This window comes from Gossypium hirsutum, chromosome D03 (genome assembly GCF_007990345.1).
Source record: "Gossypium hirsutum isolate 1008001.06 chromosome D03, Gossypium_hirsutum_v2.1, whole genome shotgun sequence".
NCBI classification, from domain to species: Eukaryota; Viridiplantae; Streptophyta; class Magnoliopsida; order Malvales; family Malvaceae; genus Gossypium; species Gossypium hirsutum.
In genome coordinates this window covers 40031949-40104037 of record NC_053439.1, presented here as the reverse complement: position 1 = coordinate 40104037, position 72089 = coordinate 40031949, and the positions used below count along the sequence as shown (strand labels likewise).

The 72089-nt window shown below is 34.9% G+C and overlaps 1 long non-coding RNA gene across 1 annotated transcript; it reads left to right on the top strand.

Annotated features, from left to right (window-relative positions):
• Window positions 1-25348: 25348 nt before the first annotated feature.
• Window positions 25349-39575, top strand: LOC121215486 (uncharacterized). Its single transcript, XR_005911357.1, has 3 exons — window positions 25349-25625; window positions 26726-26900; window positions 39169-39575. It is a non-coding gene; the product is annotated as an uncharacterized lncRNA (long non-coding RNA).
• Window positions 39576-72089: the final 32514 nt, after the last annotated feature.

The following is a 72089-nucleotide window of genomic DNA, read 5'->3' as shown; positions in this document are numbered from 1 at the left end:
GGTCTGCCCAATCTAGCAATTGGGAGGCAGTGTGCTACGAGCTTTTGGGCGCTGTTCCGGATAAAATGGATGGAGGTAAGGTGGAGATGGGCTGGTTACGTGCTACCTTCCCCGATCCGAATGCAAATTCAACCGAAATTGAAAGAATCCGATATGCTCGATCATACATTCTTCAAATAATTGGAGGTTATCTAATTCCCGACACGTCACGGAGCCGTGTACATCTAAGGTGGCTACTAAAACTCGTTGATTTTAGAGGAGCCGGTGAATTTAGTTGGGGATCTGCTATCTTGGCAACATTATATCGAGACAGGTGCGGGGCGACGCGACCGAGGAGAGCAAACATTGGAGGTTGCCTGTCACTACTGCAATCATGGGCACGGTTTCACTTTCTATTTCTATGTCCTCGAGTGAACCACCCACATACATTCCCACTCGTAACGAGGTAAATTTTATATTACATTTTGGAATTGTTATGTAAATTTTGTAAGAATAAAAGTATGCTAAAAATTTATTTAATTAGGTGGAACCATCCGACAAGTTATCGTGGATTACCGTCTGAACTTGAAGATATACGGCTTCTATTGGAGCAACGGTCGGAAGCAGAAGTAAGTATTATTGCAAATAGATATTTCCATACATTCGCTAGTGGGACCGATATATAGTATTTAGTATTTAGTATTATGTATATAACTGATATTTCTATCATGTTCATGTAGTTTCAATGGACACCATACGAGGATCCGGCAATCCGGGCAGTAATCTTGGAAGAGTTTTTACAAAATCCGAACGCTTGGCACGCGAAAGTGGTGTTGATCAACTATGCAACCGTGGAGCCCTACCAGACAGACAGAGTCCTACGACAGTTTGGATGTAGACAACCGATTCCTGCGGACCCTGATGTGTTTGACGATCACCACAAAATCGACCTTCGGCTATTAGGTACGGATTGGCCTAGATACTGGTTAGAGTACATGGAAATGTGGGAAAATCGGCATGAATATCTACCTACTCGGGAAGAAATCATCGTTCCGGAGTTAGCGTGCGTTCCAGAATACATGCCATGGTTTAGGATCCATGGGAAGCCGTATTTACTTACGCCAGAGGAGAGGCAACGGCAATTACGTCTCAGAAGGGGAAGGCGCGAGCCTCTAAATCCAAGACGAGAAGACTTCGAAGGCAGCTCCTCAACGAGGTCCAGACAGTCACCCAACGCATCATCAGTGGGCATGCAATCACCGGCCCCGTCGAAAGCACCGACGCAGTCACCTAAAGCAGCAATTCAACAGATGATACCGACGCAATCGCCTTTCCCTATGATGCCAGGTGTGTTTCCTAGCCCTTATATGTACCCTAACCCGTACATGTATCCTTTTTTCGAATCCTATGACAGGTTGGAGCCAAATGCCCGGATCAGCTCCATTTCCTGTTATGCCGAGCGGACCACCAAAAACTAGGGCAGCGGCGCAGGAGGGGTCGCAAGGGGGGCCGTCGGGGAGCTCTCCTTTTTACCAATCGCCAGCAACGCATGGCTTTCAAACACCATCGCGGTTCATGATGCAAACACCTCCACATACACTATTCTTTGAAGGTGGATCATCGTCCCAAGCCCGACAACCAGACGCCGAACCAGAAGAACAACAATCACCACCGGAGGAAGAACAACCGCCACCAGAAACTAGAGGAAGGAGGAATCCAGCGCGTAACCGTCGACCGCCGCCATGTGGAACCGAATCCCCCGGTCATAGACATTGATTACCGTATTAAAATTTATTATTTGATGTAATGAAATAGAAGTTTATTTGATGTAATACGCATAGAAATTTTCCCAAGTTATTTTGATATTATTTGATATAATAAAATAGAAGTTCTATTTGATGTAATAAAAATCGTAATTTATTTCATACCCTAACCTTAACCTGATTTAATTAAAAACCCTAACCTTAACCTAATTTAATTAAAAACCCTAACCCTAACCTAATTTAATTAAAACCCTAACCTTAACCTAATTTAATTAAAAACCCTAACCTTAACCTAATTTAATTAAAAACCCTAACCCTACCCTAATTTAATTAAAAACCCTAACCTTATCCTAATTTATTTAAAAACCCTAACCCTAACCTAATTTAATTAAAAACCCTAACCTTAACCTAATTTAATTAAAAACCCTAACCCTACCCTAATTTAATTAAAAACCCTAACCTTATCCTAATTTATTTAAAAACCCTAACCCTAACCTAATTTAATTAAAAACCCTAACCTTAACCTAATTTATTTAAAAACCCTAACCCTAACCTAATTTAATTAAAAACCCTAACATTAACCTAATTTAATTAAAAACCTTAACCCTACCCTAATTTAATTAAAAACCCTAACCTTAACCTAATTTATTTAAAAACCCTAACCCTAACCTAATTTAATTAAAAACCCTAACCCTACCCTAATTTAATTAAAAACCCTAACCTAATTTATTTAAAAACCCTAACCTAATTTATTTAAAACCATAACCTAATTTATTTAAAAACCCTAACCTAATTTATTTGATAAATTTACTAACCATTAACAAAAGTTATTGGGCTTAATAATTTTACATAGTTTTACATAATGTTAGATTTGATAAAATGTTTTGACTGGTACTAACAATTAAGAAATTAAAGTAATTTGATAATTTTACTAATAATTATCACAATTATCAATTAATAATTGAATAAAAATATAATTTTTTCTACAATTATCACTTGTCGTCGTTCGCTCTTAGATGGATATTGCCTGTAGTAGTTCGAAGCAACGTGTCTTAGGCAATATCTATGGTGTGTGCGCTGCCACAAGCTTCCCTCTCGATCAAATGCAGCTAGTATACCAGCGCCCCGGTCTGAAATAATGCAAATATCAGGTTGGGGGCACACATGTCTCCTTAACCTAGAGAGGAAGAAATCCCAGTCATCTGACGACTCCCTCGGTGTTATTGCAAATGCAATTGGAAGAATTCTCCCACCGCCGTCCTGTGCCACTACAACCAATAGCCGATGAGTATACCTACCGAGCATGAAGGTACCGTCAATTTGTACCAACGGCTTGCAGTATGGAAATGCGTCTCGACATTGCTTAAAGGTCCAAAATAGGCGTTTAAACACTTGACATCCACGTAGCAATCGGTCGTTGTAGTACGCATGTTCCGTTTCAAGGTCTGTGATGGCACCTGGGACGTATCTCTCTAGCACCTGACACCACTGCCATATTTCATTATATGAGGCGTCCCACCCACTATGCATCTTCTCCAACGCCTTTTTCTTAGCTATCCACGCCTTGCGGTAGAGAGGGCGTGTACCCCATTTGGCTACTGATATTGGCAATTATCACCGGCACTGAAATCCTAGGATATGCTTTTATCGTGGGCAGTATCAAGCTAGCAAACATAGTTGAATCCATTTTGGGATGATCTTGTGAAACACCTACAGAGGGAGTACATTAAATAATGCAACATGGCAAAATAAAATTACTATTTAGATACATTCAATAATGTACCTGCAGCACATGTATGTGGACCTTTGTACTTTTTTACCTCCCACATCCCTATCCTTTTCCTTAACGAGACGACGATTTTCCATGAACATGTGTCGTCTTGCACCGCACACTTCACCTCAAACTTATCAGATTTTGATTTAACGACGTGGTAATTAACGCCGTTTTTGATGCTATGCTGTTTCAAAGCACCAATAAAACAATCCTTATTGGTAAACTGATTACCAACTTCAAGTTCACCGAAATCTACCCCCGAACTTGTATGATCGTGCAACCGGTGTGGTAGATCTGGAAACTCTAACGCATCATCTGCTGCCAGATTGACATTATGCATGTGGGTTGGAGGTGAGTATGCTCTGAATCGTGGATTTTCTTCATCATCTGAACTCCTTTCACAATCTTCACCTTCTGTTGGAATAGGCTCCGGTTCAGAAAATAATCCCACCTATGCACCATCTGGCCTGGGCTCTCGAGGTGGATCCACATTGGAGTAATCTTCTAACCCACAATCATCTGCAGCGTACGACATCCCTCACCGGTTGATGTCGTAGGTAGTACGTCATCCCTTCTTCTTGGCATTTGATAACATCCCCAATTGGATGTAGATTGCCATCCACTAGAACTTGATGCAGTTCCCCAGTACGTATTTCCAGCGTTAAACGTCAAGCCACCGACGTACATGTCCCATCCACCGACAGAGTGCCTTACGGGGGATGTGCATTTGACACCGCTATCGAACATAGGCTGTTCCGTATTTTGTAACCCGCTAACCGAGTGTCGGCCAGGGGTCGTGTATACATCTCGAACACCGGATGGAAGTACATCAGTTGGCGACGTAAATTGTACATATAACTCAATATAAGTTGCTCCGCTAGCAAGATGAGTCTGCACCATTGCCTCTAAGCTACGAGCACCTTTTATGTCGAACGAGTCATATGTCACCGGATCAACACAAGAACAAAATCGATACGTGATTGACAGAACTTTCATTAGCGTCGTTCTGAAGATTTTACGCCTAATTCTTTTACGAAGTTCTGTCAAATCTATGTTCTGGTTAAATGACAGTCGCACCGTATTCTCTGACAAAAAAACAACACCATTCTCGGTGTGGCAAACCTCACCATCGTAGTAAATAACAACACTAATACGTTCACTCATTTTGAAACTCTTACTTTCTTAGCCTCTCTAAAATGTTTCTGCTATGACTTATGCATTCTAAGAACATTTTCTGCCTAATTTATAGCCTCAACCCAAACTTGTTACTGTAGCAAAATCGCGTCCACGAGGGCGCGATTTTATACTATTTGCTCAGAAACATCAAAAAAAATTATTTCTTACATGACCAACTGTAGCGAAATCGCGTCCACGAGGGCACGATTTCACAATTTCTTCTCAATTAGCATCCACGAGGGCACGATTTTATAGTATTTGCTCAGAAACGTCAAAAAAATTATTTCTTACATGACCAACTGTAGCGAAATCGCGTCCACGAGGGCACGATTTCACAATTTCTTCTCAATTAGCATCCTCGAGGGCGCGATTTTATATTATTTGACCAGAAACGTCAACTCGAAATAATTTATTCTGGGACCCCTAAACCCTAAAAAGCCTTCACCCTAAACCCTAAAAGCCAGAAAAACCAAACGTGAAATCAACGTCAAAATCGCGTCCCCAAGAACGCGCTACGTGGCAGGACATCGCGTCCACGTCAGCAGGTCACACTAACGTGGATGCGATGTCCTGACACGTACCCTGACATCGCGCTGACGTGGACACGATTTCCCGAAAAATGGACCATTCTGGTAAATAATCAAAACATTGGCCCATTTCGGTAAATTTTGAAAAAAAATGGCTTTTTTAGGTAAATTGCCCGTCCCTAAATGATAACTTCATCAAAAATCACTTTACAAAAGTTGTTTATTTAACAACAAGAACTTATAACCTTTCATTAAACTTCAAAAACCTTACAAACATGTTCATGGAAAAACCCTAATCCTTTAACTATCTTGCAAATTAGTCCCTGGGCTAGCTAAATTAAGCTACAACGATCTTAAAACATAAAAATCATTAAAAATGGAATCAAAATACATACCATGCAAGGAATTGGAGATGGACGAACCCTAGCTAACCTCCCTTTGTATATTCGGTTGAAGAAAAATACAATGGAAGAAGATGATGTCTTTTTCTTACTTAATTTTTATCTTCATTTACCTTTTTAAACTTTTACCCTTTTAAAACATGCGTAATTTCAATAAAACCTTGTCATAATCATCCACTAATAACTAATATGGTCTAATTATCATCTAAGTCCTCTTACATTAAAGTTCTATATCCATTTAATACTTTTATCTACTAGAACTATACTTTTACATCTTTTGCGATGTAGTCCTGTTTACTTAATTAAGCACGCAAACGTTAAAATTTATTAACGAAATTTTTCTAAAACCTTACTAATATTCCACGAAAATTAAAATAATTATAAAATAAACATTTACTCATCAGACTTGTGGTCTCAAAACTGCTATTCTGATTTCACTGAAAACAGGTTGTTACAAGCTTTCACGTGCTCCTTTCCGTCCATCCTAGGATTATTCTTAGTATTGCTTGGAAAACCCATGTTCCATTTCCTTTAAGAAGAGTTCACTAACTGAATCATTTGAGCCTTCAAATTTGCCATTTGATTATTCATCTGATATTGCATCTGATTCATTTGCATAAAGATCTAGTCCACGTCACCTCGTATTGAATTTATCTTTTTTTTTCAGCTCAGGTTTGGTATGCTTATTACTGATGTACCTCTATTTTTACTCTTGAGAATTAGTGAGATGGGTGGTTTATAAGGAGGAATCCACCGATTTTGATTGAAGTTACCAGCCCCTAAACAAAAATTTCCCCCTTGGTTGCCTCCCCACTTAAGTTTTGGTTGGTCCTTCGAACCTGGATTATATGTATTGGAATATGGATTTCCTCCCTTACCTCCTTAGATTATCTCCCCTAAGTTGCATTGTCACCATTAGCACCTATTTGATAACTTTCAACACGATATGGCTAATATTCTGATGATCGATTGGAACCATCTTAAGATGATTGATCTTCTCGAGGATCTATTGATACTTGTCATCCTCTTTAATTGCAGTGGTTGTCGGGGGCCTCGTTTGTAGATGAACTTGTTATTTGGCCACATGTATGAGTTCATGGCCATGTCCTCGATCAACTTATAAGCTTCTGCATAAGTTTTGGACATAAACGCACCAGTGGGTGCCTCATCTAATCTAGACCTCAAATTTCCATCCAGACCATTATAAAATATTTGCATTGGAAACCACTCAGCCAACCCATGGTACGGACACTTGTGCAGCAGCAATTTGAATATTTCTCATGCTTCATAAAGAGTCTCCCCCTCAATTTGCTGAAAATTAGTGATGTCTTTGTTGGATAAAATCTAGCTCAAAAACGGTTTTCTTGCACAACAGAAAATAAAAATTTTGAAAATCCACCCAGTTTTTATATTTATAACAATAAACCATAGACTGAATTTTCACCTGTGTTTTTGGATAGACGAATTCTTGTCATTCCCGGCTTTCAACCAAATGATCTTCTCCGCTATTCTCGTACCATGAACTGCTTTGAGGGAGGGTTCGAATGAATCAAATCAAACACAAAACTAGAAATAGTTTTCTTTTCTTTAATGTCAGAACGAAACTCTATTCTAAAATGAAAAACTGGCAGAATCGTTATTCTAGAAAATATATTTAATTCTTAGAGAATCAAAGTCTCTCTATTTTTTGCCAGAATAACGATATCTTATATATGTGCAAATAGCCCTACCGAAGCCATCTATTTATGGAGAGAGAAGTTAGAATCCTTGTTGTAACACCCTATACACGCCCGGGTGCCGAGCCCAAGCACTAGGATGCTACACCATCGTCTTCTTTTTGTATTGATCACAAATTATCACATTATTACATATGCATCTTTTTCTCTTTTAATATAAGAACATTTACATGAAACAGAAGTCATACACACTCCAAGGAGGTCGAGTCATGCTAAACATTCATTGAATAATCAGAAAACAAGCATTAAACATGCATTAGGACCATTTACCAAAATTTCGCATAATTGTTACGTAGGTATTGATACTGGAAATCTGGTATCAATACCGCTTGGTAAACTAATACCAAATTAGCTTTTCTCGTATTAAAAACCTAGCTTTCGAAAAATATTGGTACCACTAAAAAATTATCAATAATTTTACCTCGGTATCGATATTTGTGGCAAAATATTGATCCCATCTAGCGAAACTGACTTCATGAAGTACGAAAATTGTAGAGGTATAATTTTTAAAACTCAAATATCTATACCTCTGCTCCAGACCTTAAAAACACAGAATATATCATCATATAGATCATTCCAAACTAGTTCAAAACATCATGCATCAAATACCAGATAAATTTTACACCATAATGTCCCAAATATCAGTCCCAACATCATATTTCAAGTCCACAATTTTCGAGTATAATAAGTATGCAAACAACTAAAAATCATAGCAAAGCCAACATAACATCTACCATATTGACTTTTATTCCCAAAACAAAGGTAATCAAGTAACACCTACTAATAGCAGCTAAAGTTTCTGGCTTGGATCACCCCTTGCGACCACACTGCTCACACCGGCACTACTTATTTGCAATGGTTAAAAATGAGTGGGTGAGTTTAACAAGCTTAGTGAATGCTTAAAATGACCACTACGCAAACAAGTCATTATGCATCAACTAAGAAAACATGTCACATAATAATAACATATTTAACTCTAATATCATATTTCACAGATTAAATCATCTTCCATTTATATTATTACACATTTATCACATTAATCACATGATTATTTAAGCTTATATCACAGCACATAAAAATTATATTTAATCACGTTCAGTCACATTATATGATAGTTTGGCTCTTGAGGTTATGAAACATAATGTGGACTCTATCACCACATATCGGATACACAGATCTCCAACATAGCAAAATGACTCATTGAGCCGAACATAGCCCGTAAGTGAAGCACTCTCCAACACACCAAATAGACATATCCCAATGAATGAAGCTTAGCTCACATTCCCTTATCTCTCAAAAAACTATCTGTCAGCCTCAATGCCCTAAAATCACATGACAAAGGTGACTACTCACAATCCTATGGCATGTCAACTATATCCAATAGTCACATAAGATCTCAATGTCAAAATATCCACATTATTATCACAAATTTACTTACTGATTTTTCACACATATTCAATGCATATTCACATCGTTAGTAAATTATACTCACTAACTATGAAAACATACCTACATAATCTCTTTCACAACAGTCTTCACACGCTTATGGCACATGTCATAGCATCTCATATATGTTCATATTTTCACAATTGCATAAACACACATATATCACATTTAGTCATAGACGTGAGAACACTTACACTCAGAATTTAGAGTAAAGGTTTAAGTTACCTCTAAATTTCAATTACACAATGAATCATCTAAGAGAAGCAATTCCAAAACACTTACCAAAAATACGCTTTCGTCGAAAAGCCGAAAGCTCAGACAAGCTTTTTTTTACCTTTGTCTTTACCCATTGAAGGTCCTATAGTCTCTAACACTTCAACAAGACAAAATACACAAACATACAATCAACAATCAGTCATTAACTCACCCTAAACAGTAAAAAACAATGGCCTTAAACTATGTTCACTTTTAACCGAAACCTTCGACATAGAAAACTTTAAACTTGAATATCTCATCCTACACTTAACCTTTTCGTACGAAATGAATTTTGTTCATCTACATATTCATATACAACTAATTCTCAACCTTTAACCTACACAAAACTACTCAGTTCATGGTATCGACATTTTTCAACAAGTTTTGGCCATTGTGATGAAAATTCATTAAAACTTGATAAATTCTTAACGAAACTTCAAAGTAGCTTTAGAAACCTTCTAATCATGTTAAGAAAAGTTCAAAAAACTTTGAAACCACGTTTTAATCCACAATCCTAAAATCCACCATTAACAACCAAATTTTCAGCTTTTATTTAAAACATACGCTTTAATGGCTAAAAATTTAGTTCAAGAGACTAGATATTATTTAAAACTATTAGAAAGACAAACAGTTACCCTTGATGGTAGAAAAATGAACTTTGACACAAATTTGGGAAAACCCACTCTTGAAGAAGAAGATGAGATTAGTGAGGTTTTTGGGTGTTTTTCTTGGTTTCAATTGAGATTTATGGTTCAAAGGATGTTGGAAATCAAAAGGGATAAGGATTTGGAAGTAAAAATCGATTGGGAGAGTTGGGAGAATGAAATGGACAACAAGAACAACTATAAGGAGTAAACTATTGTGAAACCAATTTGAGGAATGGGGGTTTTTAGGTTGAATTTAAAATTTTGGGTAATTTGCTTCATAAAAACTCTCAATTTTGACTCTTTTACAATTCAGTCCTATTTTCAAAGTTAAAGGTATTTAAAAATCATTTTTAGAAATTGACTTAATTTCCTAATAGCCATTGTCGAAAACATTATTGATTACCAACCTTACGAAATTTCGAGCACATATAAGCTAAAATTCCTAAAATACCCTCGAAACTTCTAGGCCCAATTTTGGGGTGTTACACTTGTTGAGTTGTAGAAATTTATTTCATCTAGAAAAACTAACTCCTAGTCCAACTAGAAGTATAGGTGGCAACAAACCTAGTTAATATTACTAGGGTTTATCGTCTACCCATTTTAATATGAATGATTTTGGGCCTCTCCCATATCGGGTCAATTACAAGTACTTCCCTGGCTTTTAACCCAAAAATTTATAATTTGATCCAACTCAATATTTGCTTTTCTATTTCCCAAAATAAACTTCTCAATATATTTCCAATTAAATAATCTTCTCAATCCAATTCTAATTTTGTTAAAATTATGAAGACTTTACCGTAAAAGAATCCATGAGAAAATATATTTAATATATCCACATTCAACGGTTCATTATGACCAAATGATTTATTTCCATTATCGAACTTCATTTAATACGAAAAACATAAATTCATTTTTAGGTCATTTTTATTTTGGAGAAAACCACTTTCGTTTTTGAATGAATCCATTTCACCATTTCCATTTTCATTTTCATTTTGGAGAAAATCATAATCATTTCCAAATGATTTCTCATTTCTCCATTTTCACCATTTATAGTCATTTTTGTTCATTTGATTCAACATGCAATTTATTTTTTGTTTCAACGAGCTAGTGGAGAGGCCGATTGGACGTGCAATTGCAGCTTAAATTATTTATAATTAAGTTCTAAACTTTTACCTATTTATTATAAAATCATTTATTCACGAAGTCATTCCACTATAGTATCGTAACTAAGCTTTCCCTAATAATAGACCATTACGATGTATGTCACACTATTAACATCACAAGTGAATAAATCCACAAACGGATTCAACTTCTATTCCTCTTGGGTCCAGTCTGATGTATTATTAGTTCAGTCAATCATATCTATATCTCTATTTTCTGGGAGTCATCCACGCTGATGCCTAAAACAAAGCATCTCCCCAATTGGACTTGATAAATGATATAAAAGTCTTTCAATTAGTTTGATCTTTTTTTATTAGACTAAGGACCTGTTTAGGTTCATCTATTAATATAAGTTGTCTTTCCATATTATAATTTGACCAAGTAACATCGCTTAGTATTAGTTTAAGCATTATACAACCAATGAGCAACATTTGCTTCAATTTTTCTTTGTGTGCAAAAACCACATGAAGAAAATCATACAAAGTATATTAATGTAATCAATGAATTTTTTTTAACCAATCTATTCAAAAAAATTACAAGTTTACAAATAAATATACTACACTCAATGCACCAAATCCAATAGTCATGTCTCAACTGCATCATCTTTCGTGGCAAAAATATTTCTCCAAGAATTTGTTTCCAAGTTCCTCCCATGTTTCGTGATGAAACATTTGTATGATAGTCATCTTGATCTCAAAGTTATTTGTGTTTACGATCGATTTGTTGATGCTGCCTCACAAAACATCCAAGTTGGGCATTGGTAGTCACAAAACGTTCGATTGTGTTCTGCCAATGGTTCATCAATACGTTGTATCGATTCCTTTGGTGGTGGTACTTGCTTTAGTTGTTCATCAAATAGTGGGTTCTCTCATAGGGGATCAAAAATTGGTGGATCTTCTCTCAAAATTAGAGTTCTCCTTTCTCGTCTTAAATATCTCTTAGGTATAGGGTTTGGCTTGATTAGGTTAATCCTGCTTCGAGTCATACACTGAAAATCAAAATAGCTACGTTAATAAAAAATAAAAAAATTTGTAAAAATAAAACAAATTAATTATTATATCTATAGTTTTCAACTTCATTACTTATCCTACTAACATCCAACAATTCAGTAATAATTCTGTTTAACACTGAAACCTCCCTAACAATAGTGCCAACAACTTGACCGTGCCTCCACATGCATGCACTGGGCATAAAAATATGAAATTAAATATGGAATGATGTGCGTTGTCTGCAAGTGTATAGGTCAAATTCTAATATAGTTAATTTTACAATGAAACACTTTGGAAGTATTCCGAGGATCGTACCCAAGGAAAACTTGTTTAAACTAAATTAATAGTAAACCCTGACATGCTAAATTAGGTCTAGATAGCTCCTAGTCAACTTATCATAGTATGACTAACAATAAAATTAAGATTTTGAAGTGACAAGAATTAAAGTGCATGAACAACAAAATTCTAAATTAATAATCAAATTTAACAAGTAGAAGGAAGATTAATACTCATGGTTATGATTAACCTAGAGTTAGAAAGCTTACCAATTAATGAAAAACTAACCTAGTTAATACCTTTCGACCTAAACTAAACTAATTAATCGACTTAGTCCACTTATCTTTCGACTTGATAGAACTAAACTGGGTAAGTTAAACTGGTTCTAAGTAGAATACTCTTTCGATCTCATCTACCTAAATTACTTCCCAAAGTCGTCTAGTGTTTAAGAAAATTTAACCTAATCAAATTACTTGATTGATGAACCCTAACTCTAAGATAACTATGCCTACTTCAGTTAATCAACCTTCCTAGGGTTTTAGTTACCAGTCATTCTAGATGTAATTGATCCTACCCAAGTATCAAACATTCAAACAAAGGAAAATAAAAGAGATGGTAAGAAATTCTTAAGAGTCCAGTGAATCCAAGAGTTGCAATGGATGAAACGGCTAAGTTAACAATATTGATTATCGATTTGGTTTGAAGCGTAAACAAAAATAAAATAAAATAGAATAAAAAATAAAATTGGAAATAACTTCTATTAAAAATTGAAAATTAATTGAACAAGAACTAAGAAAAATCTAAAATCTAACTAAAATACAAATTAAAACCCCTAAAACAAACTCCCTAAATTGATGTTTTCAGTTAGTATTTATATTTTTAGTGTATTATAACATAATTAGGTCGATTACAAACTAATTTACAAGTTAACTAAGGTTGGGCGAACGGGAACACCCTTGTAGTATTTTTGGCTTGTCGAGTCAATGCCACAACTTTGTGGGAAAAATACTCCATCTTTGGGATTGGAGTGAATGTCACGACTGTGCTATCTTGGTGTCGTGACTTTGTGTCCAGTAGCTTGCCTTGTGGATTTTGGTTGAAAATTTGGCTAAGTGTTGAGGCTGCTTCCAATATCGTGACATAGGTCAAACCACTGACTCTTTCGCGTAGGTTTTTGTCCTGCACACTCAATTAGAGTGAGATATTATATACAACTTTGAGATATTGTTAGTCTTGCAGAAAATAGTGAGAATTTATTTCTAAGTATAAATTTTATTTTTCAGAAATAACAATTCTGCCAATTTCTGTTAAGAGAGATTTACTTTCCTACTGAAAGTAAGAAGATTATTTTTGGTTTTGTGTCTTCTTCAAAATTGTTCGAGCCCACACTTGCAACAGTTCGTGGTACGAGAATAGTGGAGAAGATCATTTGGTTGAAAGTCAAGAACATCCATGATCCGTCTAGCCCAAAACAAAGGTACTATTTTAGGAAAAAGATTCTTGCCATAAATATTACAAATCGACTTTGTCACATCCAGTTTTCATGAAGGTCCAAAAATTAAGGATGATTAGGGAGTTAATTGAAAGAGATAGTAAGTTTGGCGGACACTATTTAAAAATCTAGAAATTTTAGAGGCTAAATGGTAAATGGTTGAGGTCTTAACCCTAGTTTAGTTAAGTTGGACCCGCATGGTTTCTTAGTGGAAAAAAATGACTAGAGATGGATGACTTATTTAGGACTTTGGTGACCATGCATGAAAGGGGTCATATATATTTATAAGGAGGATTATTTTGTAGGTAGAATTATTCTTTTTTCTATTTTATTTTCTTCTCTTCTGCATCATCTTCTTTATTGCTCCAAAGAAGTGAAATTTGTGGAAAGCTTTATATGGGGTAGTGATTGGGAGGTTTGAGTCCGAAAAGTAGAGAATCCGTTGAGCTGTTAAGCTTCTTAATTTCTCTAGATTCATGAATTTGAGAAAAAGAGAAGTAATAATATTTTAAATCTTTGAAAAGCTTATGCATGATATTGGATATTGAGTTTTTAAAATTTGAATACTTTCAATTTAATTGGTGTATAGGTTGTCATGCTTAACTTCTAGGACGAAGAAGGCTTTGGAATTTTAAAAAGCTAAGTTGATAAGGACGAAGGATAGCGGGTGAGCTTCTATACTCAATTGTTTGAGTGTTGCTCTGGTTTGTTACTGTTGCTATGCTGCTTGTATGATCTTCACTAAGTCCAGTTTGAATCATTGGGTTATATATGCAAATGGCTATGAAATTATATGAGTGCTTGCAAGTATGTTCTCTAAATGCATGATTTGGTTGTGTATTGATATGTGATATACTCTATGTTTTAATAGTGATCGTAATGTTATGTGTGAAATTTATGTTCATAAAATGTGGACTACGAAGGGAGTTACTTTGGCAGGTTAGTTGAAGATAGGAAAATTGGCGTAATGGAGGGATGAATGGATTTAAAAGGGATTTGAGGAGGTTTGGCTAGATAATTAATCTACCGGCTCTATGGACCCGCATCATGGAAATAGTTTACTGGATTTAAGGAGTGACACCATGAAAAATGGTTATCTACTAGCTTTACGAAACAACACCATGGAAATGGTTATCTACTAGATCTATGGAGCGACACCTCTAAAGAGGTTCACTAACTCTTCAAATTTGAAAGTCATGGTGAGCTATGGCATGATCCAGTGGAGTACAGGTAAGCCTTATGGCAAAATAAAGTCCACCATGACAGTAAACAGGGAAGCTAGTCGGGGCATATATGTGGAAATCATTATATGACTCACATGACGAAGTTAGTTACAACAGTTATGATGTACAGAAATGCGGATAAGTGTGCTGAAAAGATTTCTTGCCAAGATAGGAAGGCAGGAGGAATATCTGAAAGCGCATTGTGCGTGGATATACGTGGAGAAAATGAGTATTTATTAAAAGTATTTGCAAAGAATTATCTACCATTCAGACTCCACCAGAAGTAACGAATTAGCCAACATTAGTTATGAGAAAGCAATACAGTTTTTCAGAAGTTAATGCTAATTATTTATTGGTGAAAGGGAAACTAAAAAAGGGAAGTTCGGAAAAGACTATCTTAAGTAGAATATCCTCCAATGGATATTTTAAGTGGAATGCCCACCACAGACTATCTTAGGTGGAATGTCCACCGGGGATTAGCAAAGGAAGAGTGTAACGCCCTCCACCTGACCCAATCAACCGGATCCAAGTTTTGGGTGTTGTGCCCTAAAACAAATGTTACCTAGACCCTTCTATCTACCTATGTATTGGGCAAGCAATGACTTAATAAAATTTTCTACTCTTGTTTGTTACATTACTTTGTGTATTCTTAATATGAATATCTTTACATACATTGTGCCTTTACATTCTGAATAATACAATTATTGTTTCTGCCTTATCTTTATAACTATACAAAGTAATACATCTTGTGCACAGACTTAAATTTCACCATAAGGCTTCTCGTATAAACTCGTGTGTTTCATTACTTCTAACTATTCGTATGACTCTATTGGCTTTCCCTTGGTGTGGATCATAACTCCGCCATAATCTTTCTCTTCCCTATATGCATATCAGCACAGACCGCCATTCCAATGGCATAACCTTGGCATTGTGTCTCGTCTCCCATCTTTCTAACATATCTTACAATCAGAGGCATCTATAATAAGTTTACAAGAACTTAGTGAGGCATTATCATACATTCATTCGTCATTTCAAATTGATTGTACACATTTTACTTTACTCTGTGGAACTAGATAGATACTCATCAAACTCAGCAAGAACATGAATTAAACCTTTACATACCTTGCACTCCTTCATATTCTATAAACATTTTAACCTTAGTCAGAATTGTTCGACTTACTTGTGATCCTGAACTCGTGACATACTTCCATATCACCTTCGTTTTATGGACAGGGTAGACTTCGTCCATTTCCCACCATAAAAATTTCCTTTCCAACCTTTAATTCAAAGTTCACTCTATCGACATTGCCTTAATTACCACAAAGGCCAATTCTATAGACATCCATATAACATCAGATAGCCACAAAGGCATCCTAATATAATAGACTTTGCCATAAAGTCGCATTTAACAGAATCAACCACAATGTCTCTCATAATAAAATCGAATACAAAGGCATCCACTTTAACATACTTCACCACGAAGGCGCATTCATAGAGTTGGCCATTAAGGCTCCATATAATAGATACCGCCGTAAAGGCTCACATATCACAGAGAATAGCCACAAAGGCTTCTACTTATCAAAGAATAGCCACAAATGCTTCCAAATTTCGATAAATGTCATTTTTTACAATAAGGATTTTCCTAAACTCAACATCTTGAGGTTTGCCTCTCATCGCTCGGTATTCACCCAACCATCCTTTTCATCTTTTCACCACATAATGTTAGAGTCCCAGACTAGGTCTTAAACTATGTGGCCTTCATATCCTCATATGATGTCATAGTCCGAGATTAGGTCTTACACTATATGGTCTTATTGCCATGGCCATGGTCTTTCCTTATCTGATTTCATATTTACTATCCCAACGAACTCACACGCAAGTGGACTCGAAGTGCAGACTTATGCTTGACTGACTCATGGAAATAGACTCTCATACTTATGCATTTATTTTCAAACATGCAACTTCGACTTCCTATGTAGAGAAAATCATGCTTCAGGCACATTCATGCATGTACTTGCATATCTTTCTTCATGTTTTCATTGCATACATTCCTTTCTATAACAGAGTCGTAGCATCATGCAATGTCGCATGCATTATCATCAATCATTTTTCTTTCTTGTAGTACAGAACAATCACTATAAAAGAAATCAACATACAAACATGCAAACATATGTGTGATACATGTTATGTAAAGTTTCATAAGGCTCCATCATGCTTTTTGGCGTGTTTATGCATGTACATACTTATCAACAAAATAGAGACTTATCATTCAGCTCATATTTTCTTCCATATTCATCATATTCATAATTTTCTTTTCATAGTAGAGGCACATTGTCATTTAGGCTACAAGCCACACATGCAAGCTTATCATATACACATCTTTACAAAATCAGCATATCACACAAAAGATATAAACATATAAACATACATGCAATAGACAGACAAAAGTTCATAGGGTACTCATAGGACCCTCATGACATCCTCACCTTTTCCTCACATAATTCTCACCCTTTGCAGCTTCAAATATCATACCTGGGCTTCCTTCAAGTAGACCAGCAACCCCTAGACATTAAACCACAGAAACTCATTAATATATTTCCATTTAGTTCATTTCCTTTCTCGCTTGAACACCATAATTCTATAACAAAGCTTTACCATTTTCATTACTAAGCTTAAACATATCCGCTCTCAAGGCAACTTAGCATGCAAGGTCAGAAAACTTGCCTTATAAGGGGCATCTCAGAACTGATCCTCTCATTCTTAGCTTATCCTAAAGGGTGAGAGGATTTTTCCCCTTAGCTCAACTTTATATAAAGGGAGAATACTTCATGGGGAAGTAATAAACAATCCCCAACACTTACATAGTCATCTTGATATCTTCTTTTGTTCTAGTGGATGTTCGACACGTGTATTAATACATGTAATCACCAGTTAGATACACGACAGCTGTAAAGCAACACGTATGGGTATATAGACGCTTAAATCACTAGTGCATGGGGTCTTAGCCCATCCTTCATTAGGGTGTAGTTGATAGTTTGACTGATCACATGTTGGCGCATCACGCCTTTTTGGCAGCGAATCGCATCAGATTTTGTTATATACTACGCGCCCACATATACGTTGAAATTCTTAGTGGGGCAAATAACGTTTTACTTTCCTATAGACTACAAGGCTTGCCATTCATCAGGCCTTATACTTAACCTAGAAGAGCTTTCCTATCTTTCCTTAGTTCTACTCTCTCGAGGAAAGAGATAAGATACCTTTCTTGTCTTAGATGCTTTGACTCATCCCTTGACTTTATTGAGACTCAACAAATGTCACATCAATCATTTGGTAGTCTTATCCAAATCTTCTTAATTCCAAGAATACTAATCAAGTGCTTTCCTTTGGTTCTTAAATATTTTAGTTCACATTCGATAAATCTCTAACCATCATTTCCTTATAACTTAACTCGCTTAAGGCCATCATTACTAAATGCCCTCATTGCTAACATAAACTTCTTAGCAAAAGATTTATTTCTTCATTACTTATAACAGATTTTCCCATCTTATGTATGCCAATAGAGGCTTCTCGAGGTGAACCTTTCTTTAAAGGCTTACTTATTATTCACTTCGTGCTAACCTAGTGTTCACCAAATCTAAAGGCGTCACGGGTGCACCCAAATGGTTCTTATCTTAAGACTAGCTGTAATACCATTCACTCTTAACTCATCTTATTCTACCAATTCTTTGAACAGTATTTGGATTCTAAGATTCCACCGAGTGGGATGTTACAAAGAGAATGTTCGTTGGATAGCGTTGAGAAGCCTACTAACTGCCTTCAGACATACTAACGTCCAGAGTGTGAATACTATAGTAAATGATGTTGATATGTGAGGTGATATCCATAAGTATACAGGTTCAGCTGTAATATAGTTACAACGGAGTAAGTGAGTACTCCAAGGATCGTACCTAAGGGAGGCGAGTGGTAGATCAATTTTAACTTAAACACTGAAAGATCTAATTAGTACTTTAATTTAGTTATAGTATGAAGGTAAAATAAATTGAGTTTTTAATATTTTTATAATAATAAAAAAAGTAAAGAAATAAAATTCAAGATATCAAAGAATAGAATAAATCAAATCTGATTATGGGTGATTAGCTCGCTTTGATAATCCCCATCAACTATCACTTTGATTTTCTCATCAATCAACTAGTCGTTATCCCAACAGGATCTTTCGATCTTCCACTCAAATAATGAGTCAACAAGGACTACTTATTTTCTGACCTCATAGTCTAGATCGAGTTGGGTGAAGGTGTTCATGGATAGGCCATATCAATTTTGGGTTAATTCCCACCTAGGGTTGTCAAGCATAGGGTTTTAGGTTCTTCCTTTCCCAAACAGCTGATCCATTGAGTAACCCTACAAGATAGTTAATAGATCATACCTCCAGTTGCTAATCCCCCAAAGAGGGATTAGTTCCTCATGGTTTTCATGAATAGTATAGAATTGATATAGAGTTTAAGAAAATGACTGATTTGTATTAAAGATGAATATGAATCCATAAGTTCGATTGTCTTCCACATATTCGATCTCTCGAGATAAACAAAGAACAACTTGAAAATAAATCTAAAACCAAAGAAGGAAGAAAAGCTAAACTAAAATTAAAAGTAGAATTCTAAACTAGGTAATTGGTGTTAATAAAATGTGACAAAGGAGCCTATTTATGATTTATGGTGGTCATCGTCCTTAACCCAAGGTTAGTTGACATTTCTGATATTTAAGTTTGATTGTGAAAACCAAAATGCCCCTTAACTCGTGTTAGTTTCGGTCCAGAGTCGATGTCGTGACATAGGAGTCAGCAAACTCCTCTTGGAATATCTTCAAGGGTATGTCGCGACACCCTTAGCCTATGTCATGACATCAAAGGCAGTTTCGTGATTTCTCCATTTTTCTCCCTATGTAGCAACATTGATCATTACATTTTGCGATATAGTGACCAGCATCTACTTATTACGCCTTCTAATGGTCTTCTGCACACTTACAGAGTTCATTAGTGCCCCTTTAGGCCTCATTTGGCCCCTAAGGTCAATAAAAAACTTAATTTGCAAATTTTATTAACTTTAAGAAAACTTGCAAAAATATAATTAAAACCTAAGGGAAATGTCTGTTTTCAAACTCCTAAAATGTGGAAATTAGTTAAATTTGCTACATCGAATTATGGCAGATCACCTGCTAAGGACTATCTTATAAATGGAAAGTTTACCACTCATAATCTAGTGAAGAGATAATCCATTGGGGGCTATCTTTTCATGGTAATTCTATTAGGATTACATGATTAAGTAAATATATGGTTGGACTACCTTAAAGAAGGAAAATTCTAGTTGGGACTATCTTACATGTATAATTTTGCAAGGAAAAAGTAGTGCTTAAATATCCGTCGAATCTTATATTTGATGGCCATATACAAAGAAGAAAGTAAATGGGTTTCCCTCTAAAAATGGTATATTCACAAGCTAAGCTATAAGGAAGTGGATGAAGAGATAATACAATAAGTAGAATTTGGATTTGACATGGAATAAAGGAATCAGGGTAAGAATCTGCCATTTTGGAAAAATGTCTACAAGTTTACCAAAATTTGTAAAATATCTGTACACCTATTGACGTGGCTATCTTTTGATAAGCCAAACCAACAAGATAGAATAGCAGTCTAAGTTAAAGTTTGACAAGACAGGACTTAAAAAAGGGGTTGTCGAAAGTGAACAATTATGTCCAAATTCGCACTGATATATCCACTAGCAATATGTTCAAGAAGAATGTACAGGTGTCGTCTGTGCCAGTCAAATTATTGGACCTTTTTTTGTTACTAAGGGAGTTGAATTGTTTGCACTAATTTTTATTTACCCGAAAATTTGAGAGTTTTGTATGAATACTATTGTGCAGGATCTCACTAAGTTCATTTAAACTTATGAGTGTCTTACCTAGAATGTAGGGTCAATAAATGACTCAAGGATTGTGTAGAGGGACCAATCCAAATACCACCAATCCCCTGGGAGTAGCATTGTAGTTGTCTCATGCATATAGAGAGACACCCTTAGAGGCTATGCCTCGGGGTTCAAAAAAAATTATATAGATTTTAATATTTCAAGTCATTGTAAATATATATGGATACTCAGTAACACAAAATAATTGTATGACCCTTAGAACTTGTATAATAGAAAATTTATTCGAGGTTTTCAAACATGTTGATATCTAAGAGTGTAGGATAAATTTATGTGGTAATTATAGATTAAATCTGCTGTTGTTTAAGCTTGTAAATAAATCAAGTTAGTCATGTTGTTAAGTAATAAATTTTAATTGTGACATTTGGTACCCGGACTCGACAATTAGGTCATGTGTAAGGTGTTACAAGCTCAATTTTCAAAATTTTATTTTTTTATTGTGTAAGAAAACCATTTTCGAATCGAATTTTTTCCAACACAAAGAAGAGGATATATGGATTACCCTTTTTGCTTCATTATGTTACAATTGTAACTCTCCGATTTGTTCTTCAGGTTTTTCTTTGAATTGATTTATCTCTCCAATGCCATCTAGGCTTTCAATAATTATCATGCTCTTGTTTATCAAGTTCACTTAGGCCTTAACAGCTTCTTTTGTGGCCCTTTATCCACTATTTTCACTAGGGAAATTTCCCACTTTGAGTTATTGGTTTTGTTTAGTTAGTTGTAGAGAAGTGATACGACACTGCCTCGCCATTTTCTTATTGAATTGTATGTACCCCATTCTTGTTGGGTTAGGAATTTCACTTTCATGTGAAAGGTTGACAATGTTAACCTAGCTTTCCTGATCAAAGGTTTTTTGAAAACGGCATTTATCGATGATTGATTGATGATCACTAAACTAACTATAAATATGACAAAGGCAAGCACACCTATCGAACAATAGTATAGCTACAGTGAGTAGGGAATATCGTATCCACGAGGACTAAAAGTACTAGTAATTATCGTCTTCTTATTATCTAGCCGACAAATTGGGTGATGTGTTTTAAACTAAAATTACTAAACTAATTTAACTAAGAACGCAACAGAAAATGAAATAGGAAAATAATCAAAGATAACCAATCAGATAGACAATACCTAGGAAATAATGCACCTAGACTTCACCTATTATTATGAATCTAAATTAAACGATTTATTCACTTGTGTTTTGATTCATAGAAATCCCTAAATTATGTTAATATCTCTTTCGAGAGTAAGAAAAATTGACTCTAGGTTGATTAATTGAAATCTCTTTCTAATTAAAACCCCTATTGTCGCATTAACTTGATCTATGGATTCCCCTATTAGATTTCACTCTAATCCATTAGATTTATGTCGTCCTAATTCTAGGATTGCATGCAACTCCACTCAATTATGCTAGATCTACTCTTAAATAGGGACTTTTGCTCCACTGAAATAAGCACATTAAACATAAATTAATATTTTATAAATATTAAAACAGGAAATAAGCATACATAACTGAGAACAAGAGTCAAGTATTTATCATGTAAATCAGAAATCAAATAATAAATTCATCATAAATTTCATCCTCCCTATGTATCTAAGGAATTTAGTTCGTAACCCTGAATAGAAACATCTCAAAGTTAGGATAACCATAGGACATAAAGAAACTTAATAAAACTTTGAAAGAAATTAAATGGAGGTATTTGATCTTGAGGGAAATCCACTTCTGAGTTGATTCCGATAGTGTTCTTTGAGTTTTTTCTTCGATCTTCTCTGACTGCCCCCTTATGTCTTCTTCTAATTGATATTTATAGACTTTAAAATGCTCAGAAAGCCTAAAAATTGGGTTTGTCACCGTATTTGAGATGCAGGGTGCAATATCAACACGGGTTGGCACATAGGCGTGTGGCCAGCCACACGGGCATGTGCCCAGCCATTGTGGAAATGCCTAAGCCGTGTGGATCTTGAAAATAGCTATTTTTGTCTGATTTTGGCTCGTTTTTTTCTCTTTTCGCTCCTAAATACTCTTTTAAGTATAGAAACATGAATTTAAACGATTAGAAGCATGAAATTCACTAATTTGCATAATTAATCATCCAAAAATACATTAAGAATGGGATTAAATTATGTTACTTTTATAGCTTATCGTTGATCCACTACTAAGAATTCTACCATTATAGTAATGGTCTGCCTCCCATCTCTCACGTTGACTAGAGGGTTGAGCCCTTGACTTCAATAGGATGATTAGAGAAGCCAGAAATTGAGCTAGTTCTTTCATTTATTATTTAGAAGGGCCTAACTCTTGAAAGGCTTCATATTGTAGAACTTCCACTATGCTACCACTATCTATCATAATCATATTAACTTTAATGTTTGTAATTGTAGTAATGACAACTAGGGGTTCATTTCCATCATCATCAACCACTATTATCTCATCCTTCTTGTTAAAATTTAATCACCATTTTCCTATTGCAAACCTTTTCGTGTAGGAATCTACTAACATCAAGCTTCAGATAACTTTCCTCTTAGAATTAGAGTTTTTCTATTCATTAGTAAAACTAAAGATCATATGGATGGTTCTTGTGACAAGTCTTTTACTTGAAGCTTTGTCTTGTGTGTTGTAGCTCTATGATCCTACTTCATCATGCTTCCATTAGAAAGCCAAAAAAATTACAAATTGCTTCAAATGTCCTCGGTTGAGGTCCTCTTCAATGGTTTCCTTGAGATAACCGTAGCCATTGGTTCAATAGCGTATGTCCCCGTGGACTCCACATCTTTCCCAAGATCACCTTCTCCTTGGTTTGATTTCATTAAATGAGGGGACTTAAAGATCCCTTCCCTAACAACACAAATTAATATATGGGTCCGCAACATTTTTGAGTAGGGGTTGCTAGTAAAGTTATTATTATAAGGGATACTTGATGCCTTTTTTGGTCCTCACCATTGGGGCATGCTTTTTCATTCTTAATTCACTAAGCTTATAAGGACTACAGAAAAAGATACCCTTCATTTGAAGCTCCAAGTTTAAGTTTCTTCTACAACCCTATTCAACTGGTGCCCCCTAGTTAGGCAATTAGGCCTTCTTTGTGTCAAGTCCAAACCTATGCCTAAGTTTGATAAAAAAACTTCCTAGTGTGATAAGGTCATTTCTTCTGTCTTGGTTTACCTTTCTACCTTCTTACGGAGGTGGTATAACTTCTCATGTTTATCATCTATTGAAGCATATATCAAATGCTCATGGCTAACTTCAACTATAAATTATTTCATAGCTAATTCATTCATTAAGCCTTTAATTTCTATTATTCTATGTTAAATCAATGGACGTACTATCATAAGTTCTCTTTTGTTTTCTACATCAAAAAGTGTAGGCACTTAGGTTTCGATATGATGTGGCAAGGAAATGAATAATGAACTGGCTTGATGAATCTTTAAAACCATGGATAGGCCTACTAGTAGAGCCAAGTACTAGTTTTTTTAGCATAGCTGCTAGTGCCATAGGGAATACCCTAGATTTGAGTGCATCTGAAGCCTTAATTATCTCCATGTAATTATTTTATTAGGTAAGGTGGTAAGAGGGATCCTTAGTTTCATTGTAGGACTCCTTGGGAGGCTTGAAGAAATGTGGCATCTACTTCTAGGAGTCCTTGAGGTAAGGGGATCATTGGAGTACGAGGCCCACTTAACCTCCTTAAGAATTGGTATATGCAAGAATTTTTTTTGTTTCTTTAAAGATTTTTCTTGTTGCTCTAAGGGTGTGTTTTACTGTCATACGTCAAATACTCAGAATTGATACCTTGGATTTCCCCTAGTCGGTCTATCTTTGTGTTTTCTCGTACCCTAAGATCAATGAGTAACCAACATTCATCAAATTAATTAATTAATTATTTTTAATATTCATGTATGAGTAATACCATCACGGTCGGTTCAACATTTCCGATATGCACCATACCAATGCTAAAGCAGAACAAGCAACATCTTTTTCCACATCGATGAAAATTTCGGTCTGTACTAGTCACAGTGACTCATTCTGGTCACACCGCTAGAACATGATGCATTGGCTGATGTATGAATAATATTAAAAAATATATAAAATTTTAACTATTTATTATTATGAAAAGACTTAAGGAATGTATTGACCAAGAAAAAAATATTATACTAGAAAGTAAAGTTTAGCATTTTTTAATTTTATTCTGGGTCATACTTTTTCATTTAAAATATAAAAATTAAAATACAATAAAAAATCTTCACTTATCCTTGAACTTATTTATCAAAAAAGTTCCCTTACTAGATCTGTCCATTGGTCGGGCCACACGATTTGGCCCGAAGGGCCGCCAGAAATATGGGAGGATTTGGACAAAAAATATAGCTTGAAAAATAGGATTGGGTTTAGGAATAAGGCTCGTTTTAAAAATGGTTCGGGCTGCGGGCAAGGATTTTTTAGCACGAGCTCAGCCCGGCCCAATGCAATTTTATTAACCCCAGATTTTTACCCTTGTTCCCCACATCACTTTCCAAATTCCAATCCCAATATCCCCCATTTCTTTTTCCTTTTCCAATCCCTATTTCCTCTTAATCCCTAACCCTCAACTTTTACTTCAATTTTTCCTTGCTTCTTGCTTTTTTCATGTTGCCACCACTGCTGCTTCTCTTCATTTTGCAGCTTTTCACTTTTTTCTTACCCACTATCACCATTGTTGCTTTTCTACCTTCTACTGATTTCCACTTCCACGCCAGTTGTTGGGCGTCGCTGCTGCTTTAGGCTTTTCTGCCTTCTGCAACCTTAGTTCCCCCATTCATAGGTAATTTTCTGTAATAGCTACTACCTGCTGCTTTAAGTTCTAATAGCTACTGAAGCAACAATCAACTACCGATTGCTACAATAGACTAAATTTTAGACTTGTTGAATATATTTGCATGCTTCTCAAACATGTTTGTGGAAATTAATTGATTCCACTATGGGTATTTCTCTATATATATATTTGCTTTTTATTCCAAAAAATATAGTAAATTAATTTATTATCCTAGTTGAACATCATTCGAAATTGATCACATTTAATGTGTGAAACACCAAAAGCTTTATTATTTTTTTATAAATTCAATGTAAATAAAATGAAAGAAGAGAAAAATAAAACATTTAGTTATGACTTATGACATTGAAATCTAAAATAAAATTTGTTTTATTTTTATTGTAAATTTTATTTTTACATCAAAAAAATAAATTTTTGGTGTTGGAAGAAATAGAGGCAACAAGTTCAGCTATTTTTCTTGACGATCTGATGAGGTTGAGGAAAGAATTTGGTAATTGATAATAAGATTAAAAGAAAGATGAATGAAAGTAATTGTGGATGTTTTCCTAGCTAATGATAGTATGAATTATCATTGGATTTGAAAATCTTGATTCCAAATAGTAAAAAAAATCGAATAAAAACTACTAATTAAGAAACTGTAGTTTTCCTCTAAAACAAGGAGATTATTATGTTTTCTTACAAAAGGAAATATAGGAGAAAGTGGAACTTATTCATGAACTTACCTCTATGTTTCTTTCCTATTATCACCACTTGAATATAGGAGAAAGTCTGATTTTTAAAATAAATAAATAAATTTTGAAGTAAAAGAATTAATATACTTTAACGATGAAATGTTAAATTTGCAACTCATTTAAAATTAAAAGACAATTAAAGCACTAAAAAAACTTATTATACTTTTTGAAATTTTTACAAAAATTTATCATATTTTTAATTATAATTTATGTAACCTGTTTGTGGATATATCTGCCAATAGTTGTCAATTAAGTTTCTTTTAATTAAATTGAAATACTACTCTCCTATTTGGACAAATAGGTTTAGTTTTAACTCTTTTTTTGTGTTTTTATATAATAATTGAATTTTTACGATTTTAGGACTTCATTTTTTATGACAATGGTTAGTTCGAATACTCCAATAAATGTGGCTGATGGATTTAATGAATATGAAGTGTCTTCAAACATCAAAAGTCTACTACTTCAAAGGTGTGGGATGAAATGACAAAGCTTGAATGTGAGAACAAAAACGAGTTGAAGGCACAATATAATCACGGTAAGAGTATTTTTTTCTACTAAAACATCTAGCGAAACCTCCCATTTAAGACGTCATCGAAATAGCTATTTGAAAAAAATTAATAAGGACATCACTAAATACACCATAGCCACTCAACCATCCTTAGGAGGTAGATCATCTATAAAAACCTACAAGTTTGATGCTGACGAGTGTCGTCAAGCTGTTTATACTTTTCTTGTGTGGGGCAAGCATTCATTTAGGAAAGTTGAAGAACCGGGATTTAGATACATGATGAGTGTTGTTAGTCCTAATTTTAAAAATATAAGTAGACAAACAACTACTAGGGATGTCCTAATATATTATGCAAAAGAGAAAGATCATGTAACACCCCAAACCCGGCCTATATGTTATGGTCAAATCTGGAATGGCACATCAAAGTGTCTTTCGAAAATAGGAATTGTTGGTAGAAATTCACTTCTAGGTTTAAAAACCCCTTTATTATTTAACAAATCATCTAGTCAAAAAGTTTGTCTTGTTACCTGCTATTGTTATAAAAGGTTGATCTAAAATCGCGGAAGCTTTTGAAAACTCTAATGTTTAAATTTTATGTCTTTGAAAACAATAATTATTTTGATAATTCGTCCTCTCCTAAACTAGCAGTCTAAAATAAGTACACAAAAGCCCAGTTAAAAATTTAAACAAACATAAATGACCTTATTACGTAAACAAAACCCAACACAAACTTTAAACTTAAAATAAAAGCAAGTGTAAAACAGCTGCAGATGAGTACCCACCTCCGAGTCCCTCGCAGCACCAAATCACCTATGGCTGAGGATTACCTGTACAGTTAAAAGGAAATGGCGAGTTTACTAAAACTCAGTGTGTAATCCCCTATCAGTCAGTCAGTATACAACATGCAGAAATAGTCTGGGCCTGAGCCTTATTCAGTAACATTACAGTGTGGCCTTAGCCTAGTACAGTAACCATGTGGGCCTTAGCCCAATACAATATCAGTACAGTGCAATAATGCAACCCGTCCCAATCCAGCCAACACACCTCTCCGTACCACCAACACACCATGTGGGGATAAAATCAACCCACCTAACCAACACAGCAATGTCACAGCAAAGCTGCCCTTAATAGTATCACAGCAAAGCTGCTAGTAATAGTATCGCAGCAAAGCTGCCAATATCAGTATCGCAGTAAACTGCCAGTAACAGTATACTTCCTCCATAACAGTATCCCAACCCCATGCAGTATGTCATGTCATAAATCATACATGTATGCAAAATTTCATACTCAGTAACAGTCATATACAAATCATGAACACATCAGTCAATCTACCTCTATGGGTATAACGGTCATTTCCATCAATTAGAGGTAAAACAATCATTTTTCCCTTTGGGGGTATTTTGGTCATTTTACCTATTTTGGGGTCTCAATGCAAATATAGGCTACTCGAAAAGTCCGCAGTCACCTCGATCGACTCAAGTAACCTAAACGGTCATAACAGTGTAAATGGGCCCAGGGCCCATTACTCGACCCAAGTGGGCCCACACGCTCGTACGGCCCGTTCAGCCCAGATTTCACCACGGCTATGGGATCTACATAACCCAATCTAGTATTTGCCACAAATCGTTGTTTTCATCATTGTAGGGCCCACGAGCCCATTTAGCCCACACGACCTATTTCGGCCTAATGTGGCCCATTACAGCCAAAGCCCATGGAAATGCTCATGGAGGCCTCTATAGTCTATCGCCAATGATTTGTGGGTTGGGATTACCACATGAGCAATCAGACGCCTGTGTGGCCTCAAACACCGTATTTTCAAATTTTTGGCCTTTTGTCGTTCTACGATTACAATGGGGTGTTTACACACCTGATTGTGAAAACGCACCAAGATCCACGAGCAGCAAAGCCTACATTCATGCAAAGCTTTCCATTAGTCACTGAACAATAGGGTTAATCTCCCCCTTTTTACACCCTTAACCAAAACTAAAATTAACACTTGTCTCGATTGTCAAATGTGGCTTAGCCCACTTTTACCACTGACGAAGGTTGACTACAATCTCATTGACAGATATTTGCATTACAAGCGGATTTTATTAAACAGGATTGTATATTCATGTGGTTTAAATCCACACATTTTATTAAACAGGTTGACTACATACTTACCTTTGATCGAGTGATGGGAGAAAGGTTTCAACAACTTTAATATTACGCGATACTCTTTCACTCCTCGAGAAATTCAAACCGTCAGAGAATTGTTGTCAAGTGAAAAAGAAATTTGAAGAGATAAAAAGAGAAAGAAGGCAATATTTGACAAACAGTTTATCAAAAGGAGTAGAGGAAGAAGAGCAATTCGGACGAAAGATGCAATACGAAACTACTTCAACACTGTTCGGTCAAGGTTTGGAAAAGTAGAGTAACGAAAAGAAACAACAAAGAGGAGAATTCGGCAGAGGAGGGAACTAAAAAGCTATTCGGCCAAAACAAGAAAAAAAAAGATAAAAGGAAAGAGCAGCAAAAGAAAAACCTAAGAGGTACTCGAAATCTTAGCAAAAATTCAGCACCAAAAATTAGAAGGAGAGAAACACTACACAAAACCGAAATGAAAAGTATACCAACCCTTGATTTTCTCTTAAAATCTCTCCCCTTATCCCTCTTTGAATTATTCCACCGATTTCTCCGCAACTCCCCCAACAACTCCATTCAAATTCTATTCAAACTCCCCTTAGCTGTGTTTCAGTCCAACTCCACTACCTACACAACTCAAGCAGCAAAATAAATACTTAATTGCACAACCCAGGACTTGAACCTCAGACCTCACAGTTACACAACATGCCAGCTTGCCACTAGACCACAAGCTATTTTGTGTCATAAAACAAGCACTATTATTTATAAGGCCTATATGCTAGTGTCTAGATTCATTTACAAGCAAAACTAAAAATTCTGCAAAAGCTAAGACTTGAACCCAGGCTTCTCAAACACTCTCATGCACTCCCAAATCACTTAGCCGTTAAACCAAACAAGCAATTTATGTCATATCATGCAAAGAAATTAAAGACTTAAATTTTTAGGGAGTTACAACTTTACCCCTTAACGAAATTTCGGCCTCAAAATTTACCTAGTCAGAACAAATAAGGGTATTATTGTCGCATCGCCTCTTCAGGTTCCCACGTGGCCTCTTCTGAACTGTGATTACGCCAAAGTACTTTGACTAGTGGAATAGATTTCTTCCTCAGTACCTTAACCCCATGGTCCAATACCTGCATTGGCTCTTCCTCGAAGGTTAGATCTGGCCTAACCTCGACTTCTCGACTGGTATTATATGTGTGGGATCAGAGCGATAACGTCTCAGCATGGAGATGTGGAACACATCGTGAATCCAGTCTAATTCTGGAGGCAACTCAAGTTTATAGGCAACCAGTCCCAGATGCTTTAGTATACTATAAGGCTCAATGAACCTAGGGCTAAGCTTACCCTTCCGCCCAAACCTTAGTAACTTTTTCCAAGGGGAGACCTTGAGAAATAAGTTGTCCCCCATAGAATACTCAACCTCTTGTCGTTTAAGGTCCACATAAGACTTCTGCATATCAGATGCTTCTTTCAACCGGTCTCGAATTAGTTTTACCTTCTCTTCGATATCAGAAACTAACTCTGGCCCCAAAACTCGCCGCTCGCCCAACTCAGTCCAACAGGTAAGAGTACGACACCTACGACCATATAACGCCTCGTACGGTGCCATTTGAATATTGGACTCGTAGCTATTATTATACGCGAACTTTGCTAGCGGCAAATAGTCTTCCCAACTCCCTCGAAAATCCATTAGACAACTTCTTAACATATCCTCCAATATTTGAATCACCCTTTCTAATTGACCATCTGTCTGGGGATGAAACGCAGTACTAAAGTCTAGTCTTGTACCCAAAGCCTCGTGTAACTTCTTCTAGAATCGAGACGTGAAGCGAGGATCTCTATCTGATATTATGGAAACTGGTACCCCATGCAATGTTACTATCTCAGCCACATACAATTTAGCCAACTTCTGCAAAGAGTAATCAGTACGTACTGGCATGAAATGGTCAGATTTAGTCAATCGGTCTACAAAAACCCATATCGAATCCTTCTTAGTAGGCGTTAAGGGCAGCCCACTCACAAAATCCATAGTTACTCTCTCCCACTTCCAAAGTGGAATTTTAACTAGCTATAGCAACCCTGAAGGTAACTGATGTTCAGCCTTCGCTTACTGGCAAGTTAAACACTTACTTACAAAATCAGTAACTTCAAGCTTAAGACCAGGCCACCAATATAACTCACGAAGGTCAAGGTACATTTTATTCCCGCTGAGATGCATACCATTAGGACTACTATGTGCCTCTCACAGTATAGACTGCCTCAAATCATTATCCTTCGGTACATAGACTCTCCCACGGAAGCACAGTACTCCTTCACTATCCAGCCCAAAATCTAAAGTTTCCCTACGCTCAACTGGTCAGAGACGAAGAACCAGTTACTCATCCAACAACTGTTTGCCCTTAATTTGTTCAGTCCACTTCGGTCTAACTTGTAGCTCAGCCAACAAGCTACCCTCATCAAACAAGCTTAGACGAGCAAACATTACTCTCAAATCAGATACAGCCCTACGGCTCAATGCGTTAGCTACCACGTTATCCTTACCAGGGTGGTACTCAATCGAGAAATCATAATCCTTAAGCAACTCTATCCATCTTCGCTACCTAAGATTCAGCTCCTTCTGAGTGAGGAGGTACTTAAGGCTCTTGTGATCTGTGTAGATTGTACACTTCTCGCCGTATAAATAATGCCTCTAAATTTTCAGTGCGAATACCACTGCAACTAACTCCAAGTCATGAGTAGGGTGATTTGTCTCGTGTGGCTTAATCTGACGAGACGCATAAGCAACCACCTTACCCTCTTGCATCAGCATACAACCCAAACCAACGTGTGATGCATCACTGTAGACAGTGAATTCTTTCCCAGACTCTGGCTGTATCAAGATAGAGGCCTCAGTCAGAACTTTTTTCAATTTCTTAAAACTTTCTTACTGCTTAGAAGTCCAGTTAAACAGTATCCCTTTACGTAGCACTTAGTCAAAGGTGCAGTAATCAAGGAAAACCCCTCAACAAAACTTCTGTAATACCCTGCCAGACCTAGATAGCTTCGAATCTTAGATACGGTCTTAGGTGGTTTCCAATCCAATACGATTTCAATTTTTTGAAGATCTACCTTAATCCCCTCGGCAGATACCACATGACCTAGAAAAGTCACTTCTCGCAGCTAGAACTCACACTTGTTGAACTTAGCGTATAGTTGTTTCTCCATTAAAATCTGTAGAATAATTCGGAGATGTGCATAATGTTTATCCTCGGTTCTTGAATACACCAAGATATCGTCTATAAACACCACCATGAACTGATCCAGGTAGGGCTGGAATACTCGGTTCATCAGGTCCATGAAGGCAGCTGGTGCATTCGTCAGCCTAAACGGCATCACTAGGAATTCGTCAGCCTCCTTAACTCCCAGCTGATGGTACCTAGAATAAAGATCTACTTTGGAGAAAACTGAAGCTCTTCGTAGCTGATCAAATAAATTGTCTATCCTTGGCAAAGGATAATTATTCTTAATAGTCATTTTATTGAATTACTGATAGTTGATGCACATGCGCATGGACCCATACTTCTTTACGAACAACACTGGTGCTCCCCATGGAGACGTACTAGGTTAAATGAACCATCGATCTAACAGTTCTTGGAATTGAGCTTTTAATTCCATCAGCTTCTTCGTTGCCAACCTATAAGGGGCAATGGGCACTAGAACTGCTCCTGGCAGGAGCACAATACCAAATTCATCTTCGCGGCTCGGAGGCAACCCAGGGAGCTCATCAGGAAATACATCAGAAAAATCCTTAACTATTTTTATATCTTCAACAGAAGGACCCTCAGAATCAGACACACCAATATAGGTTAGAAACGCCTCACAACCCTTGCAAACCAATTTTTCGGCCCTAAATGCAGAGATCACATTAGACAGAAAGTCCTTCCGCTCCCCAATCACAGCCATCTCCTCATCTTCAGTAGTCTTCAACACCATACGCTTAGCAGCACAATCCAAACTTGCACGATGTTTTACCAACCAATCAATCCCCAAAATTAGGTCAAATTTACCAAACAGTAGCTCCATCAAATCCGCTAGAAATATAACTCATTGAACCTCTAGGGGCACATCCCTAAACAACTTGTCTACCCTTATTGGTTGTCCCAGTGGACTTAACACAGTTATCTTATTACCAGTACTCTCACACATGATACCCAATGTGCCAGACATGGTGAATGTAATGTATGAATGCGTAGACCCTAAATCATTCAGAACATTGTAAGGTACATTATGAATTAGGAACATACTGGTTATAACATCTCGAGCATCAGCATCCCCTAGGCGATGAATAGTATAGACCAGTGTTGGCTGCCTCGCCTTAATGTTACCAGCACCTCTGCCTGGTGCTCCACGACCTTGTCCTACACCATTTCCACCTCTAGCCTACCCACGGCCTCTCGGTGGCTACTGGCCACCTCTCGTTGGCTGAACATAAACCTGACCTACAGCTTGCATCTGAACAGGTATCTGAGGACACTTCTTGACTTGATGCTCCATACACCTACATCTGAAGCATGCCCCAATCTTCTTCCAGCACTCACCCAGATGATGTATCCCATAATTAGCACAAGGTTGTAGCCTTACAATAGGAACCCCAGCTCGAACTGGCCCATCAAACATGGCCTTCTTTTTAGGCCTTCTAAAAGAACTTGAGGGCTCTAATCCCTCTTATACCTGCCCCTATCCTTCTCACGGTTCTGGCGCTCAGAGCACTTCACGTCCTCGACGATTTTTGCCTTTATTACTAGGGCAGCAAAATCTCGCTCTCTCTGCGAAACTATTAAGACTTGTAACTCATCTCGGAGGCCATCCTCAAATCTCACACGGCATTCATATTCAGTCTCCACTATCCCAGGAGCACAGCGACTCAATAGCAGAAACTCTGCCACAGTTGTATTCCCCTAGGTCAAACTTAGAAATTCCCTTCTTCGGGCGTCCACATAACTTGTGCCCACATACTTTCGTTGGAATGTTGCCTTAAACGAATCCCACGTTAACCGATCGGCCTGAGTACCCTCTCTCACGGTAAGCCACCACTAACAGGCTTCATCTCGCAGTAAAGACACTGCATCTTTTAGTTTTTGCTCAGAGGTGTAGTCGAGGTCGTCTATTATTCTCTTTATGGCTTCCAACCAGTATTCAGCCATATTAGGGGCTACTCTAGAGATACCCCTAAAGATTTCCGCTCCATTCGACCAGAGTCGTTATGAAATCGACCCATAGCCAACTACACCAGTATTGGTCCCTGCAAACCTTTCCAGAATACGGAGCATAGCTTAGGATACTGCATCGTCCCTAGCTACTCGATCGTATGATCCCGTCTCAGTCATCGGTGAAGTTGGTGCCTCCCTAGCCCCAACATTAGGCATGTGGCCTGATGTCGAAGACCCAGCCCTAGCACTTCCTCGGCCTCTATCGCGGCCTCATTTACCCTTTCCACGAGTACCTCTAGTGCTCATATCAAATAACGTATTATTTGATTACGAAGTTTTATGCATTAGTTTGAAATTCCAGTAATTATTAACATATGTCTTATGAAAAGCAGTAATCAGAGTTTTATTTTCACAAATCAATTTCTCCCTACAGTTTCAATTTACTCTCAAGAAAGAGTTTCAGTACAGTCCTACTACCAATAGTAGTCTCTCAGTCTATTTCAGTTAAAGCAATCTTCAGTATAAAGAAAACCTATGGATTCTGCACTGGAGACTCAGTGTGCCACACTTGTAAACCTTCTAAAATACTTCAAGAATAGTTTTCCAGAAATTCAAATATTTTCAAAACCCATTACACAGTCGAGTTTTGTAACCTGGCTCTAATACCACTAAATGTAAAACCCCAAACTCAACCTAGACGTTATGGTCAAATATGGCATGCCACATCAAAGTGTCTTTCGAAAATAGGACTTAGTGGTAAAAATTCACTTCTAAGTTTAAAAACCCCTTTATTATTATTTAAAAAATCATCTAGTCAAATGGTTTTCCTTGTTATCTGCTATTATTATAAAAAGGTTGATCTAAAATCTCAAACTCTTGAAAACAATAATTATTTTGAGAATACGTCTTCTCCTAAACTAGCAGTTTAAAATAAACAAACAAAAGCCCAATTAAAAATTTAAACAAACATAAATGGTCTTATTACACAAACAAAACCCAACACAAAATTTAAACTTAAAATAAAAGTAAGTATAAAACAACTGCAGATGTGTGGCCACCTCCAAGTCCCTTGCAGCACCAAATCGCCTATGGCTGAGGATTATCTGTATAGTTAAAAGGAAATGGTGAGTTTATGAAAACGCAGTGTGTAATCCCCTATTAGTCAGTCAGTATACAACATGCAGAAACAGTCTGGGCCTGAGCCCTATTCAGTAACCTACAATATGGCCTTAGCCTAGTACAGTAACAATGTGGGCCTTAGCCCAATACAATATTAGTACAGTGCAATAATGCAACCCGTCCCAATCCAGCCAACATACCTCTCTGTACCACCAACACACCATATGGGGATAAAATTGAGCCACCCAACCAACACACCAATATCGCAGCAAAGCTGCCCGTTATAGTATCGTAACAAAACTACCAGTAACAGTATCGCAGCAAAGCTGCCAATAACAATATACTTCCTCCATAACAGTATCCCAACCCCATGCAGTATGTCATGTCATAAATCATACGTGTATGTAGAATGTCATACTCAGTAACAGTCATATACAAATCATGAACACATCAGTCAACCTACCTCTAAGGGTATAACGGTCATTTCCATCTATTAGGGGTAAATAGTCATTTTTCCCTTTGGAGGTATTTTGGTTATTTTACCTATTTTGGGGTTTCGGTGCAAATATCAACCACTCGAAAGGTCTGTAGTCACCTCGAGCGACTCAGGTAACCTAATCGATCAAAACAGTGTAAATGGGCCTAAGGTCCATTACTCAGCCCAAGTGGGCCCACACGCTATGGGATCTGCATAACCTAGTCCAGTACTTGCCACAAATTATGGTTTTCATCCGTGTGGGGCCCACGAGCCCATTTAGCCCACACGGCCCATTTTGGCCCAATGTGGCCCATTACGGCCAAAGCCCATGGAAATGCTCATAGAGGCCTCTATAGTCTATCGCCCATGATTCGTAGATTGGGCTTACCACATGATCGATCACACGCTTTTGTGGTCTCAAACGCCGTATTTTTAGATTTTTGGTTTTTGTCGATCTACGGTTATAATGGGGTGTTTACACACCTGATTGTGGAAACGCACCAAGATCCACGAGTACCAAAGCCTATATTCATACAAACCTTTCCATTAGTCACTGAACAATAGGGTTAATCTCCCCCTTTTTACACCTTTAACCAAAACTAAAATTAACACTTGTCTCGATTGTCAAATGTGGCTTAGCCGACTTATACCACTGGCGAAGGTTGACTATAATCTCCTTGACGGATATCTACATTACAAATGGATTTTATTAAATAAGATTGTATATTCATGTGGTTTAAATCCACACATGATATCTTACGGAACCACAGAAAGAACTCGGCCTACACCTTAGAATGCTCGACTACATACTTACCTTTGATCAAGTGACGGGAGAAAGGCTTCAACAACTTTAATATTACATGATACTCATTCACTCCTCGAGAAAGTTGAACCGTTAGAGAATTGTTTTCAAGCCGAAAACAAATTTGAAGAGATAAAAATAGAGAGAAGGCAATATTCGACAAACAGTTGATCAAAAGGAGTAGAGGAAAAAGAGTAATTCAGACGAAAAATGCAATATGAAACTACTTCAACATTGTTCGGTCAATGTTTGGAGAAGTAGAGAAACGAAAAGAAATAACAAAGAGAAGAGGGAAAAAAAGAAGAAAATTTGGCAGAGGAGGGAACTAAAAAATATATTCGGCCAAAACAAAAAAAATATAAAAGGAAAGAGCAGCAAAAGAAAAACCCGAGGGGTACTCGAAATCTTAGCAAAAATTCGGCACCAAAAAGCAAAAAGGGAGAAACACTACACAAAATCGAAATGAAAAGTATACCAAAATGAGTAGTATCCCCTCTGGCTAAATTTCCTGAGTATCAAAGTCCACTTTTGGCACACTTCTCCTCTCCAATCACTTCCCTTGATTTTCTCCTAAAATCTCTCCCCCTTATCCCTCCTTGAATTATTCCACTGATTTCTCCTCAGCTCTCCCAACAACTCCATTCAAATTCTATTCAAACTCCCCTTAAGTATGTTTCAGTCCAACTCCACTACCTACACAGCTTAAGCAGCAAAATAACTACTTCATTGCGCAACCCAGGACTTGAACCTCAAACCTCACAGTTACACAACATGCCACCTTACCACTAGACCACAAGCTATTTTTGTGTCATAAAACAAGCACTATTATTTATAAGGCCTATATGCCAGTGTCCAGATTCATTTAAAAGTAAAACTAAAAATTCTGCAAAAGCTAAGGCTTCAACCCAGGCTTCTCAAACACTCTCATACACACCCAAATCACTTAGCCATTAAACCAAACAAACAATTTGTGTCATATCATGTAAAGAAATTAAAGACTTAAATTTTTGGGGCGTTACAGATCATGTTAAAGAAAAGTTGGTTAAAGCACCTGGTTTAATTTGTCTAACTTCCGATAATTGGAACTTTGAGCATGCTAATGATGAATACATTTACATTACTGCTCATTAGGTTGACAAAGATTGGAAGCTACAAAAGAGAATCCTAAGGTTTAGAGCTTTATCTCCTCCGTAAGATGGTTTGAACATAGCAGATGAACTTATTTTATGTTTATCTTAGTAGGGTATAGACAAGAAAATTTTTAGCATCACTCTGAATAATGCTTCTTATAACGATGTTATGGTTTATTGTCTAAAAAATTGTTTTCGTGAAAACCGAGCTCTTTTGTATGATGGTGGTTTTTTTCAAGTTAGATGTTTTACACATATATTGAATCTTATAGTTAAAGTTCGTTTGGAACTTGCTGATGATGTTGTTGGTAAGATTCGAAATGGAATCAAGTACATAAAAAAGTTGGGAATTCCTAAGAAAAAATTTTATGATGTGGCCGACAAAAGCTTTCATTTGAATGCAACCAAAAAATTACGTCAAGATGTGTGTATGAGATGGAATTCTACTTAGTTGACGCTTGAATTTACTTTTTACTATAAAGATGTGTTAGATTATTGGGGTCAATGAGATAAAGATTATCAAATATTTGCACTTTTTGATGAAAAGTGGGGAAATGTTGCTACTCTTTGTAAATTTTTAAAAGTCTTTTATGATATGACTTGTGTTTTTTCTGGTTCTAATTATCTAACGACTAATCTTTATTTTAAAGGGGTTTGGAAGGTTCACAATGTCTTAATTGATATAATTAAAGGTTCTAATTCGTTTTTAACTCCAATGGTTATGCAAATGCAAAAGAAATTTAATAAATATTGGCCTGAGTATTCTTTGATATTGTCATGTGCTGCAATTTTAGATCTTCGTTACAAGTTAAATTATATGCAGTATTGCTTTACTACAATCTACGGTGCTCATGATTCAAACTTTGTGCAAAACATTCTTAGCAATCTTAAACTCTTGTTTGAAGAGTATGTTAAGAACTCCAAATCCATGTCTTCCTCTTTGGCCGGGATTTCCAATGTTTCGGATAACGATCATGTTGATTCTAGTTTGCATGAAGTTAATATTAATAGGGTTGATTTGGGAGGGGATTATGATGAGAGTGATGACTATAGAAGATACTTAAGTGAATCCAATACTAAGAGTGAAAGGTCACAATTGGACATTTATTTGGAAGAACAAGAGCTTGAGTTGAATAGTCAAATAGATGTACTGGATTATTAGAGAAAAAGTTCAATTCGATATCGTGAGCTTTCATTTTTGGCTCGTGATATTTTGGCAATTCCAATATCGACTGTAGCTTTCGAGTTGGCTTTTAGCATGGGGAAGAAAGTTATCACATCTTTGTGGAGTTCCCTTAAACCAAAAACGGTTCGAACCGTTGTTTGCTTTGATAACTGGATACGAGCTAAGGGATTTTCAACTTCTAATTATTATTCTCGTTTTATTGTTATAATTTTATAACATTTTATCAATTTGATTATCTAACTATTTATTCTTATTTTATATTAGAAATTGATTGCAACAATGATGAGAATGACGATGAGGATGAGGACGATGATGCTTCGATTCCTTTTTCGGTATATAATTTACCTTAGAATTTATAGTTTGTTATAAAATTAAATATGTTGATTGTTTGATATATAGATATTTTGAATGATTGATTACATTTTGTAGGTTATTTTTGGAGCTATTTTGGGTGTTGTTTCACTATTGTTCTACTACTGCCATTGGGTTGGGTGCTAATTTCTGCTGCTATTCTGCGTGATATATAGATATTGTAGAGCTTTTAATTTTGTCAAGTTTCCAACATCATTTGCATGAGAATATAACCTTGTTGTGGTTGGTTTTAGTTACCAAGTTATTTCACTAATTATTAAATTTCATGTACTATCATTTAGCTTTAATGTACTTCAATGAACAAATTTAATGCCATCATTTACTTTGTTGTTTTTCATTTTTATACTTTGTCGTTTTTCATTTTGTGTAAAATTTATTATTTTATTGAAAAGATAATCATTACATTAGCAATGGTTATTTTTTTAAAGGGGCAATAATTAATTATTATGAACGTTAATGAGGTGTATATCCAACAAATGACAATAAGTTTTCATCCAATTTTTAATATTTGTTAATGCAATTTGGTAATTTTGGGGAATTGTTTGTTTTAAATTTTTTAGTGAATTTCATATATTATAATTTTAAAATTTATTTTATGTAATAAAATATTTTCAATAAAAAAAATAGGTCGGGTCGGGCCGGGCTTGAGTTTAGCATATATAATATGGGCTGGGCGTGGAAAAAAAATCAGCCAGTTTTCAGGTCGGGTCGGGCTTGAGCCTACCAATCGGTCCTAAAATTTTAATTGGGCCCGGCCCATGGACACCTCTACTCACCACCCTTCGGCTTCTTTTTTCTTGTTAGTTTTGAATTTATTGAATGATGAATTTTTATTTGTGAGGTTTATTAATGAGTATTTTATATAATTGATGAATATTTTATATTTAAAATTTATTCAATATTATTTATTTGATATTTATAAATATTTATATATTTTTTAATTTATTTTTAAAAAATAATATTAATAAATTTAAAATAATACATCGAAATGAACTGATACCAATATATCAATTTTAGTAGAAAAATGGTATGTAACTGCATTTAAGTAAAACCCATATAAATAGAGCAATCTCTGCCTGTACCATACGCCATTTATGATCCGTATTCTCCATCAACTAATTGATTCGGTATTCACTGAACGTGAATTGCAGATATGAATTTACAAAGTTGATTCTTGTTATCTAAAGATTCTTTGCCCGTTGGAACAAAGAAAAGGGAATTAGTGCCCCTTTGCTTTTCATGTTTTCCAGAATCAACCCTCCCATTAATTTTGACAATTCACTACTCTCTAAGATTCTAGGTTTACTTACTGTAGCACATGCAAATTTCTACTAAATTTTTTAGGAATCTATCATTTTTAAAAGTAATCGTCACTCAGCTAAGGTAAGATCTAAGTATAATATTAACTTATTTTATGTTTATTCAAGTCCGGTTCGGCCTAAAGTATGACCTAAAATTTTATTTAAATTGCTCATATTTGTAAAAGACTAACCCAAGTCCATTTTAAACACACTCATTTTATATTTTAAATATTTTAAAAAATATTTATATTATTTTGTTTTAATATTAATAATTTTATTTTTTATTTATTGAAATTTTTTATAGTCATCTTAATATTATTTTAATGTTTATATTGTGATAGTATTACATATTTAGTATAAGTTTATTTTTTTTAATGTGTTACAAATTATATAATGTATAAAAATAATATAATATAATATATTAAAAACTTAAAAACAAGTCGGGCTGGACAAGATCCTTGAATGTTCAGGCCCAAATCTAACCCATATTTTAAATAGGTCTAATATTTTTACCCAAACTCATTTTCTAAACTTAATATTTTTATTTAAACTCTTCAAATTTCAAACGAAACTTTCGGAACTAAACAAATAATCCAACCATAGATATATCTAACCATTCCTTAAATCTATGTTAATTTCCATAAGAATCTTCACCCTATCATGCCATCTCTGTCACTTGGTTTAATTATTTTTTATAAGGTCTCACTTCTATGTTTATTTTTTAATTTGTATCAGATGTTGATAGAAGACGTTTAAACAAATATTTTTTTTTAAAAAAAGAATCTAAATAAAATAAGATTACACTCTTCTAACCCAAATTTATATAGGAAGTCGTGGGTCGCAGTGTACTCCATCTTAGATATTTATAAAATTTTAAATTAGTAATAATAAAATTATATTTTAATTTTTGATAAAATTTTGATCTAAACTTTTAAAATTATAAATATATAGACTATTAAAATGATAAAATTATATTTTTGCTACTCCAATCAGCTTAAAAAACATTTTCTAATTTCGTCCTTGTAATTACTCTATGATAATATCGACCTTTCATATCTCCATAGCATCCTCCCGTAGTTGGATTTGATAGTGGATGTTGAATACAGACATAAATATATATTTCATAAATTTGAAAATATCTTATATGCCTATCCTAGTACATGAAAATAAATGGATTTTTAACGTAAAAAATTCAAAAAATAAAGATGGGATTGCAGGGTAAGTACATAATTAGACTACCTAACCAACTATCATCAATTTTATGTTAACTAACAAATTAGAAGAGAAGAATCTATTGGGAGGACGTTTTGGTAATGTGAATAATAAAAAGAAAGAATCAACATGGAATAAATGCATCCACTAAGCATTTAAATACATATAAATTGACCATTTATGATCATCAAAATTAACACAACAGTTTTGTTTACAACAAGAAAAAGTGTAGGCGCAGAGGGTGAGAAATGCGGTCAAGTGGCAATTCAACAGTCGGTAATGATTCTCTATTGCAATGGAATTCTCCACTTCCCTATCTATTCGGAGGCCTTACCATCGTTTTCGGTATCATTGGCATCGCATTGCTCTTCCTCGCTTGTAGTCACTGGCGCCAGTCATCGCCTGAACTTCCAAATGCGAAAGAAGAAAAGAACAACGAAACCATCCAAGCATCCGCTAGTATGGAGCCGAAGATTGTGGTGATCATGGCCGGAGATGACCACCCCAGATTCGTAGCAAGCCCTTGTAATTGAATTCTTCCATATTCAGCTTTCTCTCCCGATCCCTTCTAATATTTTGTTGCTGCAGTGCAACTTTACAATCACTATTTTACAGGTTCTTTCCGACTCATTCGTTGTTGATATTCGAATCATAATAACACAAGTATCGGAACAAAGTCTAAGATCTTGGGCACCTATTGTCTTAACATGAATAGAGCGATGATTAAAACTTTTGTCTATACCTGTTTAAGATGAATTCTAATTTTGTTACCCTATTTTCAATCTCTAATAGTATATTAAAAAAAATCTTGGACACGTATCTAACGCTACCTAACCATTTATCCTTTGATTTATCGGTAGTTTAAGTTACCAAGACTAAACTTTAGACTCTAGAATTCAGGCTATTGATTAGCGACAATGAGTGTTGACCATATAAACTCACGTTGAACGTTCAAATTACAACAACAATTCTATTTGTGGTGTGTGAATTAGCATTGATTTGCTTTTTTTACCAGGAATGTAAGTCAATTATAAATGTAAGAGTCAGGTGTTGTACCTAGAGACCATACATGTCCATCTATGTCAAATAAAGTTTAGAAATTCTTTTAGATGTATGGATGTCAAATTAAGGAAGTTTTATTTCTGATGAATTTTTTAGCGAAAATGATTATTTCTGATGGGAAATTGACTGTTACAAAGGAATTACTCTATCCTGTTCAATATATAATGGGAAGCCTACCAATTACTTTTGGAATCGTATTCCTCTTTTCTATCTTACCACCAAAGATCATTCCTCCAATTTTTGAAATCCTCTTAACCTAAAATTAATTTAGGCGTTGAACTACGTTTCATAATTTAAATCCAACGTTCTTTTCATCTTTTAATTTTCGTATCCGGCAAATCCACTTTGTCTCAGTTCCTGGAGTTCACGAACTTCACCTCCTTTTAAGGACATAGACAAAGGGCAGTCCCGACAAGCATAGAAACAGTAACAATAAAAGGCAAAAATATGGTAGGTACACACATTGATACAAGTATGTAAACCCCCATTTTATACAATATTCATTTCTGTCTTTTACCTAAAAATTTTCTCAAATTTCAATTAAGTCTTAATTCAGTTGTCATCGTTATTGTTACATTAATTTAAAGGTCGCGGGTCCAAGCATTTAAGCATGTAATACTCTTCAATTTAGTTAATTGGGATTTTAGGGGTTTATAGTGTTTATGAATAGTTTAAAAAATGTAAAAAAAAGTGAACTAAAATTGATTTAAGCATAAAAAAATGTCATAATGCTTAAAACTATGCAACTCCACCGTTTTGAAATAATATAACCAAAATTATTATCCTTCATTGTCTTTCTATGTTTTTCTATTTTTTTAGGGGAATTTGTAACAGCTCGTTTTCAGTGAAATCGGAACAGTGGCTTCGGGACCACAAATCTGAAGTCGGAAAAATTTATTTATATTATTATATGGTCTACAGTATGATAGAAATAACATATAAAAATTTCGTTAAGAAATTTTACCGTTTACATACCTAATTTGATAAAAATGACTAAATTGCATTAAGTGCAAAAGTTGAGTTCTAATAGATAAAGTTATTAAATAGCTATAGAATTTTAAATTGGAGGTCTTTATATAGTAAATAGACAATTAAAATGCTTGTGGTTAAGCATGAATAGTCATTATTGGAAATTTCATGAAACATTAAGGTTAATTTTGGAAATTACCAATTAAAGTGATATTAAATAATAAAAAATTTATTATCATCATCTACCACCAAATAAAAAAAAAGAGAAGAAAACCTAGACATGGAAGCTTGAGATATTAGCAAGCTTATTTTGCTCAATTAGTATGTATCATTGTCCCGTTTTTAATAATTTCTATGTTTCAAAGATCGTAATAGCTTAATCTAGCTAACTCAGGGATTAATTTGCAAAAATCTTAAAGTATTAGGGTTTTTCCATTGATGAGTATGCTTGAATTTTGAAGTTTTATGATAGAAAATGAAAGGTTGTTGTTAGATAAACAACTTTTATAAAGAGAATTTTGATAAAATTATCAATTAGGGATTAAATTGAAAAAGATGATAAATTTATGGTAAAATTGTGATGTTTTGAATTATATGGGCTGCTATTAATATGTATAAAAATTGACTAGGTTTGAATAAGGATTAAATTCCATGAAATTCATTTTTTGAGCCTAGGGACTAAATTGTAATAAATTAAAAGTATAACGGTAAAATAGTAATTTTGTAAAAAATGTGTTGTTTGACTAAATTGAATATGAATTATATTGAATTGAGATAAATTCATTCATATAGATCCGATTAGACCTAGTATAGAGTTAGATCGAGGCAAAGGAAAAATATCGAATTAGTCGCCTTCGTATCTACATAAACTTGTCTAGGTAAGTTCGTGTAACCAAATTGTATGTTTATAAATTTTAAATTGAATTGTGTGTATGTGATTTATATAATTGCTATGTATAATTACCGATCGCATATCCGATAGTTACTTAGTCTTGTTTGAACCTTAGAAATTCATAGGATACAAATGACATATCATTAGGGTTACCGATTTGGTTGAGGTCTTGCATGTGTTTTGGACACACCACAGCTCGTATGAGCTTCCTGATTTCAGGTCTCATGAGCTTCCCGATTTCAGCTCTTATGAGCTTCCCAATATTTAGCTCGCATGAGCTTCCCGTTATTCAGCTCGGAAGAGCTTACTGTTTACAGCTCGTATGAGCATACATGAATATGAATTGACGGATTACAGTTCAGTACACCTCGAGTGTACTACCCGTGTATCCAATGATATTTTAAATGGTTCAACGGGCACAGTTCTGTTATGAAATCATATGAGTTTGATATGAACTATTACCGGTATATACATGAAATACATGAAATATGATTATTTGATGAATTCAACCTTGTGTGTTGGATTTTATATGTGATTTTCATGGCTAATATGTTGGTGATCATGTGTTTAAGCTTTTGGCCAAATTGATTGAGATATGCTATGTTTACTTACCTATTTTGTGGAAATATGGTAAGTTAAATTCTGTATTATACGAACTTACTAAGATTAAATGCTTACTCTGTGTTATTTCCATTTTTTATAGTAATTTGGAAGCTCATTCGGGTTGAAAGTTGGTCAGAGTTATTTCACACTATCCATCGACTCTTTTGGTACTTTTAGTAAATTAATTCTGATTATAATGGCATGTATAGGATATTTTGGCCAATGATGGTATATAAATGTTTTGTTGAGGCAAGCCATTTAAATGGCTTGTGTTTGATATATTTGATGTGTTTATGTATGTGGCCTAACATATTTAATGTGTTTGATATGGTTGAATGATGGAAAACTTATAGGTATTTTGATGATTGGTTTGAAATAGTATATTTGGTACAATTATGCATATATGCATTTGGTTATCTAGGTAAATATGGATATTTGGTTGACATGTTATTAATTTGTCATTTGAGGTGCCTAAGGGCATATTGGTAGTATGTTGTGATAATAGATGTTTAAGACTTGATTTTAACTTGATTTGAATGCCTTGTTATGGCTTCTTGATATAAAAATTGTTGTGTTTAGGTTGGTACCAAATTGGGTGAGAAATGTGACTTAGAAATGACCTATTTTTGTCCACACGGGCAGAGACAAAGGCGTGTGTCTCAGCCGCGTGTGACACATGGCCAAGTGACACGACCGTGTGTCCCCTATATCTTTTAAATTACACAAGTTAGTATGTTCATATGGCCTAACACACGGGCGTGTAACTATTTCAAATGCCCACACGGCCTACGACACGAGTGTGTCTCTTGGCTGTGTGAGTCACATGGCCTGGCCACACGGCCATGTGTCCCTTGCAACTTTGAAAATTTTCAAAATTTTCTAAAACATTCTTTAAGTACCGGATCTAGTCCTGACTTTTTTCTAACGTGTATTTTGGGCCCCGAGTGCTTATATAAGGGACAATATGTTTAATTTTGATTGATTTCTTATATGAATGCTATATTATATGAAATGTCTAATTAATTGATCTGTAAACTCCGATAATGCTCTGTACCCCTGTTTCGACGACGAATTTAGGTTAGGGGTGTTACAGAATTCATTCTGATGTTTTCGTGATTGTGGAGCTTTTGAGTAACAAAAATGAAAATGCCGAGTTTCTATGAATTAAAAATTAATTAAAATCACCAAATAATTAAATTTGTTTGTCCCTTCTAAACGTAACTGAGTTTGAAGGTAGGTGGGTAAAACCTAGGTGAATATGCTTTAGGCACAAGGTAAACTATGGGGTTATTGGAGCCTATGTTCTAAGATGCTCTTCGATGCTTCAGTAAGTAAAAGATGCTACGGGATGAATGAATCCTAGAAGAGGGCTATACCTTTCTCTTTTTTCACTAGATCTTATGTTGTATTCTTTGAGTTACTCATGAGTCGTCTTTTTGCATAGGAGTGCATGATCCTCTTCTAATTGGTTGAGGCATTCTTTCCTGTTTGGACCAAGTTTAAAGATTTTACCATATTTTTTGTCTTGCCTCAAGTAAAGACTCTATGCTTATAAGCTATTGAGGTTTACCTTATGATGTGGGAGTAGAAAAGTAAGACCCAACTTTGGTATCTGTGCTGGAAAGTGAAACAAGTTAACATTTATTAGTGATGATCCTTATGGCACTAGAAAATTCTTTGAAATTGTGGGTCTATCAAGCACTTCATCAAAGGTTATGTAGGTTCCAAAAGGTTCCACTTATGCATAATGTTGGATCTGGTTTCCCTAAGTGTACCATTTTTGTCTATGTACAGTTGTAATTTTTTAACATAGATTGGTTAATAAATCAAATTCATGGATTACATTAATTCAATTTGCATAATTGTCCTCATATGGTTTTTACACACAAAGAAAAATAGAAGCAAGTTTTGTTCATTGATTGTCTAATATTTAACTAATGCTAAGTGGTATTACGTGGTCGGATTATAATATAGAAAGACAACTATATTAGTAGATGAACCTAAACATGTCCTTAGTCTAATCGAAAATGAGCAAACTGATTGAAAGACTAATATGTCATCTATCAAGTCAAATTGTGGAGTGCTTTATCTTGAGCATCAGAGTAAATGACTCTCAGAAGATAAATATATAGATGTGACTGACTAGACTGACAGTACATCGAACTAGACCCAAGAAGAATAGATTTTGAATTCGTTTATGGAATTTTGTCACTTGTGACGTTCATAGTGTGGAATACTTAAATCCTGAGTGGATAATAGACTAGGTATCCATGACTCGTACACTTTGATGTAAGTAAAAGTTTAAGTTCAAATAGATAAGGAACCGAAAGCTAGTGTGTTGGGTGTACGACAACTGTTGTATGTAGCATCATTCACAATAGTGGAATTCATAGCCCGATACATGTATAAATGATATCCTCTCATTGGCATTACATGGGTAATGAAAAGTACACATGGTCATGGGTCGTTAGTCTTTGTGATGAATTACTTGATTACTATTTGATAGTAATTGACTTTTCATGAAGGAAGATATAATGGTTGTCATGAGATAAATTAGGATAATATTGGGAGAACAGATATCATCCCAAAGAGATTAAGGATATCTTATAAGGGTAACACATTTATGACAAGGTCATTAGACGAGCATTGATCGAGTTGCTTTCATAACGGTATGTTGTTAGGGAGAGCTCAGTCGTGATACTATAGTGAAATGACTTCATGACCAAATGAGTTTATAATTAATAGATGACAAACTGGAACTTAATTATAAATTATTTGAGCCTCAATTGCATATGTCCAATTAGTCCCTCTGCTCGCTCGTTGAAACCAGAAATGTATTGCATGTAGAATCAAATGAATAGAAATGGTGAAAATGGAGAAATAGGAAATGTAACACCCCTAACCCGTATCCGTCGCCGGGACAAGGTTACGGAGTATTACCGGACAAACAAAATAGTAAACCATTCGAATCATACATTAATACAAACATAATTAAATTTCATTCAAATACATTCATAATGTCCCTTAATCGAGCCCTTGAGGCCCTAAAACTACTATAAAAACAATCCAGGACTAAGTCAAAAACATTTGGAAATTTTAGGAAAAAGTTGAAAAATTTGAACTGCAGGGGTCAGACAGCGTGTGGCCATTCGAAATAGGGACACACGACCATCTCCCAGCCCATGTCCATGCTCGTGTAACTCTATAACTTGGGTCACACGGCCAAGCCACATGCCCGTGTGCCAGGCCGTGTGCTAGGCCGTGTGCTAGGCCATGTAACTGCCTGACTTGCATGCCTTGAACCTACAAGGGACGCACGGTCGTGCCGCATGGTCATGTGTCATACACGGCTGAGAAACACGCCCATGTCTCAGGCCGTGTTGCTCCAAAATGAACCTTAAAACACAAGTTTACCATTTCAAATTGCTCGGACCTTAAGAAACTCAAATACCAACCAAAATATCAATTCAAAATTATATTAATTAAGCCAAAAGCATATCAAAATCAACCTAATAAGTGCCTAACTAATGTACCCTCATTGGTACCACAAGTATATAAAATTTTACAACAAAATAAACATTGATTCAATTCATCAATTCACTCATGCAATACTTAATCAAAATACCTAACAAAGGTACCAAAATCACAATAATTCAATTATATATATACCATACATACTACCATAACAGCTATACCTCATTCTCATATAATATGTAAGTTGGTTATTTGCACAAAATATCATTCATAACATTTACATAAGCCTAACATTAACCAAAACTGCACAAGAGCCTATACATGCTATATAATCTGAATTAAATGTTTCAAAAACTACCAAGATAAGCTGGATAGTGTGACTTGAGTGCCGATAGGATCGTCCAACCTTTCGAGAATCTACAATGACATTAAACAACACAAGTAAGTTTAATAAAGCTTTGTAATTTCGACGAGTTAAACGATAAATCTTACCGAACTAACTAAAATAATAATTCAAATAATAATAATCATCCAAGAGAACTCCCTGTCATTCACAACTTTAATTGATAAATACATTCGTATTCAGATTAATATGAAATAAATAACTTATATTTCAAATTCAATAAAAAAATTACCTTACCAGGATTTTCCATTCGAAAGATGACTTACAGGTAATAGTACATCGTCAACAGAAGCTCATAGAGTTGGTCCCCCCGAACACACCAACAGAAGCTCAAAAGAGCTAAACAAAAGCTCGCAAGAGTTTATCCACCCGAATCAAGCTAAACAGAAAGTAAAACGTGAGAGTTCCCAACAAATTTTTAACCTCGGTTTACTTGGGTAATATGTCGATATCTCCCTCCAATGCCATCTCCACTCTAAACCCCCATCATACACCGAAACACGATGTACTCAAATCCCGCATTCAATTCAAATCGAATATCAAATTCAATATTATAATTCAAAAAATAATTCATTTCCAATAATAGAATATATATAATACCAATCACCAATTAATAAAAATGTTCATTTTTAACCGTACGAACTTACCTGACTAAATTGTAGTCGTTGCAGAAGTTCAGTAACTATTTCGCTATATTTCCTTTTCTACGAGTGCCGACAGGATTTTGATCTAAAATGTAAATTTCTTCATTTATCAGCATAAACTTCATTTCCAAACCATTTCAAAACTAATACCCTTTTATTTTTCAAATTTACACAATTACCCAAAACTTTTACCATTTTTGCAAATTTAGTCCCATTAACTCGAAATTCACCAAATTAACCAATTTTTCTCAATTAAATATTTTATCCAAATATACTAGGCCCTTAAATAGTCCCTAATAATCACCGAATTCACTATTAAACCTTAAAATTTTGACAGTTTCATAATTTAATCCTAAAATCAAATCTAACAAAAATCACTTTACAAATTCATCAAATAACATAATCAAAGCTCCAAATACATGGTATTCATGAATAAAATTCAATATTCATCAATGAAAACTTCCAAAATTTTTAACAGAATAAAAATAAAGGTACGAGCTAGCTGGACCTAGTTGCAACGATCTCAAAAACATAAAAATTATAAGAAACAGGCTTAAGAATCACTCACATGAAAAGAATTTGTGCTTGACTGATTCTCCCAAGCTAAACATCCATGGCATTAGGTTATTACCAACAAAATTAAAGAAGATGATGAAAATTTCATATTTGTTTTATTATTAATTTTAACCTAATTACCATTTTGCCAATAAAAATCACCTTATTTTGTCATTTTATCTTGGTTTAACCATCCAACACTAACTATTAGAGGCTAATTACTATATTGGTCCCTCCTCATGTAGTTATTAAGCTATTTAGTTATTTAATTAAATTAATCACTAACTTTTACACTTTTTTCATTTTAGTTCTTTTTCTTTAATTAACTATCAAACGTTAATATTTGTAAACAAAATTTTAATACGACTTTAATGACTCTATAAATATTCTAAAAATAATAATTACGAGTTGATACGATGGAAATTTGTGGTCCCAAAACCATTGTTCCATCACCATTGAAAACTGGGTTGTTATAGGAAATCATTTGGAAATGATTATGGTTTTCTTCAAAATGAGAATGAAAATGTCTTGAAAAAATGAATTTATGTTTTTTTTGTAACATCCCAAAAATTTGGGGTTAGTAAAATCGAGTTTGTGAATCGAGAGAGAGAGAGGTCATGCCCTAAATTTTGAGATTATCTATGTGTTTTTAGGAAATAAATGAGGTATTTGTTTATTGCTTAAGTTTTAGTGAAATTTTCCTTGAAACATAAGTTCAAATCCCTTCTATTGCACAATTTTTATTATTTTGCAAATTTTGCCTCAAACCCTAGTATGTGGCACGCCTTATTTTTAAAATAAATATTGAAAAATTAATTCAAAAATAAGGTAATAGCCCAATGGTTAATTGATAAGTGTACAGGCATGGAAAATAGATGAAGGTATTAAGTTTGAAGCTTTCCCTTGTAAAATAATTATTTTTTACAAATCTCTTGTTTTTAATGTCTGTGTCGTCTATACCCTTGTAACCCTAAGCATAAATGTTAAATTTTACAAAAAATAAGCAGTCTTTATTCTATGTTTACTCACCCAAGCCATTCCTCCCTTCCCCTCTCCTCTTTTCTCTTCAATTTTTTTCCTTTCTCCATTGTTGTCGTCGCCCATAATACCCAGTTTTATCATCTTTTCCTTTTCTTTTTGCCACAATATTTTGCATCATCTTCTCCTTCATATCGCTGCCATTTTTCTCTATTTCAATCAGCCTCAAATTTGAAATCTTGAGTCACCAAGATTGATGCCTATCATTTCCAAAAAGAGCCATAGTCGCCCTTTCACCTAGCTTGTGTAAGTTCTTGTTTGCTTTCAATTTCTTGATTAATCTTGTCAATTAAAAACCTAAATTTCAAATATTTTAAAGGTATTTTTCCATATTTTAAAAGTATCTCAAAATCATTCTTGAATCATCCCCAATTTTGGCCACCATGGGTGGTGGTGCGTGCTCCTAGGTGAAAAAAAAGGGGCTATTTTGTTTTTAGATTCTTGCCCATCTATTTCCAACATTAATTTGAGTTCTTGAACCCTTCTAATCATCATTTAATTACATTTCAATTAGGAATAACATTCTTGATCAATCAGCCATTCGGATCTCATAAATCGAGAAGCATAAGTGCGATTAAATGTAAGCTAGTTTATTGTTTCGACACGTTTATTGGGTAAAGGTTGTATATTGATTAAATGAAGTATTTTAATCAATATTGGATATTGATTTTCCATTATGTAAATGTGTTAGGTGCTGACCTGAACGCCTCAAATCAAATGTAAAGCCGAATGACATTTGCGCGTACGATTCAAATAAAAATAGTGTAAGAAATCTAACTAGTTTAGATTCATAAAATAGTTGTAATTGGGACGATTGGTTTGAACTCATAAGTGAGTGTTTAGGGGGTTCCTTAAGATTTTAACTAATTTAATTTATACTTATTTTTAATTTATGGTCGCTTTATGGTTTATTAAGGAAATCAGAAGATTCGCTATTGTGATACAAAAAAGCATAAACTACGGTGTGGGTCCTAAACTCATAAACTTGTTTGATAATGATAATTATCATGTTATATTTGATGATTTAGATTGATTATTGGATTGACTTAATAGCCAAATATTTAATTTGCAAGTGACCGAACTAGGTACGTTTTGAGCCCTAAAAGATTGATGTGTTAGCAAAGTTGGTAGTTTGACAATGTGATTATGTGAATGATATTATGATGAATGATTGTGTTATTTGATATGAAATTGGCTGTATGTATGGCATTATTTTCTGAAATGTGATTTTATGCATGATATAATTGCATGAAAAAAATTACTATGTTGTATTGGAAAGGTTGCTACACATGCACATTGGAAATTCATAAAAGAATGTGAAATTGTGTAATGTTGAATGGTACCATGTTAATGGTAATTTGAAAGTTGGAACATTGATTCCATTCACTGAAAGTATTCAATTATTGAAGACATGTTGAACATGTCCATTAAATGTGAAAAGTATTATATTATGGCTATGTATGAGATTGTATGACATATTGCATATGCATTGGGATAGGATCTTTTGTGGTTGATGAAGGAGTTCCATGGAGTACCAATGACATATTAAGTACTTTTTTATTTGTACTCAGTGCATGTAACACCCTAGACCCAGCCTAGACATTATGGCCGAATCTGACAATGTCACAAGGTAGTGCTTGTCGAAAAATATGTCGTCGCCAAATCCCCTTTTCTATTTAACCATTTTTTTTCATTATCTTATGTTAATTTCAAATCATGTCGTTCGTTTGAAAATTTTTTCTTATTGCGGAAGCTTTTAAAAAGTTTGCGTATTCATGGTATTTTTGATAAAACATTAATTTCATTTGAAAACCCGAGTTTTACCTAACACTAGCAGATTTAAATCATAAAACCGTATAAAAACCAAATTTAAACTAAAATCCGTAAAGGCCATAATTACAGCAAAATACTCCCAAATAAAAGTAAAATCATAAATCTGTAATAAACAGTGTAAAAGAAGTTCTGTGGCCACCACTGAGTCCTCTACCGCACCGATTCGCCTAAATTTGGGGATTACCTATACAAATTAAACAGAAGGGGTGAGTTTACATAAACTCAATGTGTAATCCCCATACAAATGAAAAGACAATAAATAGATAATCACAATATGGGCTGAAGCCTTTTTCAGTATCAATATCAGTATCAGTCCAGTTTGGGCCTTAGCCATCTCAATATAAAAACAGTAATGCAGTAGGGCTTTAGCCCATCACAGTATCAGTAGCAGTAACAGATATACAGTCACAAAAATCCTACCCATCCAGTGTCTACACACCATCTCCGTCCAACCCTACACTCCATGTGGGGATATAATCAACCCACCCATCCCTACACTCCAAGTAGTACTGAATGTGGCACTAGACAGCAGTTTGCAACTGAGCTGCCAGTAAATTAGGCTCGAGGCCTTACGGTACACTTCCTCCGAACATTATAATTCCCCAACCCAATGCACTGCAATATACAGATATGACATGCTATAACATAATATCATGCATGTAAATAGGACATACAATATCAAATTAGTGGAACATCATCAGGTTTAATCATATCAGTCATACAGTCATTTCAGTCAATTAGGGGTCTAAGTAAGCTTATCGACCCTACAGTAGGTTCACAGTCGACTTGAGCAACCCGTGCAACCTTATCAGTCAAACAGTGAAAATGAGCCTACAAGCCCATGATGTTCACCCGTGTGGCCTACTTGATCCAAATTGGCCTTGGCTTCATGATCCATTTTAATGTAACTAGTGCTAGTTAGTTATTCATATGTGTTTCCACTATTTACATATATAATTCTTCAAAGCTGTCTACTTGAGTCACTGTTACTAAATTATTTGTATCTTAAGCTACAGAATTCTGAATTAAGATCCGCAAATTTTCCCTAAAACTAGACTCACATATATTCTTACCATAAAATTTTTAGAATTATTGTTTTAATCAATAAGTATATTTTATTCTTTCAAGTTTCCTCTATTCTGCTGTCTGATAGTTTCGATCTTTCAGCAGTAAAAATTAATTATCTTCTTGTACAGAATTCGGATGATGTTCTTGTTTATTTATATTGAAAGTAGACTCATTCAAGATTTTAAACACATAAATTCTAACCCATAATTATTTTTATACAATTTTTAATAATTATCCAAATTCAGGATAGGGGATTCCTAAATAATTCTAACCCTGTCTCACTAAAATTCAAATATCTCATAATATGAAATTCTTTTTTCTTACTTCGTTTCTTCTATGAGAAACTAGAATCAAATATATTTAATCCCATATTTTTTTCATCCTCTAATTTGATTTCCACAATTTATGGTGATTTTTCAAATTTAGCCTATTGTTGTTGTCCAAACAGCAAGCAATTTCGACTTTTCGTCGAATCCCTTATTTTTGTGTTTCGGGTACACATCTGGTTTTCTTTGATGCTAAAACAATCCACGAGCACTCCAAAGCCTATAATTTAATAAATACCACCATAATCAGTCTTACCTCATGATTAATCAAAATTCTAAAACCAAAATACTTACTTATAAAACGATGAACATTTACCGTAAAAACTATAAATCGGTACGTTTACGAAAATCACAATGAGAGCCTTAATCCTTGCAAAATGTTACTGCCAACACCCTGGAATTAGACTATTGAACACAAAATAATCTCTTAAAATGATACCCAACAACTTACTGAATTTCCACAAGTGCTGCTTAACACTATGAAATCAAGAGGAAAGAATGGTTTAGGAAAATAATTTCGGTAGAGATCAGGGAGAGAACGTCAGAAAGTTGGAGAGAAAAATGACTCTCTTTTTTAGAAAAAGGAAAAAGTGATCAAATTTTGGATATTCTCCCCCATAATCCCCTAATTCACTCATAAAATTGCTCCCTCACTTCCCACTACACATCCACCACTCAAAAACCCAATTCAGCACAAATCTTACCCAAATTAGAAGAAAAAAATACAATCTTTGTCGTCCCAAAGATTCCAACCCATGACCTCCCTCACACCAACACTCCACTTATCCACCAAACCAGTAGGCCCATTCTGTTAATTTTTTGCCAACTTTTACTTAAAAGCCTACTGACCAAAGATAGGGCTTATTCATAAAAATACCAAAATTTGTCCAAGTCCTAGCTTGAACTTAGAACCTCCCAAAAACTCCCAGAACACATAACCACTAAAGCTAACAGAAGTTTGTGTCACATTCGCAATACCCAAAACTAAAATTTTGGGGCGCTACAATTCCACCCCCTAAAGAAAATTTTATCCTCGAAATTTACCTGATCAGAATAGATGAGGACACTGTTGACACATCGCATCCTCAAGCTCCCATGTGGCCTCCTCAGTGTTATGATTACGCCATAGAACCTTTAACAGTGGAATAGATTTCCTTCTCAGAACCTTAATGTTGAGATCCAGAATCTGAACTTGCTCCTCCTCAAAGGTCAGATCTGGCCTAGCCTCGATCTCCTCAACAGGAACAATATGCGTGGGATCAGAGCGGTAGCGCCTCAACATAGAGACGTCAAACACATCGTTAATTCGATTCAATTCTGGAGGTAACTCCAATTGGTAGGCAACTGGTCTCACACGTTTCAGTATGTGGTAAGGCCCAATAAACCTAAGGCTCAACTTACCCTTACGACCAAACCTCAATACCTTCTTCTAGGGTGAGACCTTGAGAAAAACGAAATTCCCCACAGAATACTGGCTGCAGCAAACCTGAAGGTAACTGATGCTCAGCCTTATCCTCCTGGCAAGTTAGACGTCTGCCCATAAAATTAGTAACCTCACATTTCAACCTTGGCTACCAATGTAACTCACGAAGGTCTCGGTACATCTTATTTTCGCCAGGATGCATTGCATAAGAGCTACTATGCGCCTCTCGTAGTATAGACTGCCTCAATTCAGTATCTTTCGGTACACAGATTCTCTCATGAAAATAGAGTACCCCTTCGCTATTCAGTGAAAAATCCTTGGTATTCCCACTCTCAACCTGTCAGAAACAAAGTCCCAACGACTCATCCTCTTTTTGCTTACCCTTAATCTACTCTCTCCACTTTGATTTAACTTGTAATTCGGCCAATAGACTACCATTATCAAATAAACTTAGACGAGCAAATATTGCCCTCAAATCAGTCATAGCCCTACGGCTCAGTGCATCAACCACCACATTGGCCTTACCAAGGTGGTACTCAATGGTGCAGTCATAGTCTTTAAGCAGCTCAATCCATCTACGCTGCATAAGATTAAGCTCCTTCTGATTAAAAATATACTTGAGGCTCTTATGATCAGTGTAGATGATACACTTCTCACCATACAAATAATGCCTCTAGATTTTCAATGCAAATACGTCAGATAATTTGCCTCATGGATCTTAAGCTGACGAGATGCATAGGCTACCACCTTACCATCCTGCATCAACACACATCCCAAACCGACATGTGATTCATCACTATAAACAATAAACTCATTTCTAGGCTCTGGCAATATCAGAACAAGGGCATCAGTCAGTACAGTCTTAAGCTTCTCAAAGCTCTATTGCTATGCATCAGTCCAGTTAAACGACACACCCTTACGTAGTAGCTTAGTCAAGGGTGCCGCAATCAATGAAAAATCCTCTACAAATCATCGATAGTATCCCGCAAGTCCTAGAAAACTGCGGACCTCAGACACTTTCTTAGGTTGCTTTCACTCTAATACAGCCTCAATCTTTTGAGGGTCAACTTGAATACCCTCTGTCGAAACTACATGACCAAGAAATGTCTCCTCACGCAGCCAAAACTCGCACTTACTAAACTTAGCATAGAGCAATTTTTCCCTCAAAGTCTGAAGAACGACTGGAAGGTGCTTATCATGCTCATCCTCAGTCCTCGAGTAAACCAGTATGTCGTCGATGAATACCACTACAAACTGGTCCAGATAAGGCTGGAACACTTGATTCATTAAATCTATGAAATTTTTTGGTGCATTAGTTAGTCTGAATGGCATCACTAGGAACTCGTAGTGACCATAATGAGTCCTAAATGCCGTCTTATGAACATCAGCCTCTGTAACCCTTAATTGATGATATCCAGATCGAAGGTCAATCATAGAGAAAACCAAAACTCCCTGGAACTGGTCAAGCAGATCATCTATCCTCGGTAGGGGGTACTTATTCTTAATGGTCAATTTATTCAACTGCCTGTAGTCGATGCACATACGCATGGATCCATCCTTTTTCTTTACAAACAGAACCGGTGCTATCCACAGAGACACACTAGGGCAGACGAACCCACGATCTAAAAGCTCTTAAATCTGAGCCTTAAGCTCCACAAGCTGCTTTGTGCCATTCTATAGGGAGCGATGGTCACCGGAGCTGTACCACGAATGAGCTCTATCCCAAACTTCACTTCACCATTCAGAGGTAAACCAGATAGCTCATCAGGAAAGACGTTCGGAATATACTTTACCATTCTGATATCCTTAACTGTAGAGTCCCTAGAATCCAAAACACTTACATAGGCCAAGAATGCCTCACATCCCTTATGAACTAACTTTTTTGCCACTAGTGCAGAGATCATTTTAGATAAGTAGTTCTGACGTTCTCCAATCATGACTACCTCCATATCCTCCTTAGTGATTTTCGCCTTCTCGACCAGGGTAGAAAGATCTCGCTCCCTTTGCAGGGCTATCAGAACTCTCAAATTATCTTTGAAGCCATCCTCAAAGTGAACACATCACTCATACTCTGAAGCCACCATACCTCGCGCATAACGGACTCAGTCTGAGAAGCTCGGCCTCGTACTCGGCCACTGATCGATCCCACTGTGTAAGATTCAAAAACTCTCTCCTATGTGCATCCACATAACTAGCTCCGGCATATTTCCCCTAGAATGTGGTCTTAAAGAACTCTCAGGTCAGACGTTCGGGCTGAGTGCCCTCTTTAACAGTCAGCCACCACTGATGAGCCTCGTCCCATAGCAGTGAAATTGCACCCTTTAATTTCTACTTAGGGGTGCAATCTAGATCATCCATGATGCTCTACGTGGCCTCAATCCAGTACTTAGCCATACAAGGGGCGACCCTAGTGACACCCCGTAAGAGCTCAGCTCTATTAGACCAGAGTCGTTCTGCAACTGACCCTTGGCCCCCAAATCCAGTATTGGGCCCAGCAACCCTCTCCAAAATCCTTAGCATAGCCTGGGATAATACATTGTCCCCACTCATGCGATCTTGAGACCCAGTCTCAGTAGCAGGTGACACTGGTGTCTCACTCGTATCCAAATTTGACAGATTGCCAGATGACGAAAACTTAGCTCGAGCACCTCTACGGCCTCTACCACGGCCTCTTGTACCCCGTCTGCGAGTACCTCTGGTGCTTATTGTCTAATTGCATTTTATCGGTATTAATAGTTTTATGCATCAGTTTACAATTCCACTTTTTATTAATAGATATTTTATGAAAACAGTATTAGAACTGCAAAGTTTGTTTCATATATCGCAGTGTCAATCAATGTCTATCAGTTTTACTACAGTCACATTATACACTATTTTAAGTGTTTTCAGTATAGTCTATCTATAGTAGTCTTAGTATATACTACCTATAGCAGTTTTAGGATATACTGTCAAAGATAGTTTTAGTTTCAGTTTAAACAAGTCATAGTTTTAGAAAACTTACTAAATCAGTGCTGGGCACTCGGTGTACCACACTTTCAGTAAAAACATTTAGAAATCAGTTCTCAGAAGTCATGTCTAAAAAACCCACATCCACAGCTGAGTTTTGCAACCTAACTCTGAAACCATTAAATATAACACCCCAGACCAAACCTAAATGTTATGGCCGAATATGACAATGTCACAAGTAATGCTTTTCGAAAAACATGTCGTCGTTAAATCCCCTTTTCTATTTAACCATTTTTTTCATTATCTTCTGTTAATTTCAAATCGTGTCATTCGTTTCCAAAACATTATTCATTTGCAAATCATTACTCAATTTCAAAATGTTTTCTTATTGCGGAAGCTTTTAAACAGTTTGCGTATTCGTGGTATTTTTGATAAAACATTAATTTCATTTGAAAACCCGAGTTTTACCTAACACTAACAGATTTAAATCATAAAACTGTATAAAAACAAATTAAAACTAAAATTCGTAAAGGCCATAATTACAGACAAATACTCCCAAATAAAAGTAAAATCATAAATAGGTAATAAATAGTGTAAAAGAAGTCGTGTGGCCACCACTGAGTCCTCTGTAACACCAATCTGCCCAAATCTGAGGATTACTTGTACAGATTAAACAGAAGGGGCGAGTTTACGTAAACTTAGTCTGTAATCCCCATACAAATGAACAGACAGTAAACAGATAATCACAGTTTCAGCTTAAACCCTTTTCAGTATTAGTATTAGTCCAGTTTGGGCCTTTAGCCCATCTCAGAACAAAAACAGTCATGCAGTAGGGCTTTAGCCTATCACAGTATCAGTAGTAGTAACAGATATGCACTCACAAAAATCCTACCAATCCAGCCCCTACACACCATCTTCGTTCAACCCTACACTCCATGAGGGGATATAATAAACCCACCCATCCTTACACTCCAAGTTGTACCAAATGTGACACTAGATAGTAGTTTGCAGTTGTGCTGCCAGTAAATTAGGCTTGAGGCCCTTCAGTACACTTCCTCCGAACATTATAATTCCTCGACCCAATGCAATACAATATACAGATATGACATGCTATAATATAATATCATACATGTAAACAGGGCATACAGTATCAAATCAGTGAGACAATATTAGGCTTAATCATATCAATCATACAGTCATTTCAGTCAATTAGGGGTTTAGGTAAACTTACCGACCCTACAGTAGATTCACAGTCGACTTGGGCGACCCGTGCAACCTAATCAGTCAAATAGTGAAAATGGGCCTACAAGCCCATGATGTTCGCCCGTGTGGGCCCACACACCGGTGTGGTCCATATAACCTAAATTGACCTTGGCCTCGTGACCCATTTTAATGTAACCCTTGCTAGTTAATTATTCATATGTGTTTCCACTATTTACTTATATGATCCTTCAAAGTTGTCTACTTGAGTCACTGTTACTAAATTATTTGTATCTTACGCTACAGAATTCTGAATTAAGATCCGTAAATTTTCCCTGAAAAGAGACTCACATGCCTTCTTACCATAAAATTTTTAGAATTAGTGGTTTAGCCAATAAGTACAGTTTATTCTTTAAATTTTCCCCTATTTTGCTATCTGATAATTTTGACCTTTCTGCACTAAAAATTAATTATCTTCTCGTACAGAATTCGGACAATGTTACCATTTGTTTCTATTAAAATTAGACTCATTCAAGATTTTAAACATATAAATTCTAACCTATAATTATTTTATACAATTTTTAATAATTTTCCAATGTCAGCACATGGGATTCTGAAGTCATTCTGACCCTGTCTCACTAAAATTAAAATATCTCATAATATGAAATTCTTTTGCTACTTCGTTTCTTCTATGAGAAACTAAACTCAAATATATTGAATCCCATATTTTTTTAATCCTCTACTTCGATTTCCACAATTTATTGTGATTTTTCAAATTTAGCCTATTGCTGTTGTCCAAACAACAATAATTTCAGCTTTTCGTCGAATCCTTTATTTTTGTGTTTCGGGTACACATCGGGTTTTGTTTGATGCTAAAATATTCTTCGAGCACTCCAAAACCTATGATTGAACAAATAACACCATAATCAGTCTTACCTCGTGATTAATTAAAATCTCGAAACCAAAATACTTACTCACAAAATAATGAACACTTACCGCAAAAACTTCAAATCGGTACGTTTACAAAAATCACAAGGAGAGTCTTAATCCTTGTGAAATGTTGCTACCAACAACCCGGAATTACACTATTGAACACAAAATAATCTCTTAAAATGATACCCAACAACTTACTGAATTTGCACTAGTGCTGCTTAATGCTACAAAATCAAGAGGAAGGAATGGTTTAGGGGGAACAAGGGAATTTTGAAAGTAGAGGAAAGAAAAGAAAAGATAATCGAGTAAGAAGCAAAGAAGAAAAAAAATTCAGTAGCGATGGGGGAGAGAAAACGTCAGAAAGATGTAGAGAAAAACTACTCTCTCTTTTTTCGAAAAAGGAAAAAAAAGATTAGATTTTGTATATTCTCCCCCATAATCCCCTAATTCACTCCTAAAATCACTCCCTCACTTCCCACTACACATCCACCACTCAAAAACCCAGTTCAGCACAACTCTTGCTGAAATTAGGAGCAAAAATACAACCTTTGTTGTCCGAAAGATTCAAACCCATGACCTCCCTCACACCAACACTCCACTTATCCACCAGACCAGCAAGCCTATTCTGTTAATTATTTGTTAACTTTTACTTAAAAGCCTACTGACCAAAGATAGGGCTTATTCATAAAAATACCAAAATTTTCCCAATTCCTGGCTTGAACTTAGGACCTCCCAAACACTCCCAGAACACATAACCACTAAAGTTGACAGATGTTTGTGTCACACATTCACAATACCCAAAATTAAAATTTTTGGGCGTTACAATGTGCTGCATTTGGAGTACCGATGGGATTGGCTATTTTACTGCATTATTGTTATTCAGTGGTTTTACCACATCGAACTTTGCTCGCATTCATTGGAATTTGGTAGACAGGTTGTGAGGAACTCGTGGTGTGTAACAGATGGTTTGGGTAGGAACATTTTTGCATTGCATCATGCTCACGACATACTCGAATGTTATTGATTTATGCTATGTATTATATTGTGTTGTCTTAAAATGGTATCAAAATTAATGATTGTTACTCGAATGAATGATGACTCATGCTTATACACCGTTTGACATCGATTTGATCATTTCTATATAATAATATGAAATTGTGATAGCCCAAAATAGGGCCTAATCAGAATAGTGGTTTTGTAACCACAAATCTAAAGTGAAATAGTTTACTTTTATAATCTTTTATTAATTACTGATTGATTGAAATATTGTGTGAAAATATGGATAGCAAATTTTAATGATTTAGTGCCTAATTGAATTTTTAGGACTAAATTGAGAAAAATGCAGTGTGTCTAATTAGTGATTAAATGACTTAATTGAATTATTGCATGAAATTGGAAGTGTTTATGTGGCAAATAGACCATAAATTAGTGTTATGGACACAAAAGGGTAATTCTAGAAAAATATCTAAGTAAATGGTCAAGGGTATTTTTGTCAAAGGTGAATAAAAGACAAAATAAACTGAAAATAAGTGCCCATCTTCTTCAAAATTAAAGAGTTGCTGTCGAAACTTTCATGTTCTATAAGCTAGGGTTCTTGATTTTTCTAAGCTCAATTGTAAGTGATTTCTTGCCCCGTTTTAATTATTTTCATATTTTTATGCTTATTGAAGCTTGAATTTCATGTTTCTACCATTTATTTTAAATGAAATTAAATTTTAAAAATTGACCCATTCATGATATAGTTGTAATTTGATGAGTGATGGTAGATAATAAATGTTTGAAGTGCTAATTACAAGTTTTACTAGATGAATTTTGATGAAAATGTTGAAAAAGGACTAAATTATGAAAGATAGTGAAGTGTGCATAAAATTATGATTTTCTGAAATTGAGGGCTTTTATGATCATGAAATATGATTTAGTGAGGTTTGACATTTAAGAATTTAGTGAATTTTATTTTTACGAGTTTTGGGACAAAAGTGGAATTTTTGAAAAGTTAGGGAAAAAATGTAAGTTTGCCAAAATATTGTGTATGAATTGTATTGGAATGGAATGTTGATAAAATGCATTAAATTGTGTTAATATAGATCAAGAAAGAAGAAATAGTGGAAGCGATCGGGGAAAAGAGAAGGTTATCGACTAATTTACAAAATAGTCTTTTTGCATCCGAGGTAAGTTATGTGTAAATAATAACAATATTTTTATATAAATTGTGAATTATATTCGATATGTGAATTAATATTGAATGTGGAAGGAAATTTGTTCATGAATTATTCAAGTGATAAAGTGTTTAAAATCAAGTGTTAAGTGTAGAATCCCCGTTGAACTTAGGAATAGAAGTGGATACAAGTGACATGTCACTAGAGACCAATGTTACAGTGTTACAGTGAGTCCCGGGTGCTGGGTGATCTAGCATGTGTTGCAGCCACCTGACAACTTGTGTGAGTAGGCCCGTGGACATTTCCAGTGTTATTGATCAGTGGTAACTTTGGCTACATTTTAGTGGTAGCTACGACTACATTACAATGGTAGCTTCGGCTACATATCAGTGGTAGCTTTGGCTACATATCAGTGTGGCACTTATGGGCTAATTCTCTACGTATCCGTGTATATTCCAAGTGTTCAACGAGATTAATAATGAGTTAAAGTGAATATGAAATGAAGTGTATGTGCAGGTACAATTGAGAGAATGAGCATATGTGATTAAAGTTTAAGTGTATAAATGCATGTGCAAGTGAATTGGTAAGATTATGAATGTGTAAATGATTGAAATAGCTAAGAAATGTTTGATTAGTTATATGAGAGAAATGTTAATTGTTAAATGAGTATTTATAGTTTACATGTAACTTACTAAGCTATTAGTAGCTTACACCTTTCTTTGTTTCCTTTTTTATAGTGTTTTGAGCTTGCTCGAATTGGGGATCGTCCGAGCTCGTATCACACTGTCGCAGCCATCTCGGTATTATGTGTTTTCAAAATGTTTAAAGTTATGGCATGTATAGAGTCTTAATCATTTTGAGTATGTTCAAATGATATGACTAAGATTAGCTATTGAAATGGTTAGTAAAGAATATGTTTTGGTGTTATGTATGTTTAAATGGTAACTAATACAAAGAAGCAGTTTTTGGACATCAGTAGTGATGTGAATTTGAAAAATCACCAAAAATAATAGAAATGAAATTATAGAGTGAATGAGATATAGAATTAAATCTTATCAAGTCTATTTTTAGATAAAAGAAACGGTGTAGGCAAAGGAATTTTATATTTTGAGATATTTGAATTTTAATGAGACAGGGTCAAAATGGATTTTAAAGTCCCCTATTCTGACTTTATAAAATCATTATAAATTTTACAGAAAGAATTATGGGTAAAAATTCATATGTCTAGATTACTTAATGAGTCTATTTTCAAAAAAAAAAACAAACTATAACATTATATGAATTATGTACAATGAGATAATTGATTTTTAGTGCCAAGAGGTCAGAACTGTCACGCTGTGAAACAGGGGAGAATTTAATGAACAAACTGTACTAATTGGCTAAGTCAAAAATTATGAAAATTTTATGGAAAGAAGGTATATGAGTCTAGTTTCAGGGAAATTTTATGGATTTAAAGTTTGAGTTTCTTAATTCAAGTTATAATTAAATTAGCGACAGTCGCGCAAGTGGATAGTTTTGTTATGAATAGTGAAATTAATTTTAAAAGAAAATTTTTATGCTCCGAACTAGTAAGTTAAGTTAGATGACATCTCGTGCTCGATTCCAGCGATGGTCTCGGGTAAGGGGTGTTACAGAAATTCCAATGATGCTTCTTTGTTCTTCTGTTAATGCTAATATGCTTCATTGTATTTGCTATTTATGATTGTTTAAATAATTGTTTGACTCACACTAAGCTTTCATAAGCTCAACCCCTATAGTGTTTAGCTTTTCTAGTAAATAATAAAATTAAGACCAGATCCGGCATTTAGAGAATCACCTTGGACCTTGGACTATTTTTAATAAGTGTTAATCGGTCACTATTGGTTTTGGTTTGTAATTTTAATTATTTCTAGTTTGTGACTTGGTAACTTTTCATTTGAGTATTTTTTGCATGCATGGGTTACTCATGCATAACAACCGAAAAATGCATGAAATCGGGTTTAAGTAAAATTTGACATTATTGCTTAATTTTCTTTGCATTGCAAAGGAACCGTTTTTGAAAAACAAATTGATAAGGTAACTAGGTTCCAAAATAGCTTGAAAAATGGTTTTTCCTCTACATTAGTTTAACATCGAGTTTTTATAAAGATGGGTGACAAGCAAATGGTTTTTCTAAAACAACACTATCAATAATAAAATGAATCTTAAGTACAGTTGACCCAATAAATGAATGTTTTAAACTAACACAAAAGTACAACTACGTTTTCTTTTCTCTAAAATGAGTTTATTTAAAGTCTTCAAAAGTAATGTAAGTTAGCTTTAGCCATTTCGGTGGCTAATGTAGCCTTCTCAATCTAGTCCTAACGTCTAAGCTGGGTTTGAGAGGTTACATTTAGTGGTATCAGAGCCTAGGTTCAAAACCTCGGACTGAGTTTTGATTTTCAAAATTGAGTTTGCATGCATGCATACATGAAAAAAAGGGGAAATTTGGGAAAAACAAGCCATGGATAATTTTAAAAATGATATTCTACAAAGAAAAACAAGTCCGAGACTTCAATGTCGGTTGCCATAGAAAAGTTAGTGTTAAATTATAAGTAAACACTTGAGGTGTATTATTGTTAAATTGACTGAATTTAGTTGCTAAATAATTTTTATGAAATTGTAGATCAAACTTAAGATCATAGGATACATAATGAACAACCGCAAAATGAGGAAAATTAGGTCTTAGTGTCAAGCTGCCCAAGTTGAGCCATTTGCTTCTCAAGGAATTATGCCTAATCCTGATACGAATGACTTCATGATTGTGTCTACTTTTGAAGGCGACAACTAGGAAGTTGGGGATGATGCAGTGTCCCAAGCAATGTTGGGAGTCTTAGAAAAGGTTTTCAAGATTCTGGTAGAAAGGACTAAGATGGAAGAAGAGAGTAAACGCTTAGAGTGCAAGAGAAAGGAAAAGAATAAAGTTTGAAAAATGAGAGAGTTTGCTTCCACTAGTCCAAATCTGCGACTTTTAAAGGGCGCCAGAGGAGCCAAACCTCAACGAAATGTTGTAGTAGTTATTATTGGAGAAACTGTTAGATCAGCTAGTGTTTCAGTTTGTAGATATTATGGTAAGCATCATCTAGTAGAATTTTTGTTAAAATTGAGAATTGGGGTAGAGGAATCTGTTAGTAACATTTTCGTACTTAGATCTTCAAGATATATGTTGGGAATTTAAAGAGACGCATTGTCTGAAATTGTGTTGGAATCAAAGTTGCACAGCGAAAGCATGGTGGGCCGGTTTCAAGAAAAAGGGGGTAACAGATTTTGTGACTAATAAAATTTTGATAACGAAATTTCTTTGAGGGGAGAATCATAACATCCTAAAAATTAGGGGTTAGTAGAATCAAGTTTGTGAATAGAGAGTGTGTGGTGAAGCCCTAAATTTTGAGATTATTTGTGCATTTTTAGGAAATAAATGAGGTATTTGTTTGTTGTCTAAGTGTTAGTGAAACATTCCTTAAAACCCAAGTTCAAATCCCTTCTATTGTATTATTTTTATTATTTTGCATATTTTGCATCAAACTTTAGTATGTGGCATGCCTTGTTTTTTAAATAACTATTGCAAAATTATTTCAAAAATGAGGTAATATTCCAATGGTTAATTGATAAGTGTACAGGCATGGAAATTAGATTAAGGTCCCAAGTTTGAATCTTTTCCCTTACAAAATAATTAAATTTTACAAAATCTCTTCTTTTTAATGTGTGTGTCGTCCATACCCTTGTAATCCTAGGTATAAATGTTAAATTTTACACAAAATAATCAAGCTTTATTCTATTTTTACTCACCCTAGTCGTTCCTCCCCTCTCCTCTCCTCTTTTCTCTTCAATTTTTTCCTTTCTCCATTGTTGTCGTCGCCCATAATACCTAGTTTTATAATCTTTTTCATTTCTTTTTTCCATGAGATTTTGCATCATCTCCTCCATCATATTTCTGCCATTTTTTTGGAGTTAAACCAGCCCCAAATCTAAAATCTTTAGTCTACAATATCGATGCCTATCGTTCCTAAAAAGTGTCATTGTCGCCCCTTTCACCTAACTTGTGTAAGTTATTGTTTTCTTTCAATTTCTTGATTAATATTGTCAATTAAAAATATAAATTTTCATATCTTGAATTTGGGAGAATTTTAAATATTTTAAAGGTATTTTTCCATCTTTAAAAGGATTTCAAAATCGTTCTTGAATCAGTCCCAATTTCAGCCACCATGGGTGGTGGTGCGTGCTCCTAGGTGCAAGAAACGGGGCTATTTTGTTTCTAAATTTTTTCCCATCTATTTCCAGCATTAATTTTAGTTCTTAAACCCTCCTAATATGCCTTTAATTACATATTCATTAGTGAAAAACATTCTTGATCAATTGGCCATTCAGATCTCACAAATCGGGAAGCTAGTTTGTATTTTCGACATGGTTATTAGGTAAAGATTGTAGATTGATTAAATGAAATATTTTAATCAATAGTGGCTATTGATTTTCCAGTATGTAAATATGTTAGGTGCTGACCCGAACGCCCCAAATCAACCGTAAAACCAAAAGACATTCACGCGTATGAATTGCATAAAAATAGTGTACGAAGTCTAACTAGTTTGGATTCGTAAAAAGTTGTAATTGTGGAGATTGGTTTGAACCCATAAATGGGTGTTTAGGGGGCTGTTTAATAGGTTAATTAATTGAATTTATACTGATTTTTAATTTCGGTTCATTTTATGGTTTGTTAAGGAAATCGAAAGATTCGCTAGTGTGCTGCGAAAAAACGTAAAATAAGGTATGGGTTTTAAACTCATAAACTTGTTTGATGATGATAATTAAAATGTTATATTTGATGATTTAGATTGATGATTGGATTCGCTTAATAACCAACTAATTAATTTGTAAGTAGTCGAACCAGGTACGTTTCGAGCCCTAAAAGATAGATGCATTAGCAAAGTTGCTAGTTTGACATTGTGATTTTGTGAATGATACTATGATGCATGATTGTGTTATTTGATATGAAATTGGTTGTATGTATGGCATGATTTGCAGAAATATGAGTTTATGCATGATGTAATTGCATGAAAAAAATTGATATGTTATATTGGAAAGGTTGCTACACATGCACATTTGAAATTTGTAAAAGTATGTAAAATTTTGTAATGTTGAATGGTACCATATTAATGGTAATTTGAAAGTTGGAACATTTATTCCATTCACAGAAAATATTCGATTATTGAGGGCATGTTGAACATGTCCATTAAATGTGAAAAGTATTAAATTATGGCTATGTATAAGATTGTATGACATATTGCATGTACATTGGGATGGGATATTTTGTGGTTGACAGAGGAGTGTTTTGGGGTACCAGCTACATATTAAGTTCGCATTTATTCTTAGTTAGTGCATTGCATTTGGAGTACCAAGGGGATTAGCAATTATATCGCATTATTTGTTATTCGGCAGTTTTACTGCGTTATTGTTATTTGGTGGTTTTACCACATCAAGCTTTGCTCGCATTTGTTGGAGTTTGGCAGACGAGTTCTAGGGAACTTGTGGTGTGTAGCGGATGATTTGGGTAGGAACCTTTTTGCATTGCATCATACTCACGAAATACTCAAATGTTATTGATTCATGCTATGTATTATATTGTGTTGTATTGAATTGTATCAAAATTAATGATTGTTAGTCAAATGAATGATGACTCATGCTCATACACCGTTTGACATCAATTTAATAATTACTATGTAATAATATGAAATTCCAATAATGGTTCTGTGTTCTTCTATTAATGCTAATCTGTTTCACTGTATTTTCTATTTATGATTGTTTAAATAATTGTTCGACTCACACTGAGATTTCATAAGCTCACCCCCATAATGTTTAACTTCTTAGGTAAACCTCGAAATTAGGATCGAACCTGGCATTCGAAGAATCATCTTAGACCCCAAACTATATTTCATAAGTATTAATCAGTCTCTATTGGTTTTGGTTTGTAATTTTTAATTATTTCTTGTTTATGGCTTGGTAACTTCTCATTTGGGGATTTTTTTTCATGCATGGTTTACTCAGGCATAATAATTGAAAATGCATGAAATCAGACTTAAGTAAAATTTGACATTGTTCCCTACTTTTCACTGCATTGCAAAGGAACATTTTTTGAAAAACAAATCGATAAGGCAATTATGTTCCAAAATGGCTTGAAAAATGGTTGTTCCTCTGCATTAGTTTAACATCGAGTTTTTACAAAGATGGGCGACAAGCAAATGGTTTTTCTAAAACAACACTATCAACAATAAAATGAATCTTAAGTACAATTGACCCAATAAATGAATGTTTTAAACTAACACAAAAGTACAACTATGGATTTTTTTCTTTAAAATGAGTTTATTTAAAGTCTTCAAAAGTAACGTATGTTAGCTTTAGCCATTTCAGTGGCTAATGTAGTCTTTTCAATCTAGCCCTAATGTCTAAGTCGGGTTTGAAAGGTTACATTTTTCAAGTTAAATGATGTTCGAAAATGGAAATAAATCATTTGGTCTTAGTGAACCATTTAATACAAAAAAATTAAATATATTTTCTCATAGATTTTTTATGGTAAAGTCGTCATGATTTTAACGAAATTTAAATTTAGTTGATAAGATTATTTAATTAGAAATATATTGAGCTGTTTATTTTGAGAAATAGAAAAATAAATATAGGGTTGGGTTGAATTATAAAGTATTGGGTTAAAATCCCGAGAAGCACTTGTAATTGGACCTAATATGGGAGAGGCCCAAAAGCCCCCCATGTTAAAGGGGTGGATGGCAAACCCTAAAAATAAATACTTGTAGTTGCACTTGGAGTTCGTTTTTCTAGTTGAAGTAAACTTCTACAATTCAATAAGGGTTCTACCTTCTCTTACTATAAATAAATGGCACTAGTAGGGTTATTTACAAAACTTTGAGATATCGTAACTTCACCTGAAAATAGAGAGACTTTTATTCTCTAATAATTAAATATGTTTTCCAAAACAACGATTCAATCAGTTTCTATTTGAGAAGAGATTTTAGTTTTCACACTAAATAAAAGAAACTTATTTCTAGTTTTGTGTTTGATTCGATTCGCTCGAGCCAACACTCGAAGCATTTCGTGGTACGAGAATAGTAGAGAAAATTTTTTGGTTGAAAGCTAGAAACAATAAGGATTCGTTTATCCGAAAACACAAGTGTCAATTCGGTCCAAGGTTTATTGCTATAAATATCACAAACTGGGTCAATTTTCAAAATTTTTATTTTCTGTTGTGCAAGATAATAATTTTTGAATCAATTTTTTTCCAGCACATAATTATATGGGTTGCAACATGTTGTAACAGATGATGTCCTTATTGGGAAACACAAATCAATCATATAAGTTTGGAGTGAGAAAAACCTATTAGTGTAACATTCCAAAACTTAGCCGGTTAGAATTTCTAATATCCCAAAATAAAATAAAATAAAATAAAATAATCTTATCTTTTATTCAAACCAATTTTATAAAATTAAAATTCTATCTTTTTATCTTAATATAAAATAATATCTTATCCTTTTTTTTCAAAATTCAAATAGAATTAGAATTTCATTATCTTTTTAACTACTTATCTTAACTTGAAATTCAAATTAATTGAATCAAGTCCTCATCAATTGTTCTTCTCCAAATTTTTGAAATTCGAGCCATTAGATCGTTAAATTTCTATCAAGATCGAACCTTGTAGGTGTTTCGGTCGAGCTTAAATGAAGGGTAATCAGCCGAGACCTCGAAAAAGTCAGGTGTGTGTTCTTTTATGAAAAATCGAGTCAAATCGTGTCTAGGTTTAGGCCCACATGACAATGCACCACTGTTTTAATAATTTTACAGTCCTGCCACTGCTTTTCAAATTTTACAATTTTGCCACTAGTTTTCCAAATTTTTACAGTTCTGCCACCTTTTTCCCATATTTTATAGTTTTGCCACTGATTTTTCTAGATTTTATAGTTTTACCACTATTCTTTAAAAATTTACAGTTTTATTATAACCTTTATTATTTTACTCAACTCAACCCATGATTAGGTTTTTTAATGGCATTTAGAGAACTAGATTATGCAATTAGGTCCTGAACTAGGAATCGAATGAGTGTATACATGAATTTATGACTTAATTGCTTATAATTGATGACATAATTCGTGACTAATTTTGTGGTTGCTAATATTATATAATGGCCCATAATTGTTTGTTTTAATTCGTGAATGATTATAAATATTCATCAATGTTATACATGTTGGATAAATGTCTCATATGTTTTAATGATTGATTTATGAATTGCCTATTCTTGTAATGAAAATAGAATGTTGACAATGATATTGAATAATTGCATTATGAATGATTGCATGGCATATGCATGAGGGGAAGTGTGTAAGGTGGAAGAAACGGACAGTAGTTTATACTGCATATATGATCGAAAGAGGCGGAGTGAAAAGGTAGAGGGGTTTTTGGGGAACACCCTATGTGGAGAGCTAGTGATCGAGGGTAGGATTAACGAATGTTAAATGAAACGTAAAACGGATGTTGCATGACATACTATACATACTCATTAAAAGTATATGTTGAAATGACCGAACTGATAAATGTGCATAAATCTGAGGTGATTGATATTATGACTCGATAGTTAAATTGTTCAATTGAATTTGACTGACTGTTAATGCTCTGCTCGTCTTAAGTGACAAAAGCTAAATGATCGTTTTGATCAGATTATTATGTGAACTTGATTATTATGTTTTACATGCTTATTCAAAT